Here is a 72,089-nt window from a genome sequence, read left to right on the forward strand (position 1 = left end):
ACATCTTTGACAATCTGCTTCAGACGATCGATTTTGTTTTCTGCCGCCTTGGCTTCCGAGAGAGTGGCTTTCTCAGGTTCATCGAATAAGTCTACCAATTGATCAAATAAATTAGCAATTGTAGCTGTGACTTGACCTGTTTGAGAGAAAATCTCTCCAATTGCTTCTTCAGTAGTCTTTAGTTTCTTGACGTAACTGTCATCAAAATTCACATAATAGGTTTCTTCAATCTTTCTTGAACGTTTATTTAAAACCCTGTATGCCTTAGAAGTAAGAGAATATCCCAGAAAAATTCCTTCGTCAGCTTTAACATCAAACTTGTTACGATGTTCTTTGGAGTTGAAGATGAAGCACCTTGAACCGAACACATGGAAGAATTTTACATTCGGCTTCCTGTTATTGATGATCTCATAAGGAGTGAGAGAGAAACACTTGTTGAGATAAGACCTATTATGCGTAAAACATGCTGCAGCAATAGCATCAGCCTAGAAATATAAGGGAAGAGAAGCAAAACTTAGCATAGTTCGGGCCGCCTCACACAAGGATCGGTTTCGCCTTTCGACAATACCATTCTGTTGAGGCGTATAAGGGGCTGAGAAGTTATGACTGGTTCCTTTTTCTGCCAAGAAGTCTTCGAATTCTTTGTTCTTGAATTCCAGTCCATTGTCGCTCCTAATGTTTCGACCGACTTTTCTCAGTTGCACTTCAACCTGCTTGATAAACATCTTTAGCTTAGGAGTGGCCTCAGATTTGTGCTTCAGAAAGAATACCCATGTAAAACGTAAGAAATCATCAACAATAACAAGAATATACTTGCTACCGCCAATGCTCTCTATTGATGATGGACCACACAAGTCGATGTGAAGCAACTCAAGTTTTTCAATAACTTTCGTGTTTATAATTGATGGGTGACTTTGACGAATTTGTTTCCCTATTTCGCATGCAGCGCACAAGTGTTCTCGATCAAATTTGAGCAATGGAAGACCCCGAACATGACCTCCGGTGACAAGTTTGTTGATGTCTTTGAAGTTGAGATGTGAGAGCCTTCGGTGCCACAACCAACTTTCGTCTGAATGAGCTTTGGATAAAAGACATATGGCTGGATTCCTTTTGATTGGTCTGAGATTCAGAGGAAACATTTTGCCTTTTCGATCTGATTTGAGAATGACCTTGTTGGATTTCTTCTCTATAATTTTTGAGCCTTCGTCGTCGAATGAAACTTTGAGACCGGTACCTCCCACCAGTTGAGATACACTGATGAGGTTATGTTGCAATCCTTCTACATATGCCACCTTTCTTATTGTGAAGTCTCCATTGGTAATCATCCCATAACCCTTTATTGTTCCATAGGAGTTGTTACCGAACTTGACATTGCCACCATTTTGAAGTGATCGATAATCCCTTAGCTCTTCCTTCCTTCCTGTCATGTGACGTGAGCAGCCACTGTCAATATACCATTCTTCGTCAAACTGCTCGTCACTAATAACCTGCAAAAATTAAGCAGATTTAGGAACCCAAAGTTTCTTGGGTCCACGTGAGCCTTTCACAGGTTCAGGAATAGTAAGAGAAACATCAACAAGATATGTTCGTTTTATTAAGGTTGTTTCATCTTTTCTTTTAATGGTAAACACTTTGATTTTATTAGGATTAGTTGCATGCTTTTTGGATTCAGATTCTGGGGTATGGACTTTAGTCTGCTTTCGGTCTTCCTTGGCTGAGGAAATCTTCCTTTTTCCTTTCAAGTTCGTTGATGATCTTGAATTTTGTGTAGGAACAGAATTGGGTTTAGAAGAAGATTGAGAATGAGAAGAATTAGAGGAAAAGAAATTAGAATGAGAGTCTTTCCTGACTTGGGGTTCAAAACGACCCTTTCGTTTGTGGTCATTAGAGGGACCGAACCTGGACCTTTGGTAGCCGCTTGATGATGAGCCGAAGTTGGATTTTTGGGTGTTGTTGGTTGGTGGTCTGAAACTTGGTATTTTATTATAAAAGCTTGATGGACTGAAATCAGGTCTTTGCCTGTTATTATTTGGCAGACCGAAACTAGTTTTTCGGTTGCTGTTGCTTTCGGGACCGAACCTATCCTTTCGGTTCAGTTCTTCGTGTGGCCCGAAAGTCTTTCTCTCTGAATTAGAATCTTTATCATGGTAAGAGTAATGAGGATTTTGAGAGCGCCAAAACTGCTTTTGCTCTGAGAGATTTTTCTTGTATCTCAGGTTTCTCTGCTGCTTTTGATTTTTCACCTGTTTCGATTGTCTGTGGATATTAGCTTTTTGTTTCAGCTTCTTGGCAACCGGTTCACTCTTCATAGATGAGGTTTCGCTTGTGGAGGTGACTTCTTCTACAGGAATTTCTTTTGTGCCACTTGTACTTGGTACGTCAAAGTTGGTAGGCTTATTCAACAGTTTGGGCACATATCTACCTTTGGTCTTCCAGGATGTTCGCTCCGACATACCAACCATTACGTCTGCATTGTCTATAGGTGATGACCAGAAAAACTCATCACAGCTATCTGCATTATCTTCGTTCACTATGGCAGTGAGTTCCGCTGTTTGATGTTCGGTTACTCCTGTGACCTTATACACCTGATTGGGAGTAGTTCTAACCTTCTGAAACACAACGGCCTTTTCTTTAAGGGCTGGGGACTTAGTTTTGGACAAACGAACGAATTCCACAGAATTTTTAGAAATCAGGTTTTTGTGGTTTTCGGGTTCGCTCTTGACAAACTCAGAACAGTCGACTTCATCCTCTACAGAAATTTCACTCATATCATCGTCCTCATTAAGTTCAGATGCGTTTTCAACATCAATTTTGTTTTCTGAACTTAAATTGGTACTCAATGAGTCAAATTTTTGTATGGTTTCGGTCCCGAGTTTCAGCTTATCATTTTCATCCAAAAGATTTTTAAGCATGTCCTTATGGTCTTTGGACTTTATAAAAGATTCTATTTTGTCCAGACCATACATATAAGTAGGATTAACATCATCGGAAGATACAACACTTTCACAGTTGTATGCTTCGGCATCGATTTCATCCTCCTTAAACTCAAGGAAGGGTAGAATCATGCGATGTATCTTCTGCCCTATTTTACAATTTAGATGTAGTTGAGTAATGTTAGCATAAAGCCTTTTAGCGATCAAACAAAAAACATTCCTTTGTTTTAACAATTTCAGATTGTCTCTTTGCAAATAAATGTTTTCATCCCTAGACTTAATTAGCTCCAACTCCTTCTGCTCAATCCACATCCTTCGCTCCTCACTCTTGGATGACACCCTGCTTATTTGGTCAGTCAGATTAGAATTTGTGACCCGTGTTTGAGTTAAACAACTATCTAGATTTGAAATTCTTGAATTCAAGTTATTTAATTCCTTTTCATATGATTTTTGTGGAATTTTAAACGAAACAAAAATAGATTGTACCTTCTTGATCAGTTCATCAAGTTCACTGATCTGCACACTGAGAGGTTTTGCTGTAAAGCATAAGTCCTCTCGCTCCTTGCCTCTTCATTTCCACCATCAGTGTTGTATCCCCTCATCTGAGATATATCGGTCACCATCAGACATCTTCCACCGGTTTCACCACCTTTTGCGACATAAGCCTTTCCATGAGAAGGTTTTCTCACCTCATCATCTTCTGAGTCGGTCGACCACACCTGTACGCCACCGAACTCGTCATCCTCTGTCGAACCCTGCACAATAAGAGCATTCATAGAAGAATTAGTAGCAGCCTTCTTCCTTTTTATCTCTTCCAGTCTTTTCATAAGACTTGCTTCTTCATCTTTCTCTTCGTCTTTCTCTTCCATCTTCTTCAGCATGCAATCCTTTGCGTAGTGATTCCTTCCCCCACAGTAGAAGCAACTGACACCAGAGTCAGCTTCACCCTTTGCTTCCTTTTTCGACTCCTCAACCTTCGGTTCATCTTTCACTCTTTCGGAACTATAGCTTCCCTGCCAATTACGATTTTTGTTGGAAGGAAACTTTTTCTTGATAAACCTTCTAGGATTTGACACCATTAAAGCATAGTCTTCGGCTGTCAGATCGTGATCTCCTAGATTAAGATCCTCTTCATCTTCTTCTACACTTTTACCCTTGGACAGAAGCGCCAGAGACCCCAGACTAGAAACCACGCTTTTCTCTTGCAGCACAATCTTTTCTTGGGATTTCAGAATTCCCACCAGTTTTGCCATCGAGTATGATTTGAACTGCTCGTGTGCTTTAACTGTTGACACAACAGCTCTCCATTCAGATCTTAGACCATTCAGAAAAGTGACCTTCTGTTCAATAAGCTTCCTTTCAATATCATGTTTGATCATCTTGCTGAGAAGATGATTGAAGCGATCAAACGTCTGTGTAACATACTCATCAGGATTTTGCTTGAACTCTCCAAATTCAGACAGAAGCAAGGTCTGAATTGAGTGCTCCAGATCTTCATCTGTAGAATACAACTCTCGCAGCCGATCCCAGATTTCTTTAGCTGTACTACAGGAACTTACCAATCTAAACGTGTCAGATTGAAGAGTGAATCGAATCAGTCTCAATGCCTTGATGTTGCACTGAAACTTCTCCTTTTCGTCCTAAGCAACATTTTTCACATCTTTTAACAAATCATTATACTCCTTTTGAGTTTTAATAATTTTGGATGTTCCTGAATGAGCAAATGGTCCAGACACAATAGCTTCCCATATCAGATACCCATTATCTTCAGATCCAATGACGTAGTCTTCAAAGTGATGCGCCCAAACCTCGTAATCTTGAGTGTAGAGAATTGGAATCTTAGTTGTAGATCCTATACTGTTTGAGATGTTGATAGGATTGGATTGAGAATCGTCCATGCTTGATCGTTTAACCTGTTGTAAGATCAGACTTGTAATACGTAATATTAGGGCAAGATGAATAAATAATGAGATACGTCAATTATGGAGTGACGGCTCAATAAATATCAGTAAATGCAGAATAAACCCTAATCACTTCTTTCACAGAAGAGATGTGTATGAATTACACAGTCTCCTGCTTTGATACCAATTAATGAGTTAAGAAACTCTTTGATCGTTTAGATCTTCTAACAGGTTAATCACAAAAACGAAAAACAGCAATACAAAACACAAGAATGAATCAAAATATGTCGAATGATTCAATAGATTCAAGCCTCAGCAGAGCTCGATAAAGAACTTCCGCTGTAGAGGCTGTTAGGGTTACAAACAAATAAAAATCAAATCTTTCAGAATAATTGACTTCCAAATCCTACGTACTAAGATGCATGCAAGCACCTATAAATACAAAACCCTAAAAAAATAACTCACGGATGGACAGGCCCAATCCGGAGACTAAATGGACTAAATAGCGAGCCTAAGACGCAACACCTTTCAGACCCTACAACAAGAAGAATGGTATCAACCCATGGAATAATAATATGTCAAGGGCCTTAAACTTGTAAAAACCTTAGATTCACGACATGAGATTAAGAAAATTCACGACATGAAGGCGCAATTACGCGTATTCCTGGGAACCCTTAAGAAGTGACTCACGACGTGAGCAAAAAGGGTTCACGTCATGAAAACTGGGCAGATAGAAAAACATTGTCAAATCTTCTTCTAATGTGCACAATTCAACCAATGTCTTAATGTATTAAGACTCTTCTCAATTCACCAGTTTTTGACTCTTTCGCTGACTATCCACTCTCTTGACTCACCCCACACTTATTTTAAAATATGGGTCTCGACTCTCGACTTGAAAAACTCCCGGCTAAAAACGTACGCACTTATATCTTGATATCCTTTCTAGGCGCTCCTAGCAATTTCTGAGAAATAACCACCAAAGAAGAATAAAAGTAACTTAATATCTTAAAAGTTCTTACAATCCCAACCAAACAAAAACAAAATAAAAACAAACCAAAAACAAACCAAATAAAATAAAAATAAACAACAATCAATCCTCCTCCTCATCATCATGTGTTCCACTGGTTCCAGCTCCATCACCTCCACGTTCGCCATACTCCATCCATCTTGGGCAAATCGGGTAATGATACCCTAAATGAGGCGGCTGCTCCACCCCACGATTTCGGACAATATTCTCCATAGTACCTCCGATCCAATTGACACTCAATGATAACTGGTCAAAATAACCAGCCATGTCACTCCCAAAAGGTGCTCCCATCATGGATGCGGGTGGATGTATTGGCTGCCAGCGTTCTCCTAGTCCTCTCACATTCCCGCGCCTCGGCCGTGGTTATGGTTCAGGTTGGTCGGCCGGCTCCTCCTCATCATCATCATCATCATCATCATCATCTCGAACAATTCCCCAATGTGTCCCATAGTTTTTGACCACCCTCATTGTTTCCAGATACCCCATACTAAACTCATTCCCCTCAATACATGTTAGAGAACGAGTGATTTCAGGAACAAGGAGGCCATAAGATCAGGGCAATCGTGTAACGAAATGCCCTCCACAAATGGGGCTTCCAGGACGAGCACTTGTCGCATAGTCTGCCAAATACCGTGCCAAGAAATACGGAATATTGCAACAAACACTCGGTTGTAAGATGCACCATAAAAAGAACAAGTTACTTTTAGTAACTTTATCACCGTGGCATTTGTGATGAATGGAGAAAGTGATTAAGCGATGGATGAGGTGGTGTATCGGGCTTTTGATGCTACTCTCGGGAGATACACCGGATTTAAACACTCCAGTGGCAATGTTGCTCCATAACTCAGGCCCCGAGACCCCATCCGCATACACCCGCGTGGCGTCCCTCAAAAATAAAATAAACTCATGAGTGATAGTCTCATGAGCTTCATACAACCCCATACGGTGAGAAAACTCCACTAAACTCCACTCCCGATACTCCCCGCCTAAACAAAAGACCAAAGCTCGGGGAAAAGTGGGATCTCTAACATTGTCATGAAATGTCACCGTGGAGAAAAACTTCACACAAATCTCCTTATAAACATGCTCCTGGATGTTAAACAAGTTAAACCACCCTTTGCATGTAAATTGAAATCTGTCCCCTAAAAATATTTTTGTTAGGTATTGGGACATCCTATCAACCAAGACAACCTCCCTCATCCTTGCCCACTGAATAGTGGGAGCAACAACAAACTCTCGATTGTAAAGCCATCCCAACCAAGTATTCCATCGCGTGTAAACATCTCGGGGTGTAGTGGTTGGAAACTCGTAAAATGGGTGTAAACTCACAATCCCAAGAGGTAAGTCTCTTCTAGGTGCCATTTCTGCAAAAACAAGGAACAAACACAGCCAAAACAACAACCTAACAATTTATAAATAAAAAGAAAAAAGAAACTTCACAATCCAGAATTCACGTTGTGAATTCCTAAGAATTCACAACGTGAGTTCGTAGTCAGGTCCGAAAATCGTTCTGGTTTCTGTATAAATCGGCCATGATGGTGCTTGGGGTTTACTCCTATAACATTTTCAACCAATAATCAACTACATTCCAAGGGTAATTCACGAATCTTAGAGCACATTTCATACCATTTAAGAAATGAACAAACCCTAGCCCTAAATTCAACTATTTAAGAAAAATGAAGCTTAATAATTAAGACTCATTACCTTTGATGGAAGTAGTACGTAAGCACAAAGAAAACTTGTAGAGTTGTCGGCTAAAATCGGAGCAATGGGGACCAAGGGGGGACCAGATTTCGCTTCCACTTCGTGCGGTATAAATAAATGGAGGGTCAACTGGTTTTTTAGGGCTTTATTCTGTGGTCTCGTGTCTTTGAAAACTCACGTCGTGAATTCGTAAAGATTCACGTCGTGAATTTTATCTGGGCTAAAATTGGGCCATGCACTCACGGATTGATCTTGGACCTCTTAGTCTAATGGGCTAAACTCTATTATTGAGTATTTATCCGGTTTTTATCACGATTCACGGCGTGAATTCCTAAAAATTCACGTCGTGAATATGGTCTGGAAGGAAAAATTTATTCTAAATCAATTTTGGTTTTCAACTAAAATTTCCAATTATTATTACTTCCATTTTAGGGTCCCCACATTCAGTGTTTAACTATGTTATAATCAAGTTGGATGACATGATCTATGTTTTTAAGACTAAAATGCAAAAAGAAAAGAAAAAATGCAAACCAAACTCGGGTTGCCTCCCGAGAAGCGCTTCTTTTTCTTGGAGTCTTGAGTTGGACTCCGTGCCTCCTACGTTGAGTCCTCAAAAGAATCCACCACTAGGATCTTTGGTTCCTTGAATCGCCTCTTGTAAGCTTGAACTCGTCTTTTGTACGCCTTCTTCAAATTCTCCTTTTTAGCTTTGACCTCTTCTTCATCAAGCTTGCGTTTGGTCCCTTTAGTTTCCTCCCTGCATTCCATAGCATCCTTATCCTCTTTCACAACTGGCTTTGTCACCCTTGAAGTGACCTCCTCTTCATCACTTGTCATCTCCTCATCCTCGCTTACCCAAGAAGGTGGACTCTTATAAGCAATGACTTCAACCAAATATGGAACAGATGCTCTTGGTTTTGTTCTTTTGACTTGATGAACTGTCTTGATCTCTTCCTCCATAAGCTTTTCTAGTTCTTCTAGTTCATTGTCTTCATTAATTGTGAACAGCTCTTCTTGAACATGATTCCTTTGGAAGCCATCTTCTATCCAAAAAATTTCTTTTTCATTACTAACCCTCAAGGTGAGCTTAGACTCGCGAATATCAACAAGAGCTCCAGCAGTGTTAAGCAATGGACGACCAAGGATAATTGGAACATCGGGGTCTTCCTTCATATCCAACACTACAAAATCTATTGGAAAAACAAATTTTCCAATTTTTACTAAAATATCATCCACAATGCCCCGGGGTTGTGTCACTGAACGGTTCGCCATGTGAATAGTCATTTTTTTAGCCCTCATCTTCTGAATTTCCAACTTTTGATAAAATGAATAAGGCATCAAATTAATGCTAGCCCCAGAATCGGCTAAAGCATTAACCTTCATTTTGTTGCCAAACTCACACGGAAGAGTGAGACGTCCAGGATCTCCCATCTTCTTAAGTGTCTCTCCCAACACAGCTTTTGAGCTTTGCTCACTTAGAATCACCTTAGAATGCTTCTTTAATTGCTGGCGAGTGTCTATCAAATCTTGCAGTAATTTCTGATGCTCGGGAATTTTTGATAAGGACTCGACAAAAGGAGTATTAATCAGGATACCCTTCACGTGCTTAACAAACACCATATGCTCTCTTTCCAGTGGACTAAGGGTAGCTCGGGAAGGAAAAGGCAAAGGTGGCTGATCACCCGAACCAGCTACATAATTTTTCTGTTCATGACGGGCCCACGTCGTGAACTTACATTGCTCACGTCGTGAATTCTGCAATTTAGCAGCATCTTGATTTTCGAGCTTGGGCTTCTTCAACTTTGGATCGGGCTGCTGTTGTTCAACTTCTAAGGCTTCTAAGAACTCAGAGATGGCCTCTTCTTCAGTGTCTATGGCCATTACATGAGATTGGGCCTTCGTTTCGGGATTTTTTGGGGACAACTTCTCATAAACCAGAGTGGCTAGTTGACCAAATTGTACTTCAAGGTTATTGATGGAGGCTTGCTGATTTTTTATTAAAGTTTGCTGTTCATTAATAGCAGAATCAGTAGCATCGTGTCTCTTTTCCGAAGCTTCCATAAACTTCATCAACATGGTCTCTAGATCGGGTTTCTTCTCAGCTGGTGGCTGCTCCTTTTGATAGAAGCCTCGACCTGTCTGCCTATACTTCTCCTCTTTTTTCTTCTTATACTCTTCATATGGAAGCCACTCCTTCTTTGGTTTCCTCCAGTCTTCATCACACTTATCCCCACTCAAGTAGCACACTTGAGCTTTTATGTTCCCAAGCTCATCTAAATTGCAGTCCTTGGTCAAGTGCAGACCACTACACCTCTCGCAACCCACTCTCATGGCATGAATTGACTGGTCCATATGTGTTATCCTTCGATCCAAATTATTCAGCATAGCCATCACAGCTGCTATTTCTTCAGTTTGGGCCCCTCCACCGCCTTTGATTCCATCTTGCCTAGGGTTGTGGTATTCGCGAGAGTGCTTCGCGAATTCTTCAATCAGCTCCTTGACCTCCCTTGGATTTTTCTTTGTCAAAGGTCCTTGAGAGTCAAGGAGTTGTCTTGTCATAACGTTGACCCCATCATAGAAGATTGACATCTCTTGTTGCACATTTAGATCATGCTGAGGGCAATTTCTGAGCAAGCCCTTGTACCGCTCCCATGCTTCGTATAATGACTCCCCCGGCTGTTGCTCAAAGTTGGCTATTGCCTTATTGAGTTTAGCTATCTTGGATGGCAGGAAAAATTGGTCCAGGAATTGCTCACACATCTGAGCCCAAGTGGTGATTGTACCCGGTGGAAGTGATTTTAACCACTCCTTAGCAGCTCCCTTGAAAGTAATGGGAAGCATCCTAAGCAAGACGGTGTTTCTGTTGACATTTAGGACATTGAAGTAATCCGCAATGTCATTGACTTCATCTAGATGCTTAAAAGCATCCTCATGATCTTTTCCAAAAAATGGGATATCCTTCAGTGTAGTCAAGATGTGCCCCTTCAGCTCGAATGTGGCAGTGGCAGGTATTGCGGGTTGGACTAAACTGGGTCCCACATCTTCTCGGATCCGATTCTTGTAAGCTCCCATGGACATCTCTTCAATTGCTTCCATCTCGTTCCTTGGCTCGTTCTCGGGTTCACTCGTATGTTCTTCAAATCCCGGCTCGGTATCGTATTCGGATTCGGTTTGGACGGGTATTTGATCCAAGTGCTCAAAATTGCTCTTGTGCCTTGAGGATGAACTTGACTCTCCTGTCTTCTTTCCCGACTTTCTTGAAAATGCTGACTTTAGCTCTTGCTATGGCGTCTTCTTATCAGTCTTCTTGTGAAGTGCAGCTTCAGGATCTTCAATTAGTGGCACCAAAGGTGTGGTAGATCCTCTGGTCATGAACTCCTGCAAACTAAACACAATAAAAACGTAAAACTTAAATAGAAAAAGGAAATACTTAAAAACTAAAAACTACAGTTCTCAGGTTGTGAGTTTATACAGCTCACGTCGTGAATTCTGTGACAGAAACAAATATCAAAAAATTTTGCTAAAATAATATGTTACTAAGCTAATAAAAAAAAATAAATAACTAATTCACTTTTATGCAGATTTTATCCCACAAAAAGGGTCGATTAATCTAATGCAACTAAATAAACTAATAAACACATTGCTCCCTGACAACGACGCCAAAAACTTGATGTGTACGAAAGTACCCACTAATTTTAATATTTATAACCTAACAAACTTAAACTAACTATGCACTTATAGGCAGTGTACCTAGTCAGATTACAGTATAGCTTAGGTAAGTCAGGTGTCGATCACAGGGAACGGTGTTACTAATTAATATACTTGCTATCAAATTAACCTAATTATTAACAAGTTTAGAAAGGGTTTTATCTGATTTTACAAGATTAGACGAGCTTAACTCAAATTCAATCAATAAGTAAAAACACACTCTTGTTTAGTTCGAATCCACTTCGTCCTTATGGCTAGCTAATAATTATGGATTATCAAGTTGGTTTTAATTGTATTAGTAATTTAATTCTAACTTTACCAATAATTAATTAATTCATGTCAAACTATGTATGGTCACACACATTTAAACACAGAACCAATTATGAATATGAATATGCTATGTAAGATTTATTATGTAAACACAATTATAGTCACAATCCACGTTCTCTAGCACAGGTAAGTTTATTTATTCTAATTACTAACTAAGATTGGTCAATCCAAGCTCTAACAATTTAATGTTCACTAAATCATTGGGTAAACAAGTTCATGCAGTTAATGGTCACTAAGCTACACAGAATATGACATTAAGCAACTAGAGAAACAAACACAAGCATGCTAGGTAACTAAAAATCAAACACAAGCAGTTTACCAACTAAATAAATCCATAAAAATTTAGCTATTCATAAGTTAGAAGCTTCATCTAGCTAAACAAGAGTAGCTAGATTCAGCTGCTCATAATAGCAACTAACACACTAACACAAATCAAAGTATAATGAAACATGTTCCTAAGTAACAAATAAGTAAACTAAATTATGGACCTTCACTCTTTTGGTGTTGAAAGCTTCTTTCCAGGACTTCTCTTCTACTTAAAATCGCCTTCTGGAACCCCTTTCTCTAGCCAAAAGTCCCCTCTATTCGTAATGGTCAAGGGTTTATATAGTTTCTGATTTTTATAAATTCACGTCGTGAATAATAAGATATTCACGTCGTGAGTTCCAGATAACCGTGCCCGTCAAGGATTCCTTCACCCGCGTACATATCTTCTAGAACTAACTCTCACGTCGTGAATCTTCCAGTTCTCACGACGTGAGAACGCTTTTTCTAGAATTTCTTTTCCTTTAATCTTTTAATCCCAAAGTTTCTTCCTTTAACGCTTTTAGTCATTTTTCTTCAAAATGTCTTCTTTTTGGCTGCAAATAACATTTAAGCCCATAAGTACCATTATTCTAAACAAATTACCAACTTATTAATAAAAATGTACTTAAATATTGCCTAAAAATAGATATAAATATGGCAATATCATTTGGGTTGGCATATTTTGACCCGCCAACCTGCGACACGCCAACCCGAACATGACACGATTGCCAGGCCTAGCTTTTTGAGCCATGCAGGGGCTCCAATCCATAGATCCACTCTTCTACAGTCTATCCCCCACATAAAGTTGCAAACTTTACATGAAACCAAGGAGCTAAAGGCCCAAAACACTCTAGGGCTAGGGTTTAAGACAAAGGGGCTTCACCAATAACTTATTGACTTCAGCTTTAAGACATTCTGGACCATCACAACCCTAGATCTGAAGTAGCAACCTCATATGTAAGTCCCAAACCCGAAATAGATCTCAATCTTACCAAAATATCCCCAAAATCTCATTTAATAATAGATCTAATTGCAATAAAGCCAAAGCAACAGCTTATTACCTCAAGGATGACCTCCCACTGAAGAATAATCTAACTCCCTACAAAGCCCCTTGCTCCAAGCTTCTTGATCCTCAATATCTCTTCACAAAACTCCCTTATCTAAGCTCCAAATTGCTCCCAAGGACTCTCACTCACGATTTAGGGTTTATGGATCTCAAAAGGGAAGTTTAGAGGCTAGGGAAGGGATGTGATGTTCTTTAAATAAGGCACAACCCCCGGGATTAGGGTTTTCCTCATCCAGACCAGACTCGCCGAGTCCACTAGCCGACTCGCCGAATCGGTCACTTACTTTATGCCCCGGATCCCGCTCCGACTCGTCGAGTTCCTCCCTGAACTCGACAAGTTGACTATTGACTTAAAGCCTTTCCTTTCTTTTCTTGGTCTTTCTGATTCTAGGTGTTACAATCGGTCTTGCTTTATATGAGCCTTACAACTTATTTCTGGTATTTATATTGGACTTTTATTATTTGGATAACAGATAATGAAATCTTATTAAGTTAGCTAAGAATCAAACGACTTTTAACAGTGATTAAAGAGTTGGTGAGAAACAATTATCACCACACTGAGAACGGGTCGTGCAAAGCACGGGTCTAGAACTTTCCTAGTGTGTGTATATATATATATATATATATATATATATATATATATATATGAAATTAGAAAGAAAAATAATTTAAAAAATAAAAAAAATAAAAATAAAATTATTTTTGTTTTTTGTTTTTTTTTTCAATATATATATATATATATATATATATATATATATATATATATATATATATATAGGGGAGGGTTTATGCGAAAATGCAAATAATTTGCGAAAACAAGAGAAAACTATGAGATTGTGCCACCTCAACCTTATATTTTGGACAATAATCCATCCAAACATTGAACTACATGATGATAATCGATGATATGTGAGATATTGTTTCATATTAGCAAAACATGATTTTTGACATTTTGATTATGAAAACATGAAATTAAAAGTGGTTAAGGACGTGAAAAAAAAATAGTTGTTAAAACCGTCGTTAAATCTATATTATCAATATTATCCCAATGTAAACTTATTATCTTTAATTTATTGCTAATAAATCTAATTGTTATAGTACTTGTGTTTGATTTTTATAAGAGAAAATATGTTTTCGCGTTTTCGCAAGATATTTATGTTTTCGAATGAACCAACTTTTATATATATATATATATATATATATATATATATATATATATATATATATATATATATATAAGTTCAACAAAGAATAATTTTAAACCCAAGAAAAAAGGAACAATTATTTTTTCAAGTTTTTGAGTTTATTATTTATCAAAAAAATCTAAAAATATCTTAATTTATAATTTCACATTGTAAATGCTAAAAAAATAAATTATATATTATTTGGATTCACGTTGTGAATTCATATACAAATGTAGATTCACACTGTGAATCTGCACAGATTCACAGTGTGAATCTGAACAGATAAAAAAAATAAAACAGAAATATCGAATTTGATATCAATGGAATAGGGAAAAAAAGCGATGAATTTTTATATTTTTAGTTTCTTTTTTTAAATAAAAAATAAGTTGTAAAAGTTGAGAAAAGATTGGTTCATTGGTTCAATGGTTTAAAATGATACATTGTTCAACCCAACCATATATATACATATATATATATATATATATATATATATATATATATATATATATATATATATATATATATATATATATATATATATATATATATATATATTCAACTGAGAAGCCTCCTAGAAAATGTTATAAATTTCTTGTATCTTTATTTTATATTTTATTTTTTTATAAAATATAAGTTCTAAAAGTTGAAAAAAATTGGTTCTTTGGTTCAATGGTTGATAATGGTTCTCTATTAAATGTCACTATATATATATATATATATATATATATATATATATACACACACACACACACACACACACACACACACACACACTAGCCGTTACCCGTGCAAAGCGACGGCGGCGAATAGTTTTTTCGAAGATATGTTTCTTTTACAAAAATGTTATGTTCCAAAAAACAGTACATGTCCAAGACAATAGAATCCAACTTTGGCGTTATTTATGTGTTGCACGATCTCAACCTCCAATTTGTTGTTTAAAATGACGCAACATTGTTCCCCAAAAATCAAACGATTTTTTTATCGATTTCCCCGATCATTATCTTCCAAAGCGTCAATGTTTGAGATTGGCTAGGAAATGAAATTAGATTGGAATTGGAGAAAGTGATAATGGAATTTGAGAGAATTCGAATAAAATGAAAGATAAAGGTATGGTTTTTGAAGTGGTATAGAGGGTAAAATAGATTTAAAAAATAGAAGATTTGATAAGAGAGACAAAGTAGAAAAAGTAAGCGGCAACCGGTTACATATCCCGCTTGTTCTTTCAAATTGCGGTACCATCCTAGAGGGGGCGGTGTAGCCGACGGTACCTCCATCAACCCACCAAAAAAATTGGACGAATCTGTCCAACCTTATATCCTAGAGTCAATAGGTACACATATATCAATAATTTACTTCCTACTAACATCTAATTTCAGATTTCTTAGTTTTCCAAGTAGTCATGCGATTCATATTCGATCGTTGCTAGATTGCTTGAATCAATCGAGATGATGTGGATCGTAATATATCATTTGTCTTCTTTGGTGGCAGCCCATGTGATAAGGGTGTTCAATAATTTTCGAATCCCGAGATTCCATTTTAGAATCGATAAATTCAATCCGAAATTTGAGATACGGACTCGGATGGTGATTTTCCAAAACTTAGGATATTCATATTATCTGAATTATTTATTGTTTGTTTTTACTTAAGTTTTTTTTCTTCGTAATTATACTTTTTCTTTGTAATTATACTTCACGTGGTTCTTTTTTTTATATTTACTTTATATTCATTCCTATATTTATAAACAACTCTATTATTCATTCCTACATTTATAAACAACCCTATGTAAGTATAACCAAGTAAATTAATATTTAAATGTCTTTTGAAATTTATAAATCAATTCAATATACATAAAATCCATAATTTACATTAGAAAAAATATATTTGATGTCAATCCATTGCTCATTTGTATTACGAACTCAGGTGAAATTGTGACAATAAAGAAAGACTTTCAATAGAATAGTAAAATTACTGTTTGAATTTCAAAATAAAATAAGAATATGGTGTTGAATTTCAAAGTCAAAATGAGAATATGGACGACTAATACTAAACCAATTCCAACAAAACAAACTGGCATCACAAAAGCAATACATACTTTGACACTAAAAATCCACCATACAAACTCAACAACCTTCGATCCATTCTATACTTCTATCATTATATCATTAACATCTATTTACAAATAAACAAAAGTGCATTGTTATTTTTCCATTTAGTCATTCTACGAATAATAGAAGTAAGCCAGTAAACGATGCAATGTTTACTATGATAATGTGTCATATGTAGAGTGCCACAGTTAATTGATCATGAGAACTAATTTGCCATCTGTAGAGCTTCCATGTGATATTGATCATCAAATAATTGACCCAGCCTTGCCTACAAGAAATCACGTTCATATTTAAATAGTTAAACTTTCCAAAGTTGGTTGACCAATTAGATCGGAAAAAAGAAGGTTAAAGCTTTCTTGTTCGATATAAACATCCATACACTACTAGAAAACCGGTGCAATAGCTACAGCACAATCCGTAGCTATTCTGTAGCTATAAGTAAATAGCTACGGAATTGCTATGAAAAAATGCCTGTAGCATAATAGCCCGTGGGAAAATTATAGCTACGGATTAGCTACAGAATTGCTACGGAATAGCTACGGAATTTTCCGTAGCTAACATAGCTACGAAACAGCTACGGAAATAAATAACTATGGATTTCCTACAGAATAGCTACGGAAATGGATACCTACGGAACAAAATAGCTATGGAATAGCTACGCAATTGTTACAGAAATATATAGCTACGGAATTGTTACGGCTAACATTACCTACGGATTTTTTGTAGGTAATCCGTAGGTAATCACTTTTAATTTAAAATAAAAAAAACAGCAAAAATTTATAAAAAATCCAGTTTTTTTTTTTGTTCAAAATATTGGAAAAACTCATTACATTAAGCTAATAATAATATTGAAATTCAACCAAAAAACAAATAACATTACAATAAAACTAATAAACCTAAAAGTCTCAAATACAAATACATATTACAAATGAACATTGTCTAATAATACATTAAATGTGTCTAATAATACACATTAAAAGTGTCAACTACAAATGTTTATTTAAATGCTTACATACATAAATTTGAGAATTATATGGTGGATTGCTTGGCAAATTACCGAGTAAGCTGAATCGATAAAGGCCGACAAGTGTTCTTATCAATGATCACAAAAAATACAAATATTTCTTGCATTCTGATCGGACTAAATGAAAGAAAAAGAAATGTAATTTCATTATGTTGTCTAATATAACATCTTACTTTCATTTCATATTCTTAATTTTGTTTATATCAAATGATATTTTAATTTTCTTTTCTTACTAAAGCAATACCCTTATTTTCTTTTCCTTCTATTTCCGAAGTGGGACATCATTTTTTTTCCGTATACAAATAGTATGGTTTGTAGTAAGGATAATTAATGATTGTACCTTGAATTGAAAGTAAAGACAATTATATGTGTCTACATTGTTCGTGCAAACCCAAAATACAAAGTTATTTCATATGGAAAAGGGGAATGATTATGGCTAAAATAAATTGTAATTTTAGTCATTACAAATTGTTATGGCTTAAAAAAGTTGTTATTTAACATAAATATTGTTGAGTTTCCAAACATTTACCTTAAGATCACCCCAGAACATACCAAGATGTTTTATGGCTTCATGTCACAATGAAATCATGCAGTTGGAATGCAAGTAATGCAAAGCTCTGACCTGAAACTTTTCAGAAAGTATAAAAAACATTAGATGTTAAGCAAGACATCAAAGATAAGAACAAATTCATACTCACTTATGAAAAGATGTATTATTCACATTTAAACCTTAGACGGTTACATGACCATTTTTTCCAACAAACATGCCTCACACATTATAGCAGGGGGCGTGAGTCTTCTTGTTGTGAAATTTGCCTCCTTATCCTGAAATTAAAACAAAAAACAGGAATACTTACCAAAAATTGATGCATAAATTGGTTTAAAATGCCATAAATAGTTAAAGTCGAAGAAGGAACTCCGGCGGCAGATACGGCGACGACAGTAATGGCGATAGCAGGAAAGAAGGAACTCCGGCGGCGGCACAGACTGTGAAAGAGAAGAGGGGAATCGAAAGAGAGTGTGTGAATGGAAGGAGCAAGTTCAACTGTGAAAGAGAAGAGGGAAAACGAATGAAGTAAATGCGATAGAGGGAAACGGCCGCTAAAATGGAGGCGGAGAACGGGTGAATGAGTCGGAGAAGGGACGAGCAACGAGGGGAGGGGTGGTTTTGGGTAGCGTTCACAGAAGACGATGGGGGGAAGATAGAAGCGAGGAGTGTAGGAGTCGATCGCTAAAATGGAGGCGGAGGCGTACAAAAAAAATATGAAACCCTAAACTGAACAAGGCAAAAAAAAACAAAAACAAAAACAAAAAAAAACGAGGGTGGTGGGACTTGAACTTGGGTATTTTCCATACATAACCAACAAATCTACCAATCGGCTAGGAATGCCACATCCATACTAACATTGTCCACTATTACTTTTAACCACTTCCACAACCGTTTATTGTTATTATTATTATTATTATTATTATTATTATTATTATTATTTTGTGATTTTTAAATACACGTAGATACACATACACGAGTACATACATATACACATACACATAACCATATAAATATACATACGCATTTAAATACACACATAAACACACATATACATTCGCACATACATACACATATAGACATACATAAACATACATACATAGACATACATAAATATACATACAATGTTGACCAAAAAGAGTTAAGTTATGGCACTTTGATATCTCAAAAGTGTAATGGCTTGAGTTGTAGCATCTGGTTCCTGGTACGTAAATCTTATTTAAGTATTTTCCATTTTTTTAGCCTTGTACTCGACGAGTCATAGGTCCGACTCGTCGAGTAGAGACGGGACCCCGGGACACGTTTAAGTTGGCGACTCAGCGAGTCCATATCCTGGACTCGGCGAGTCACCGCTGTTGGATGAAACCCGAAGTTCAGGGGTTTGCACCCTATTTAAACAACATATCCGCCCCAAGCCAGCCCCCATCCCCCCCCCCCCCCCCCCGCAGAGCTCCCAACCCTCGTTCTAAGCTTGTTCATTGAGAGTTTGAAGCAATTGTTGTGTGTTCTTGAAGGTTTTGAGGCAAAAGGGGAGTAGATCAAGAGGAAGGGAAGGAATCCAAGCATCTTTGTGCTCTCTCAGCAATTCCTTTGAGGTATAACCCGTTTTCCCCCTGTTTCTATGATTATTACTTCATTTAAGTCATTCTTGAGCCAATCCCCAAGCTTGTATGTGCATTATAAGTCGTAATAAGTTGATTGGCCTTTAGATCTAGGCAAGATTGAGCTCCAGGAGCTCAGATCTGTTACCTTTATGGACCCATGTTGCTTGTTCACCCTAGATCTACCCTTTTGAGGCATTTTGAGCCCTAAATCCCTCATTGGTGAGTATCTACACATAAAGTTGGAAACTTTACGTGTCATTCATGCTCTAGGAACCCAGATCTGTAAACGATATGGTCTGGAATCGAGCAAAATCGCGTACATAGTGATTGCATGGCGACGACTCGGCGAGTCTGCTCGTGAGTCTCCGAGTTGTCCCCTTTTTCGTTGTGTCGAGTGTGTGTAGTGGGTCACGGGGTGTGACTTAGTGAGTTGGAAGCCAAACTCATCCATGGAGGAACTCGGCGAGTCCATGCCCTGACTCGGCGAGTTCAAGGCAATCTCCTTAGATCAAGAACAGACTCGACGAGTTGTTCATACAACTCGGTGAGTCACAGCATAAGGTGTTCTTCGGATGAAGATGAACTCGGCGAGTTGTTCATACAACTCAGCGAGTAGGTTGAAGGACTTAAGCCTCAGTTTAGAAGAAGAACTCGTCGAGTCAGCGCCTAACTCGACGAGTTGAAATGGGACCCAGGTCCGTCGATTGGACAGGGACTCGGCAAGTTGGTGAACCAACTCGGCGAGTCGGGTCAACTGAAAGTTGACTCTAACTTTGACTTATGTCATGATCAGGGGTAAAATGGTCATTTTACACAATAGACTGTTAGCAGTGATTGATTGAGTATGTTGTGGGAATTGCAGCCGGAGGATTTCCGGAGCAGCAGTAGGCAGTCAGTTCTCTACCAGATTAGCAGCTATTTCAAGGTTAGTTTCCTTTCCAGTAGGAACGGGTCTAAGGCACCAAGGCCGACCCGTGTAGACGAGATGTTAGTACTAGAGTGTGAGCCGAGCCCGTATCTCTGGGTTTAGTCAAGTATGATATATGTGTCAATATGATAGAGTTGCTTATACTTGTCGTCTGTGTGATACTTGTATATTATTTGATTAGCGGTGGAGTGTGGGCAGGGCCCATATCTCTTCGAGGTTGGAGTTAGGCTAGGCCCGTATCTCCCAGATAGTAGAGTGTGGGCGAGGCCCGTATCTCCTGGCTAGAAAAGTGTGGGCAGGGCCCGTATCTTCACAAGTGTGGGCGAGGCCCATATCTCCCGGCTAGCAAAGTGTGGGAAGGGCCCGTATCTTCCCGAGTGTGGGCGAGGCCCGTAACTCCTGGCTGAACGTTGTTTGTTATATGCTTGCATGGTATGAGGTATTATGGGGGAACTCACTAAGCTTCGTGCTTACGGTTTTCAGTTTTGGTTTCAGGTACCTCCTCAGCTAGGGGAAAGGAGCCGGCGCGGTAGCAGCACGTCACACACATGCACACTCTCTTGTTTCTGCAGTTACGAGTTTATTCTGGGATTGATACTCTGATATTTTGTTTGATCGAATATTGTGGTTTTAATTTGGTTTTTGATAAGAAGTGGTTCAACTAAACAATGTTTTAATTGTTAACGTTTTCTATGTAATGTTTTATAAACGAAATTTTTGGACGTGAAATTTTGGGTCGTTACAAGTTGGTATCAGAGCCCTGGTTTGAGGGATTCGGACTCACCTTCGGGGTGTCTGAACTCAAATCGAGGGATTAAAAGATTTTCTAAAAGAAGATGTTTTCTAAAATTGAGAAAAGAGTTTTGAGAAAGAACGAAGTGTGTGATGTGCGCGACCGGCCGAGCTCAAGTAAGTATTCCCCAAAGTACCCATACAAGTTTATGTTATGTTCACCAGCTTTTGTAGAACAACATGCTAGAATAGGACTAAGGATCTAGGAGTGATGCCTTATGTGCCTGCTTTATGTGTTCAGTTGTATGAGAATTGCATGCTAGTTATTGAGTAGACAGCAAGTATGATAGCCTGATTAGGTTATGCCTGATAGTATGAGCTTAGCACTTTATGCTAGTACTGTTCCTGTAAGCAGATAGAGTTGATTGAGATTGTTACCCTTGTCTGAATGCTGCTTGCTTCGTGCTATGTGGGACTTTGAATAATGGGAATTAACCATTAGGCGAATACGTCACGTCACATGTGATCAGGGTTGAATAATCTTAGGGTACCAGATTTGATCCTACTGCGTAGCTCTTGTTTGAGTCCAACCGTTGTAGGGACGAGTCGGGTACTCGAAGGATTATTTGAGCCTCATCACGTGTGATGGTATTCGGGTAATGGCTAATTGGCATTACAAGGAGGTCTGCAGCAGCTGAGGACTGGATCGAGTAGAGTCGGAGATTTCCCTAGGGCGATCCTAGGATGAGTATAGTAGTGAACAACCATAGTGAAAGGGATCTGGTGGAGTCGAGCCAGTCCTTGAAGAAGGTACGGATAGATGTGGAAGGTAGTATGGGCCCGTACTACTGAAAGCAGAGGATCCGTACCCGAACCAGGGAAGGCCAAGATAAGACCAGGGAACTTGTAAGTAGTTGTGATCCCTCAGGAAGTATCAGTATCTCTAACGATTGTTGTGATGTATTGCAGAATGGTGGTACTTCGATCGAGGCCGGTAGATGGCGGTTCAGGAGAGGGGTCAGGTTCGGGATCAGGTTCCAAGAAGGTAGATGAGGGTCTACGCGAGTTCATCGCGTCAGAGATCACCAGGGGTATCCTTGAGTCGACTCCCATTATCTTCGGGTCAATCAAGGAAGGGATCATCGAGTTGATGGAGGATCGCCTCAGGGCGTTCAGGAGCGACATGGCATCTGGCCAGTCAGGTCCTCGCACACTGTCCTTTAAGGACTTCAGGGGCAGTGGTGCGCCAGATTTCCACGGGGTGAAAGACCCCATTGCTTCCAGGCGATGGATTGCAGACATTGAGTCTGCATAGTTGACTAGCTTCTGCCCCGAGGGGTCGAAGGTGAGGTATGCAGTAGGGTGCTTGCGAGATCGAGCTCGTGACTGGTGGGAGTCAGTGGGTAACTCGTTGGGAGCCTCAGCTATCGAGGCTATGACTTGGTCAGATTTTGTGACCAGATTCAGGGCAGAGTTTGTGTCGGCTGTCGAGCTTCAGCAGCTGGCTAGGGAGTTTCTGGACATGAGACAGACGATGGAGATTGTGGCGGAGATCACCGCCAAGTTCCGGGAGAGGGCTTTGTTGGTGCCCCAGTATGCTGGCGACGAGGATATGAGGAGGACCCATTATCATGATATGCTACGGGCTAACATCCGGGAGCATGTCAGCTTTTCAGCTTACCCTACCATGGAGTCCATGATCGCCAGGGCGAGGGAAAGGGAGATTGATTTAGAGCACATTCGGAAGAGGAAGGCAGAGGCGGGGCAGGTGGTTGGGGCTTCAGGAAAGAAGCCCAGGGGATCAGATGGGAGGCCGAAAGGCCAAGGAGGACCCGGCCGCTGCGGGAAATGCGGCAGGACGCATGAGGGAGCATGTAGAATGGGATCAGCAGGCTGCTACAAGTGCGGCAAGGCGGGGCACTTTAGCAGGGATTGTACTACTCCAATTTCGGCTATTCAAACGTCTGAGTTGTTGTGTTTCCACTGCAACCAGAGGGGCCACAAGAAGGCCAATTGCCCCCAGTTGACAGTTTCAGCGCCGGTAAAGGCGCCAGCTCCAGCGACCCTGCGGATCACGGATGGCCGACAGGGCAAGACAGAGGCTCCAGTGGTGAGGAGCCGAGCATTTCAGTTGACTACCGAGGAGGCACGCGCCGCACCCGATGTGGTGACGGGTATGATTCTTTTCCCTGTTTATTTTATTTTATTTTATGATGTTATGATATTGATATGTGCTCGGTATATATATATATATATATATATATATATATATATATATATATATATATATATATATATGTTTTAGGATCGTTCCATGTGAACGATATCCTAGTTCAGGTGTTATTCGACTCGGGTGCATCTTGATCATTTGTGTCCCTTGCGCTTAACAAGAAGTTTCATGAGTCTTCGGGCATGTTGGATTGCCCATTGGAGGTAGAGATTGCGGATGATCGATCGGTGCGAGCATCGATGGTGTTTCGGGATTGCGTATTGCGTCTGTTTGAGGAGCGCTACTTAGTAGACCTGGTTCCCATTCCGCTGCATGGGAACAAGGTGATTATAGGCATGGGTTGGTTGAGCCCTAATGGGGTGGTGATAGATTGCGCGCAGTAGCTAGTGCGGGTCAGGACCCCAGGCGGGGGGGGGGGGAGTTAGTGATTCATGGCGAGAGGCCGCAGTGTGGACCTGCAGCATGTTCAGCAGCGAGGGCGAGGCGCTACCTTCAGCAGGGATGCACAGGATATGTCGCGTATGTGATGGATACCCGGGAGGCGGGTAAGGCGACAGTGAGTGAGGTTCCGGTGGTGCGAGATTTCGCAGATGTTTTCCCAGAGGAGCTTCCTGGGATACCTCCGGAGCGACAGGTGGAGTTCAGGATTGACCTCGTTCTTGGTGCGGCTCCGATAGCCAAGGCACCGTATCGGTTGGCTCCTCCCGAGATGCAGGAGTTGTCTACGCAGCTGCAGGAGCTGCTAGACAAGGGATTTATTCATCCGAGTAGTTCACCCTGGGGAGCCCCGATCCTGTTTGTGAAGAAGAAGGATGGGTCGCATCGGATGTGCATAGACTATCGGGAGCTGAATAAGGTAACGGTGAAGAACCGTTACCCACTCCCGAGGATTGATGATCTCTTTGACCAGCTTCAGGGAGCGTCTTGTTTTTCCAAGATCGATTTGCGTTCGGGATACCATCAGATGAGGGTCAGGGAGGAGGATACGTAGAAGACCGCGTTTTGGATGCGCTATGGCCATTATGAGTTCGTGGTGATGCCGTTTGGGCTCACCAATGCTCCTACCGCGTTCATGGACCTCATGAACCGTGTATGCAGATCGATGCTGGATCGGTCTGTGATAGTCTTTATCGATGACATCTTGGTTTATTCCAAGACTCAGGAGGAGCATGAGTGTGACATCCCCATTTTCACGGCCAGAAAAGACCGATTTTACTTATGCTTTGTTTTATAAAATCAGAGTAATCTTTTAAAGATACGGTTGCGAAATTTGTTCCCAAAACAAGATATGATAATAACTTATCAAATCATTTCTCAAAAAGAATGTATTTTTATTCAATAATAAAACCTCGGGATGTCATGTTCCGATACAGACATATAAGCATAAGCAGAACTTACATTTAATTACACAATTGATTTATATCTCCTTTAAATCTCTCTGTGAAATATGTCTTCGTATTTAATACCTGTGATACAAAGAAAACTGAGTGGGTCAGGCTTGGGAGCCTGGTGAGCATATAGGGTTTTCATCCCACAATGTTATATATATATAAGTATATATATATAGAACATCCAAAATTATATAATTTCACCATATAAAAGCAACTCTTATCCCACCCTATCGATCCTCACAACGACACGATCTGAACTCTCGTATCTAAACTTTTCCTCTTTATCTGATCCCTACTCACGAATCTAAACTAATCTCTCCACCTGATCCATACTCTCAGACCTAAAACTAACCTCTTGGTCTAATCCATACTCCCGGATCTAAACTAATCTCTTGGTCGGATCCATACTCCCGGATCTAAAACTGTGCCCAATCCATACTCCCGGATTAGGGACAATTAACTATGTCTTAATCCATACTCCCGGATTAATAACAAGTTTACCTATTGGTCTGGTCCATACTCACGGATCTAAAACTGTGCCCAATCCATACTCCCGGATTAGGGACAATTTACTATACCTAAATCCTGCTCTGATCCATACTCCCGGATCTAAACTGTGCCTAATCCATACTCCCGGACTAGGGACAATTAACTATGTCTTAATCCATACTCCCGGATTAATAACAAGTTTACCTATTGGTCTGATCCATACTCCCGGATCTAAAACTGTGCCCAATCCATACTCCCGGACTAGGGACAATTAACTATGTCTTAATCCATACTCCCGGATTAATAACAAGTTTACCTATTGGTCTGATCCATACTCCCGGATCTAAAACTGTGCCCAATCCATACTCCGGGACTAGGGACAATTAACTATGTCTTAATCCATACTCCCGGATTAATAACAAGTTTACCTATTGGTCTGATCCATACTCCCGGATCTAAAACTGTGCCCAATCCATACTCCCGGACTAAGGACAATTAACTATGTCTTAATCCATACTCCCGGATTAATAACAAGTTTACCTATTGGTCTGATCCATACTCCCAGATCTAAAACTGTGCCCAATCCATACTCCCGGACTAGGGACAATTAACTATGTCTTAATCCATACTCCTGGATTAATAACAAGTTTACCTATTGGTCTGATCCATACTCCCGGATCTAAAACTGTGCCCAATCCATACTCCCGGACTAGGGACAATTAACTATGTCTTAATCCATACTCACAGATCTAAAACTAACCTTTTCCCCTGATCCATACTCACGGATCTAAAACTAACCTTTTCCCCTGATCCATACTCATGGATCTAAAACTACCTGATCCATACTCACGGATCTAAAACTAACCTTGTCCTACCCAACATATTTGTAGTTACAAAATAAATATACAGTTTAACTCATTAAAACCTATATAGTTCATGTATTCCACCAACATCTCAAATAAACAACAATATATAAACACATAGCACTTATTTCATAACAAATACTTAATATTTATGTGTTAGAAGAAAGTGACCACACACTCACACATATAAACAACTATATATATACACATAGCACGTATTTTATAAAATACTTCATATCTATGTGTAAGACGAAAGTGACTATACACTCACACCAAACATATACTTAATACATTCGAACAATACTTGTATTATAATCGTGTTTATGAAAGGTAGTATACACTCACTTGATCAGAAGATGATCGGACAGCACTACGGCTTGTAGAAGTAGTATTCTTCGGTGAAACCGGGATCACTTCACACACCGGGTTTCTCGCAGGCAGAGCTTCGGCTCGGAAACTCTTTTCTTCTCGGGATCTTCGGGCTTCGGGACTTGCTTCGGGTCTTGGGGTTGATACCGGGGCTTCGGGGGGTTAAAATAGGGCTTAGAGGGTGTATCGGGAGTGGGAGAGAAGGGATGGAGCAACCATAGTCGGCTGGCCCTTCAAATCTATTTATAGGGCAAATTTGGCCCTTGCCACGTCGTGGCAACCTTGTTCCACGTCGTGGGCTTGGTCGTCACTGCATGCGTCATCCCAAGTTGCATATGGGGGCCTTCCGGAGGTGTCAGGACACTTTCCACGTCGTGGCAACCTTGTTCCACGTCGTGGGCTCTGACAGTTTTGGGGTTTCGCGCCCCGAACTTCAGAAATTCATAACTTTCGCATACGAACTCCGTTTTCGACGTTCTTTATATCGCCGCGAAGGTGAGATTATGCTCTACAACTCTCGTTTAGACTCCATTGGCTAATTTTGAGTTGATTTTTAATATATTATAAGTATATTACTTATATATTATCTTTAGTAGGCCGGGACAGGAAAACTCCGTTCGAAATTCATAACTCCTTCATCTGAACTCCGATTCCGTCCGTCTTTCCGTCGTTGCACTACTATCGATGAGATCTTCAATTCTCATTTATATCACTAAGGATAGATATCTATCTACCTTAAATTCACTATCTACGTCGCGCTGGGTCGCGCTAGGTCGTGCTGGTTCTGTCGTGAAACTTCGACAGGTCATAACTTCTTCGTTATAACTCGGATTTTGGCGTTCTTTATATGCACGGAAACCTTGTGACATATACTACAACTTGGTTAAGATTAATCATTCTAGATAATCTTCCATCAAAAAGTCATTTTTGATGCTTAACGTCTCTAAATTAACTAGCTCTGATCTACGGGCGTTACAATGAGGAGCATCTGAGAGAGGTGCTGGAGACCCTGAGGAGAGAGAGCTTGTATGCCAAGTTCTCCAAGTGTGAGTTTGGTTGCGCGAGGTGCAATTTCTCGAACACCTTGTCAACCAGAACGGGATTCTGGTCGATCCGGCCAAGGTCGAGGCCGTGATGAGATGGGAGGTTCCGAAGTCTCCATCTGAGATTCGGAGTTTCCTGGGATTAGCAGGCTACTATCGGAGATTTATTCAGGATTTCTCCAAGATAGCCGTACCCCTGACGCGGCTGACGAAGAAAGCCGTGGTCTTTCGATGGGGACCCGAGCAGCAGGCTACATTTGAGACACTGAAACAAAGACTGTGCGAGGCGCCGATCTTAGCCCTGCCAGAGGGCGTGGAGGATTTTGTGGTATATTGCGACGCGTCCATTTCAGGGATGGGCGCGGTACTGATGCAGAGGGGGCATGTCATTGCCTACGCTTCGAGGCAGCTCAAGCCTCACGAGGCGAAATACCCGACGCATGATTTGGAGTTGGGGGCGGTGGTTTTTGCCCTCAAGATTTGGCGGCATTACCTCTACGAGGTTCGATGTTCCATTTACAGGGACCACAAGAGTCTGAGGTACCTCATGGATCAGCCAAATCTGAACATGAGGTAGCGTCGGTGGTTGGACGTGGTAAAGGATTATGATTGCGAGATCCTCTACCACCCGGGGAAGGCCAATGTGGTGGCCGATGCGCTTAGCCGTAAGGCAGCGCCAATCAGGGACGTTTGCATGAGGATGACCGTGGCGACTCCCCTGTTGGAGCGAATTCAGGAGGCTCAACAGGAGCCTATCAAGGAGGAGCATCGGAAGAGCGAGCGTGTGGTGGGTCAGGTTTCCTCCTTTGATTATGACAGCCGAGGACTATTGACACTACACCGTAGGGTGTGGGTGCCGTATCACGGAGGCGTGCGCCAGATTTTGATGGAGGAGGCGCACAAGTCCCGGTTCTCTATTCATCTCGGGGCAACGAAGATGTATAGGGATCTTCGTCTAGATTATTGGTGGCCCTGCATGAAGCGGGATGTGGCATGGTACGTTGAGGGGTGCTTGACCTGCAGGAAGGTCAAGGCCGAACATCAGAGACCGCATGACAAGATGCAGCCGTTGTGTAACATCCAAAATTTCAAAACAATTAAAACTTTTCAAAATCACCCATTTTATTAACATTGTTACAAAAAGGTTTTCAATACATTATTTAATAGAGTATTTTCCCAGGTTCATATCATAAAACACCAACGCGAGGAACGGTACGATCACGCCTTTGCCTTGCCACAGACTCTTGAGAACCAGAAACATAAAACCACAACTGTAAGCCCGAAAGCTTAGTGAGATACCCCCAGAATACCAACCACATATACGCCTTTCCAGGCCCAGACCTTCCGGTCCATGTGTCTCAGGGGACATCCGTCCCTGCTGGGTAAACCTTCCGGTCCTACCCACACCGACCTTCCGGTCCACCACACAACGCCTTCCGGCCCATAACATGATCGCCTTCCGGCCCATAACATATTGCCTTCCGGCCCATAAGCATAAAATGCATATATAACATAACAAATAATCATATAGCAGTTCATAGACAACAATCGATCAACAGATCACATATCATAGCATTACTCTAAACAAGATACCGGTCTAGCCGGTCATTAGTATAACATTACCCTACGAATGAGTCAACATACTAAATGCATACACACGCCTTTCCAGGCCATGACCTTCCGGTCCACATAGCAATGCCTTCCGGCCCATAACATGTAATGCCTTCCGGCCTATATCATAACAATGACAACTACCCGGATTTCCATCCGATAAAAAGGGTCGGCCTTGCTGCCATAAACCCTAGCGATATAGTGAGGATAACTCACCTCGAAACTGCCGACTAAACAGATAGCTCAAGCTGCTCCGATCACTGATACGATCTCCACCTCTGGACAGCCACCAATGCACTGAACTCAAACAATAAACAACAATTACCAAAATACCCCTGGAACCACTGGTCAATCCTTGGCCAAAGACAAGGTCAAAGTCAACCCCTGACTGACCCTACTCGCCGAGTCAACCCTATGACTCGCCGAGTCCCCATACTCAGGACTTCACTCAACCCGCGATCTAACTCGTCGAGTCACCCCAAGACTCGCCGAGTTCAACAGCTCTGAGTCCACTCGACCTTGACTCACCGATTCTCTAAGATTCCCTTTCTACACGTCGAGTATCCCCCTTGACTCGACGGGTTCCTCCTGGACGAATCGCGGGGCCACCCCGACTCAACTCGCCGAGTCTGAAGAACAACTCGACGAGTCCCAGTAAATCTTCAAGCTACTCGCCGAGTCTGTTCATCGGACTCGGCGAGTCCATGCCATGCAACCGCTCAAACTGCTTCCTAAGGTCAGAACTGCTCCGACCATTCATAGGTCTGGCCTTCCTACACTAATTCATCACATAAGGTCCTCATTTCGGTGCTCGTAATACACCCCATGACTCATAATTACATTTTGACCTAAGGTATAAGGATTCCAATCCAAAACCTCCATTGATTCCCGAAATACTCAGGCATGGGACATTCTGGACTTCCAAAGGTCCCAATGAAAGGTTCCAATTGCTTGGGGGACTAAGGAGACACTCACTCTAGCCACACAAGGGTTCAATAAACCCAAAATCCATATACACATCAACATAAAAGGGATTAACTCGAAATTATTACCTGACTAATGTTGCTCTATGTCTTCAATCCTCAGAATGTGGCTTCTCCTGTTGTTCCCTTAACCAAGCCTCCTTCTTCTTGCAAAATAACACTTCCAAGATCAATAATGGTCTTCTTCCTTGCTCCAGGTACTCACAATCGGATTAGGGTTTCACTCACAGAACTAGGGTGAACAATGACGGCCATAAAGTCCCTCATATACGTCCCAACCCTGAACGGTTAGGGTTTTCGCTAAACAGCGCAGACTCGCCGAGTCCATATCCGGACTCGTCGAGTCCAGTCACGAACCCGCGACCAGATCCGCGATTCTACTCGGCGAGTCTAGGCTCCAACTCGCCGAGTCCCCTCTTAAAACACCCAAAATCATCAATATAACAATACCTGGAATTCCGGGCTGTTACAACTCTCCCCCACTAGGACTAGACTTCGCCCTCGAAGTCTCACTCTGAAAATAGCTCCGGATGCTGCTCCCGTATCTCACGCTCCGGCTCCCAAGTCATTTCCGATCCCTTCCGGTGTTGCCACTGAACCAACACCAGAGGTACCTCCTTGTTCCTCAGAACCTTGATCTTCCGATCCCTGATGGACACTGGTCTCTCGGCATAATTCAGGCTCGCATCCACCTGAATATCCTCTAATGGAACCACTGCCGACTCATCGGCTATACACTTCCTCAATTGCGACACATGAGAAGTGTCGTGGATCTGCCCCAACTCTGCTGGCAACTCTAAACGATAGGCTACCCCGCCTATTCTTGCAATCACACGAGATGGCCCAATATACCGGGGCCCCAACTTGCCCTTCTTCCCGAATCGAATCACTCCTTTCCAAGGAGAGACCTTCAGGAGTACGAAGTCGCCGACTTGAAACTCAAGCTCGGACCGGCGTCAGTCTGCATAACTTTCCTGTCGGCTCTGGGCGGTCAATAACCTCTGTCTAACCTGCTGAATCTGCTCTGTCGACTGAAGCACGATCTCTGTACTACCTATCAATCTCTGTAACCGAAAATTACCCAAGATGCAACTCTGCTCTAAATCTCAACGATCACTCGACCCATAAGGGCTAGGAAACCATGAACCACCGGATCCCCGATCCAAAGCCCACTTTGTCCATTCCGGACCGACTGAGAGACCCATTCTCACTCTCAAGCAACTCTCACGAGTTCTCCTCTTGCAATCACATACACATGCTAAACTAGCCCCAACACCACAGGTTGGAAGACCCGATACACTGATGATATCCTCGAACATCTCCCAGGATGAACCACTCATATCCGCCCTATACCCTGATCAGAATCACACTGAGAATTCGAGATTCTCTCTCCCCCTACATCCCTTCTGAGCCTCAACAGACATCCCAAACCGGATGGGTTCCTACTTCACTGCCGCGAACACGATGCTCAAAACCATACTCGAAATACTCTAACCATAACTCTGCTCTGCAGCTTTCACTTTCGTGAATTTGCACTCCCCTTTGGAGTTACACACCTTTCTCTTTTCCTTTTCCAAGGAGCCCTCTTGGCCATAATGCCACCCCAACCGGTGCCACGGTGCTTGCCCCACGCGGCACCACCCTTTTTGCGTAACCGCTATTCACATACACTGGCTCTCATTGCAGGGCTCTCAATCCCATGCACTCTCTCCACTCATCAAAATCACTGCCTCAGCTAAACAAGATCACTAACCCGAGGCCAGACCTTCCAATGCAATCACACTGCAACATACACAATCCGCAATCTCAAACTGATCCAGCAATACCAACAGAGTCTCCAGCATGACTGGACCGACTCTCATAACACATACTAGCCACTCGAGGCTATATCTCTGTGGGTCCGTACACCCAAACTCTGCGAACCCTCAGGTTCTAACTCTGGGAACCTTCCGGTTCCAACTCTAGAAACATGCACAACATAAATCCCGTGGGATTAATGCAGTACAACCCATCACGTACATCAAGCATACAAATACTCCGATCGCGTAACCCCGGTTACTTACTCAAACTTGATCCCGGCCTGCTCTCAGACCTCCACAATCAAATTCCCTAGGTCTGTATCCCGCCCCGCATACCCGACACTCGCTCTCGTCGGCCTATACTCTGAGCTGATAAACACTGCTGAATCCCAACAGCTAAGCACCCTCACATACTCATCGATCTCCCGGAGAATTCTCCAATTCTTCCCCACTTAAAGCACTGACTAACAGCCACCAATCGCCATTAAGACCTTCCAGAACAACCCCGTACAAAGAGAACACTTACACACTGACTGCTTCCCACAAGCATAAGCAACCCTCAGCAAAACACATCTCCTCCCTGATCAATCCGCTCAAAAGAATCCGGTCTTTCAATTATCCATTCCACGACTGCAGATGCTACCCGACATTCAACCCAGTGCCGCATCTCCACTATCAACCCTCACAAATGATAACCAACGGAATTCCCAAACAATAACCCATAACCAAACCCACAACCTGCAAAAGGATGAATACCGCATCGAAAACCGCACAAGGATACCGACACCAAAACACCAACTATAACCATACCAACCATCAGGGAACAACGAATGCCAAAGCAAAAACCTGAAACACCAACCCATAACCATGCCAAACCCGCGAAACAACGAATACCGCATCGAAATCCACACAAGATACCAGCACAACAATACGCCACAATCAACGCAAGATAATCAAGACATCAAGAAAGCATCATACCCGCAGCTGCCTCCGGCACTGCTCCGTCTCCCTCTGCCGCAAGCCGATAAGCACGACCCTGAGCCCTTGGGGCTCCGCTCCATCCTGTCCTCCTCCTGAACTCCTCAAGGTGGCCGATGCTAGAGCCTGCACCGGTCCTGCAGAAAGCTGTGGACAGTTGACCCTCAAATGTCCAACCTGCCGACAATGATAACAAGTCCTCAAATCCCGAATCGGCACTGACTGCCGACAGTCCCGCGCATAGTGCCCCTCCTTTCCGCACTTGCGGCATGCACCACCGGACCAGCAACTCCGGTGTGACCCCTCCCACACTTCCCACAAGTGTGGCCGCTCCGATCCCCCATTCTAACATCAACGGTACTGGACCGTTTCGACGCTGGCTGCTACTGCATCGGAGCCTGCCTCAGCTCACGCAACTGCAACTCAACCTCTAACTCACGCCGCATGGCGGCCTCCTGCAACACCAACAAGGTCTCACACCTCTGCCCAGAAACGAACTGTCTGATATCCCCCTTGAGCATACTCAGATATCGGGACATCTGAGCCTGCTCCGAAGCGAACTCAGGGCAAAACATCGCCCTCTCAATAAACATCCTGGTGATCTCAGTCACCGACTTCAAATCCTGCTTCAGCTCAAGGAACTCCCGAGCCAATCTCTCCTTTTCATCCCGCGGAACATAGCAAGTACTGAACATCTCTCTGAATTGATCCCATGAAACCGCAGCCCTCTGCGCATCCGAAAATGACCTCGTAGTCAATCTCCACCAATCCTTCGCTCCGAGCCTCAATAGGTTCAGAGCACACCTCACCCTCTGATCAGCAGGGCATAAACTCGTGGAGAAACACCCCTCCACGTCTGATAACCATCTCATAGCAACAATCGGGTCCTGAACTCCATCGAATGTGGGAGACTTCGTATAATAGAAGTCCCGATGCTGAAAACCCCGACTAGCTCCTCCCCTTGCCACTGCTACAGCCGATGTAGCCGCCGCGGCAACCGTCTCTGCGAGAGCCGCATATCGCTCATCAAAATACTCAATCATGGCGGTCTTGATCGACCCAAACAGTTCCGGCAACTCAGCCCGGAACAATGCAGCAACCCCATCGCGCAGGATCTTGCGAATCCTCGCATCCAACTCGCTTGTGCTCGTCTGATTAACTCGAAATTATTACCTGACTAATGTTGCTCTGTGTCCTCAATCCTCAGAATGTGGCTTCTCCTGTTGTTCCCTTAACCAAGCCTCCTTCTTCTTGCAAAATAACACTTCCAAGATCAATAATGGTCTTCTTCCTTGCTCCAGGTACTCACAATCGGATTAGGGTTTCACTCACAAAACTAGGGTAAACAATGACGGCCATAAAGTCCCTCATATACGTCCCAACCCTGAACGGTTAGGGTTTTCGCTAAACAGCGCAGACTCGCCGAGTCCATATCCGGACTCGTCGAGTCCAGTCGCGAACCCGCGACCAGATCCGCGATTCTACTCGGCGAGTCTAGGCTCCAACTCGCCGAGTCCCCTCTTAAAACACCCAAAATCATCAATATAACAATACCTGGAATTCCGGGCTGTTACACGTTGGATATTCCACTGTGGAAATGGGAAGATATCACGATGGATTTTATCACGAAGCTTCCCAGGACCGCGCGTGGAGTGGATTCGATTTGGGTCATTGTGGATCGATTGACAAAGAGTGCTCACTTTATTCCGATTCAGGAGAGCATATCGACCGAGAAATTGGCCGACATCTATATTAGGGAGATTGTGGCGCGGCACGGGGTGCCAGTATCGGTTACATCGGACAGGGATGTGCGCTTTACTTCCAGATTTTGGAAGAGGTTTCATGACGAGTTGGGCACTCGTTTGCATTTTAGCACCGCGTTCCACCCACAAACGGATGGTCAGAGCGAGCGGACCATCCAGACCTTGGAGGATATGTTGCGGGCGCGCGTGTTAGATTTCGGTGGTAGCTGGGATACCTATCTTCCCTTGGCCGAGTTCTCCTACAACAACAGCTACCACGCGAGTATTGACCGTCCCCCATTCGAGATGTTGTACGGTCGGAGGTGCAGGACCCCGATATGCTGGGGTGAAGTAGGCCAGAGAGTCATGGGGAGCACCGAAGTGGTGCTCAAGACGACCGAGAGGATCCAGCAGGTTCGGAGCAGGCTTCAGACTGCTCAGAGTCGGCAGAAAAGTTACGCCGACAAGCGCCGATCCGACCTGGAGTTCCAGGTTGGGGATATGGTTCTCCTGAAGGTGTCGCCTTGGAAGGGCGTCATTCGATTCAAGAAGCGGGGCAAGTTGGGCCCGAGGTTTATTGGGCCGTTCAGGGTTGTAGCCCGGGTGGGCAAGGTGGCGTATAGGCTGGATCTGCCAGTCGAGCTCAGCCAGATCCATAGCACTTTCCATGTTTCTCAGCTGCGGAAGTGCCTAGTGGACGACTCAGCAGTAGTGTCGTTAGAGGATATTCAGGTTGATGACAGCCTGGATTACATTGAGCGCCCAGTCGCAATCCTCGACAGGAAGTCGAAGGATTTGAGGAACAAGAGGGTGGAGCTAGTGAAGGTGCAATGGCAGCACCGCAAGGGTTCGGAATGGACTTGGGAGCCGGTGGACGAGATGATGGAGCATTACCCCGAGCTATTTCAGGATCGAGCAGCAGACTTCGAGGACGAAGTCTAAGATAAGTGGGGGAGATTTGTAGCACTTGGTTCCTGGTACGTAAATCTTATTTGAGTATTTTCCATTTTTTTTAGGCTTGGACTCGACGAGTCATAGGTCCGACTCGTCGAGTAGAGATGGGACCCCAGGACACGTTTAAGTTGGCGACTCGGTGAGTCCATATCCTGGACTCAGCGAGTCACCGTTGTTGGATGAAACCCTAAGTTCAGGGGTTTGCACCCTATTTAAACAACATATCCGCCCCAAGCCAGCCCCCATTCCCCCCCCCCCCCAAAGCTCCCAACCCTCGTTCTAAGCTTTTTCATTGAGAGTTTGAAGCAATTGTTGTGTGTTCTTGAAGGTTTTGAGGCAAAAGGGGAGTAGATCAAGAGGAAGGGAAGGAATCCAAGCATCTTTGTGCTCTCTCAACAATTCCTTTGAGGTATAACCCGTTTTCCCCCTGTTTCTATGCTTATTACTTCATTTAAGTCATTCTTGAGCCAATCCCCAAGCTTGTATGTGCATTATAAGTCATAATAAGTTGATTGACCTTTAGATCTAGGCAAGATTGAGCTCCAGGAGCTCAGATCTGTTACCTTTATGGACCCATGTTGCTTGTTCACCCTAGATCTACCCTTTTGAGGCATTTTGAGCCCTAAATCCCTCATTGGTGAGTATCTACACGTAAAGTTGGAAACTTTACGTGTCATTCATGCTCTAGGAACCCAGATCTGTAAATGGCATGGTCTGGAATCGAGCAAAATCGCGTACATAGTGATTGCATGGCGACGACTCGGCGAGTCTGCTCGCGAGTCTCCGAGTTGTCCCCTTTTTCGTTGTGTCGAGTGTGTGTAGTGGGTCACGGGGTGTGACTCAGTGAGTTGGAAGCCAGACTCATCCATGGAGGAACTCGGCGAGTCCATGCCCTGACTCGGCGAGTTCAAGGCAATATCCTTAGATCAAGAACAGACTCGACGAGTTGTTCATACAACTCGGCGAGTCACAGCATAAAGTGTTCTTCGGATGAAGATGAACTCAACGAGTTGTTCATACAACTCGGCGAGTAGGTTGAAGGAATTGAACCTCAGTATATAAGAAGAACTCGTCGAGTCAGCGCCTAACTCAACGAGTAGAAATGGGACCCAGGTCCGTCGATTGGACAGGGACTCGGTGAGTTGGCGAGCCAACTCGGCGAGTCGGGTCAACTGAAAGTTGACTCTGACTTTGACTTATGTCATGATCAGGGGTAAAATGGTCATTTTACCCAATAGACAGTTAGCAGTGATTGATTGAGTATGTTGTGGGAATTGCAGCCGGAGGATTTCCGGAGCAGCAGTAGGCAGTCAGTTCTCTACCAGATTAGCAGCTATTTCAAGGTGATTTTCCTTTCCAGTAGGAACGGGTCTAAGGCTCCAAGGCCGACCTATGTAGACGAGATGTTAGTACTAGAGTGTGGGCCGAGCCCGTATCTCTGGGTTTAGTCAAGTATGATATATGTGTCAATATAATAGAGTTGCTTATACTTGTCGTCTGTGTGATACTTGTATATTATTTGATTAGCGGTGGAGTGTGGGCAGGGCCCGTATATCTTCGAGGTTGGAGTGTGGGCTAGGCCCGTATCTCCCAGATAGTAGAGTGTGGGCGAGGCCCGTATCTCCTGGATAGCAAAGTGTGGGCAGGGCCCGTATCTTCACAAGTGTGGGCGAGGCCCGTATCTCCCGGCTAGCAAAGTGTGGGCAGGTCCCGTATCTTCCCGAGTGTGGGCGAGGCCCATAACTCCTGGCTGAACGTTGTTTGTTATATGCTTGCATGGTATGAGGTATTATGGGGGAACTCACTAAGCTTCGTGCTTACGGTTTTCAGTTTTGGTTTCAGGTACCTCCTCAGCTAGGGGAAAGGAGCCGGCGCGGTAGCAGCACGTCACACACACGCACACTCTCTTGTTTCCACAGTTACGAGTTTATTCTGCTTGATACTCTGATATTTTGTTTGATCGAATATTGTGGTTTTAATTTGGTTTTCGATAAGAAGTGGTTCAACTAAACAATGTTTTAATTGTTAACGTTTTCTATGTAATGTTTTATAAACGAAATTTTTGGACGTGAAATTTTGGGTTGTTACATGAGTGTTATTTGTTTTTTTTTTCATATTTATACATAGAAATTATAGTCTTGTTCGGGACCTGTTTTACCCCCCTTAAACACCTTATTTTTCAAAACTGTTTTATATGCATTAAATACAGGTCATTAGCTTTAAAAATAGTATTTGCACAACTCCGTATGATTTTTCTACAATTTTTGACGATTTTTACAAAACTGCCTCGCAAAACAGCTCATTACGGACCAACTTGGGTAAATGGTCGATTTCACCCTATTTAGGGGCATTTCTGGCATTTGGTCAAAACTAATGAACTGTATAGGACTCAAAAAAGAAACTCTGGCTTTTGATTTCGACTAAAAAGGTTTTAGCATGATCGAGATATCATCTCTCAAAGATATGGACAGATTAGGGTAAAATCCTGAAATCACAGCTTTGTCTTTTTAGGGTTAATTTGACCTCTTAACCCATTAAGACCTATCCAATGAGGCTTATAATCAGTAAAATGAGTTCATAACAGTAGATTACTTCATTGATATAGAATTCATTGAAAATATAAACCCCTTTTCTTGAGATTTCTTGCATAAAACATCAAAATAAGTACAATGCCCTCATGGGAAGAATACCAACTAGGGTTTAAGGTTTGAGACCAAAACAACCCATGTCACCACTTAGCCCTCAAAACACCTTGGAGCATCAAAACCCACTGCCATAGTGGCAGTGGTGGCTGGCGGTGACTGCCACCACCTTGGCGGTGGTGGTGGTGGAGAAGATTTCGTTTAAAGGTAGAAAAGAAAGAAGGAGAATAAGATTGCATGACTTACTTGAGAATGATGGTGATGGTGGTGATGATGATGGTGATGGTGGTGATGGTGATGGTGATTGTGATGGTGGTGATGGTGATGATGATGATAGTGATGGTGATGGTGATGTTGATGGTGGTGATGGTGATGGTGATGGTGATGGTGATGGTGGTGGTGGTGGTGGTGATGATGGTGATGGTGATGGTGATGGTGATGGTGATGGTGATGGTGATGGTGATTGTGATGGTGGTGTGATGATGGTGGTGGTGATGGTGATGGTGGTGATGATGATGGTAGTGTGATGGTGATGATGGTAATGATGATGGTGGTGGTGATGATGATGATGATGGTGATGATGGTGATGATGATGGTGATGATGGTGTTGATGATGGTGATGATGGCGATGATGGTGGTGATGGTGATGATGGTGATGATGATGGTGGTGGTGATGATGATTATGATGATGATGATGATGATGGTGGTGGTGGTGGTGTTGATGGTGATGGTGATGGCGATGTCGATGGTGATGGTGATGATGGTGATGGTGATGGTGATAACGGTGATAGTGATGGTGATGACGGTGATGATCGTGATGGTGGTTGTGGTGATGATGATGATGATGATGATGATGATGGTGGTGATGGTGATGATGATGCTGATGATGGTGGTGATGGTGGTGATGATGGTGATGGTGATGATGGTGAGGATGATGATGTTGTTGTTGATGATAATGATGTATATGAGTTTGTGAGATGTATGTGAACGTATTCATAAGCATTATAGTGTTAAACCACTAAACGAGAAATGGATCTCGTATGTATACATGCCTTTATAAATGATATTAATAGCTATAAATTGGTGAAAATATAGATAATCATGTATAATAGAGGTGTGAAAAAAACGGAACGAAAAAAACGATGTTTGGTGCCCGAAAAATCAAAAATAAGAAAAATCCGTAGCAAATTAGCTACAGAATAGCTACGGAATTCTAACGGAAAGCATATTCCGTAGCTAATCCGTAGGTAATTACCTACGGATTAGCTACGGAATATGCTTTCCGTTAGAATTCTGTAGCTATTCCGTAGCTAATTAGCTACGGATTTGCTACGGATTTTTCTTATTTTTGATTTTTCGGGCACCAAACGTCGTTTTTTTCGCTCCGTTTTTTTCACACCTCTATTATACATGATTATTTATATTTTCACCAATTTATAGTTATTAATATCAGTTATAACGCCGTGTGCACATACGGGATCCATTGCTCGTTTAGTGGTTTAACACTATAATGCTTATGAATACGTTCAAATACATCTCACAAACACGTATATATACACATATACACGTACACATATACCACAACTCATTCATGTATATAAATATATATTTACAAACATAATACATCAGAAGTTGGTGAAAAGTATAGGCATTACAATGTTAAACTGTGAAACGAGTACTTGATCCCGAAAGGGCACACGACTTTATGAACGATATTAATAGCTATAGATTTGTGAAAATATAGATAATCATGTATAGTAGAGGTGTGAAAAAAACGAAGCGAAAAAAACGACGTTTGGTGCCCGAAAAATCAAAAATAAGAAAAATCCGTAGCTAATATGTAGCTACTTAGCTACGAATTAGCTACGGAATTCTAACGGAAAGCATACTCCGTAGCTAATCCGTAGGTAAATAGTATCTGTAGGTATCCCGTAGCCATTCCGTAGCTAATTAGCTACGGAATAGCTACGGATTAGCATATGTAGCTATTCCGTAGCGATTCCGTAGCTATTCCGTTACTAAATTAGGGCATCCCATTCTGTAGCTGATCCGTAGCAATTCCGTAGCTAATTAGCTACGAAAATTTTCCGTACCTATTTTCCGTAGGAAAACCTCATGTTTTCTAGTAATGATATAATATTTCTAAATTCTTTGTCAAACTAATCAGATGTATAATGAATTCAACTTTTGCAACTTCATTTTATATCGTTTCTTTGATGCACCCAAAGTCAAACACTACAAAGTGAAAGTCCCAAATTGTATTAAACAAAAAGATACAATGAAAAGTGATTTGAATTTTACTTTCTAGCCAACGATACATTAAAAAATGGTGTAAATTTTATTTTCTGGCCAACACCTTATTATTCTCGTATGCGAAAATGGCATTCTTGTTATCTTGGGCTAAAATATACAGAAAGGTTACAGTCATTTGGTACTAACTCTTTTCTAGTAACATTTATCATAAAATGCTTTAAAATAAAAGCTCTTACACCATTTTATCGTAACCCTCAATTAAATGAGCACAAAACATGCAAGAAGTTACAAACAATGACCCACAAGCCATGAATAGGTTCAATACAAAGTAAGCTTTGAACACAAATCAAAAAGCATAAGCATCTCATATGCTTTTACTTATATCAAACACAATTATACACTTACAAATCATACCAAATCAGATGGTTTTTAGAATAAATATATGAGTAATACGACACCAAAATACAAAGACGATAAATGCTTTCCATTAAAGAACTTATGAAACGCATCCGCCGACCTTAGCTCAGCTTACCTCACAGGTATACTATACCTAGAAATTAAACTCAATTAGTACAAGAATATGATCTTTCATAGCTCATGTAAATAAAATCAAAATAAAAATGAAATAATTAATGTTGCAAGGTCGACGTGATTAGCAAATCTAGTAACCAAATAAAAGATAGAAGCTTGGGCACAAGAGCCTTGAAATCTTCCAAAAAGTTAAGCTTAGACCTTTAAAAAATAATGAGTAACACGGTCAATGCACATAACATACATAAAATTAGTAAAAGATAACACAAATAAACCAAAAACGTCTTAAAAGTTCACTATCAACGTTAGTCATGTTTATTTCTTTCGCTTCAGTATTCAGCTATCATGAAATAATTTTTAGAACATGAGATAAGATTTGTGAATCTAGAGCCCATATCCATGTTAAAGAGGTTTTAAGTACACCATTCCTGCTACAAAAATTAGTGCAATACAAACAATAAAAACAAATTTATGCAAAAGCTATATATAAAAGATAATGGTTAGAACAACTCGAAATAAAATTTTCCTACAGCCAAAAAATTTAAAGATTTCGAACTAAGCCTCAAATATATATCTCACTAAAAATCGATTTGAACAAACCATATGCATACGATTTTCAACCCACCAATAGATGTTTTTGGTCATCCTAACTCAACCTATTGCTATATGTACTGTATAGTCAACCGTAATCAAATTTATAGGCATATAAGGTTTTACAAGTCGCAAAATGACGCTTTAGATATTTATTATTTCAATTTAGTACTTGGGATAGCTATTGAATCTGAATTCATGAAATTTAGAATCATGTAAGCATTTCAATGAACAGGTGGTGTGGGTCAATAAAAATACAACTTTTAGATTCTAAAAACAGCTCCTTTATTCAGAAATTTATGATAATGCAAGCGCTAAATAGACATACATGAATAGATAACAACTTTCATGGCATGTTTGGGTTAGCTTTTTGAGAAAATTCAAAAAATGACCAAAAACAATAGGTGGTTTGAAAAAAATAACCAAGGAAAAACACATTTTAGAAAATGACCAAAGGATCCGCAGAGCTCCCTCTGCAGATCTATTAAGCCCTCTGCGAATTTGCTATACCTCTGTGGAATGTAGTTTTTTTTTTTTAATTTTTTTTTAATTTTTTTTTTAATTTTTGACCAAAGGATCCGCAGAGCATCCTCTGCGGATCTATTAAGCCCTCTGCGGATTTGCTACACCTCTGCATGTAGTTTTTTTTTTAATTTTTTTTCGTTAATTTTTGTTTATAATATTATTATTTTTTTTTAAATACACTAATACATTATGTTATTATTATGTAAAAAATTTGGCAAAAAAAGGTTTTTTTCCGTTTTTTTGCGTTAATTTTAGTTTATTTATATTAATTTTTCTTTTAAATACACTAATACAAACAAAATACATATAAATAACGTAATACAAACCGGTGCATATAAATAACCTAATTAAAATTATACAAATATTCCATGTTTTTTTAGGTTAGAAAACATATCTTAAAAAACATAAACATACAACCCTCATAATAAACATACTTTGAAATAAACTTTATTCATTCAAATCGAACCACGGAAACTTTGATTTGTTTTCGTATTCTGTCTATGGGTTATCTGTTGCTTGTGTCCCTAGGTTTACTGTCTCTTGCGTCCATTGGTTATCTGGTTCTTGCTGTCATTGGTACTCGGTGCAACCCTGCCATTGGTTCTGTGGCTCTTCCTGCGGTTGATATTCGGTCTCTTACGCCCATTGGTTATGTAGCTCCTGCTGCCATTGATGTTCGGTCTATTGTGTCCATTGGTTGTCTGGATGCTGTTGTCATTGATGTTCGGTCTGTTGTGTCCATTGGTTGTCTTGATGCTGCTGCCATTGTTGTTCGGTATGTTGTGTCCATTGGTTCTCTGGCTTATGCTGCCATTGGTTTTTGGTCGCTTGCGTTTGTTCGTTATTAAACGTCTTAATTTCAAACATTTCTGTTCCTTTAATGACACATGCATATAAACGCCAATGACATTTTTCTTGCATACAAACAACCTGGTACCGAGATTTTGAAGATTTTTCAACCTTTATCTGAAACTTTTCTCTAACGGCTTTGAATTTAACAGCAAATGCTAGCTCTTTTTTGGTGTTATGTCTTCTTTGATTCAGACATTACATGTCTCAATTGAAATACATCAGTTTCATCTCCAAGCTCCATGACATATCCTAACTTCGGGTGTTTAAAAGACAAACATATATGACTATTTAACACACCCGCCTTACTTCTAACCATTTGTAATAACATTTCATGGTCAATGTTAGGAGGAAGATTTAAACCATAGTTTTTCACATTATTTCTAACGTAAACCTCAACTCCATTAACTAACTACGACGACCCTCCCGTACACAAAATAACAAAACTCATTTTACAAATCACTCTCCACAAACACAACGAAAAAACAACTTCTACTAGTAATTGAAACTCACAAACTCACAAATAACCACTTAAATACGTCTATAACTTCTATAACTGATCCGCAGAGGTGTACATTGATCCTTAAAGGTGTGCACTGATCCGCAGAGGTGTACACCGATCCTTAGAGGTGTGCACTGATACGCAGAGGTGTACACCGATCCTTAGAGGTGTGCACTGATCCGCAAAGGTGTACACTGATTATTGTATTACGTTATTTATATGTATTTCGTTTGTATTAAGTTATTTACAAAACCAGTTGAGTTAACTTTTACTTTATTCCATAGAACATAAAATACAAAATAGTACAAATACATGAAAAACATACATTAGCAGCAAACGTATTACATAAAACATTTCATTATTTTTAACATTTTTTTGGTCAAATTTTTTAGATAATAATCACATAAAGTATAAGTGTATTTAAAAAAAAATATTAATAAACGAAAATGAACGCAAAGAAAGCAAAAAAAAAAATATTAAAAGAATTAAAAAACCAACATTCCGCAGAGCTGTAGCTAGATTCGCACAGGCTTTAACGGATTCTCTGAGGGTGGATTCCCAAAGAGTTTTGTGGACTGATATCAAACATTTGTTTATTATTTTTAACCTTTTTTTGTCAAATTATTTACATAATCACATAAGGTATTAGTGTATTAAAAAAATTAATATTAATAAACGAAAATGAACGCAAAAAAACAAGAAAAAACAAAAAAAAAATCGAAAATAAAAATAAAAAAACAGCAATTCCGCAGAGCTGTAGAGGATCCGCAGAGCATTTAATGGTTCCGCAGAGGGTGTACACTGATCTGTAGAGGTGTACACTGATCCGCAAAGGTGTACACTGATCCGCTGATAACGGTTCTGTGGATTCCCAAACAGTTATGTGGACTGATATCGAACATAAGTTCATTATTTTTAATATTTTTTTGTCAAATTATTTATATAATCACATAAGGTATTAGTGTATTTAAAAATATATATATATTAATAAACAAAAATGAACGAAAAAACAAAAAAACGAAAAAAAATAAAAAAAATAATAAAAAAACAGCAATTCGGCAGAGGTGTAGTGGATCCGCAGAGCAACTAATAGATCTGCAGAGGGTGCTCTACGGATCCTTTGGTTATTTTCCAAAATCCATTTTTCCTTGGTCATTTTCTTCAAACAGCTTTTTCTTTTTGGTTGTATCACAAATTTAAAAAGTGATTTTTAAGAAAAGTATTTATTAACTTATGGCTTTTAGGAAAATCTTATTTTAAAAAGTGTTTGGATAAAAAAAACTGTTTTTTGGAAGTAAAATGGCTTAAAAAGCTAAAAAACTGAGATTTTCTAGCTTTTTGAATGCTTTATTTTTTCTTATCTAAAAAGTTGTTACAAAAAACGCTTTTTAAATACAATAATACACAAACACTTTTTTAGCTTATTAGCTTTTTGAAAAGCTAAAAAGCTAATAGGATCTCCAATGCAAGCTTATTTATAGCTTTTTACTATTTGCTTGACCACTTATTATTATTAAACACCATCGGAGATGATAGTTTTTTTGCGTTTTTTTATTGACCACTCAATATATATTAAGTGGTCAATATAGTATAAAGGTTTGTCTAATCTAACCATTTATCTTTAATAATATTTCATTTTACCTACATCATTTTATTTTAGTTGAAATAATATTTATTTCTTTAATAAATAATTATTTCTATTAGATGTTACAAATGTAAATATATTATAACTACAATAAAATTTAATACAAACCACATTATACACACTTATAAAGCTAACATTTTTTCTTGAATCTCATGCATTTGAAACTCTCATTCATTTTTTCTTTCACCACATTCATTTGAAACTCCCATGAATTTTCAATTTCTTTCTAATAATGATTATAAGTTGGTTAATAAGGTTAAATAAATATAAAACCAAAAGTGTAATCATATATAAACTAAATTTCTATATTAAAAAATATATTTTCTTCTACTTATAAAGTTATGTTTTTAACTTTTAATATATTATACTTAATTTATTAGGTCTAATATGTTGTTGTATGTAAACCATTATCATTTCAAAGCTACAACTTTTGAACAATTTGTATAAAATACTTAAATTGTTAATTTAAATATAACCTCACAAGATCAACTTAAATATAAATTTTAGTTCAACTTAAACAACCATAAAAATATTTTGTAAATAGTTATGTTAGGTTCATATTTATCGTATCTTTGAGATAATCAATAACAAAACACACGGTTTGATTTGGTATCAGAGCCAAGTTAATCTTTACCTTATTGGCGGCATCCTCACAACAGCCTCTTACGCAAGATAAACCCTAATCACCGATCTGTCAAGAAACTTCATGGCGACCATTGCTGCTTTCACTACACAGGAGAAAACTTCTCATAATTCTCATAAATTCGCTTTTACCCTCACACCCACAAACTATGGGTATTGGAAGGCCATGCTAAAACCCTTTCTCGTCTCCAACAATCTGTTCGGTTATGTCGATGGTACAATACCATGCCCTGAGCCCAAAGTCGGCACAGGAGAGACAATTACAGACAATCCTAGTTACTCTCGTTGGATTTCTAATGATGCTCATGTCCGTATGATAATCATCTCTACCATCTCAGAGGCTTCCTTCCAGCATGTTCAGGGTACCACCTCACGAGATCTATGGCTACAATTAGAATGTGTTTATGCCCCAACCAATTCTTCAAGAGAGTATACATTAAAAACCCAGTTGCTAAAACTCACCATGAAAGGCAATGAAACTCCTCTTGCCTATCTTGCATGTGCACAAGAATATGCTACTACACTTGCTAATATTGGTGAACCTGTTAAAGACAAGGATCTGGTTCTTCTTGTTATTTCTGGGCTACGTGAAGAGTATAACGGACTCAAGTCTACCCTCTTAGCTCGTCACCTACCTGTTACCTTCATTGAGCTACATGCCCTTTTGAGTGATCATGATTATATGATAAATAAAAATCTTACTGCTGCCCCTGCATCACAACCACACGTGTTTGCTGCTTCAACAGAAACATCACTCAACATTAACAATTTTCAAAGCCAACTTCAGTCTCTACAAAGCATGGCGTCCCAGCTTGGCTTCCAACTTAATCCGATTGCTCCACAAAGTGAAACTCCTCAAGCTTTCTATGCCTCACGGCCCCCAAACAACAACCACAGAGGAAATCGTCGAGGAAACTCGCATGGGAATAATTCGCGTTGGAATGTTCAGAATCGATCTCATGGTGCCAACTCAGGTCCCTCCAGGAAATTCTCTTGGGCCTCCACACAAAACACTGTATTTGGTCATTGCAACCGTTGTGGTATTGGCCATCTTCCATCCCAGTGTCCAAATAACCAAGATGCAAGTAACTCGTCAAAACCGAATTTGTAGGCAAATTTCGCAACCTTTGCTGACAATGTCTCTACTTCTGGCACTACTTGGTTCCCTGACACAGGTGAAAACTCCCACACTACACCAGATCTGTCCAACCTTGACACCTCCGAGTTCTATCGTGGTCCTGATTCTCTTCATGTTGGTGATGGTAACTCTCTTCCTATTCTTCATATTGGATCCTCAAAATGTTATTCATCTAATAAAACCTTTAATCTTTCCAATATTCTTCATGTTCCTGATGTCAAGAAAAATCTCTTATCTGTTCAACAATTTTGTCAAGACAACAATGTTTTCTTTGAATTTCACTCCTCTTTCTTTGTTGTGAAGGACGAACGTACTCGCACCAATCTTCTCACGGGACCAAGTAATAACGGTCTCTACTCGCTTCGTCTTCCAAGTTTCAAGTCTTTACCAAAGTTGGCTCTCACAGCAACTAAAGCTTCCTCAAGAATCTGGCACCACTGCCTTGGTCATCCACATCAACGTGTTTTTGACACTATTGTTTCTAGTTGTTCACTTCCTGTTTCTACAAAACATTGTTTAGATTTATGTTCTGCTTGTCAGTTAGGGAAATCTTCCAAACTTTCTTTACCTAGTTCATCTTTTCGAAGGAATAATATTTTAGACTTAATTTATTGTGATGTTTGGGGTCCCTCACCTACTTTATCATTTGATGGCTGTCGGTTCTTTTTACTTTGTGTTGATCATCACTCTCGCTATATGTGGTTTTTCCCATTGACACATAAATCTGATGTTTTTCAAACTTTCACCAACTTTGTCAAGATGGTAGAATGACAATTCAACACCAAACTCAAAAGTGTTCAAACCGATTGGGGAGGGGAATTTCGCAATCTATCTTCCTTTTTCTCATCACTTGGAATCATTCATCGCCGCTCATGCCCTCATACTAGCGAGCAAAATGGTTTTGTTGAGCGACGTCATCGTCACGTGGTTGAAACTGGCCTTACTCTCCTTGCTCATGCCAATCTTCCCCAACGATTTTGGCAGTTTGCTTTTGAGACAGTCGTGTATCTTATCAATCGCTTACCATCTCGAACCTCATCCAATAGATCACCTTACCAACATGTCTTTAGTCGAAAACCTGACTACACCTTTCTTCGGGTTTTTGGATGTGAATGTTTTACAATAGATACAAAATGGATTTCCGCTCTGCTCCTTGTACATTTCTTGGTTATAGCCCACTACACCATGGTTACCGATGCCTTGACACCTCTACGGATCGAATCTACATTGCTCGCCATGTTCGATTTAATGAGAATGTTTTTCCGTTCAAACGCCCACCTCCTCCTAGTACCACTCCTGCTGCTACGTATGTTTCCTCTCTCCCAAGTTTTATACCCGATTCTACTTCTACTACTACTATTGACGACTCACCTCCAACCACACCTCCTGCATCTCCTATAACTACTCCTTTGGCAGCATCGCCACCTATCACCACAGAAACTACCTCGACTGAGTCGTTTGATACCTCTCCTGATGCCACGCCACCTCCTCCTCCACGCACCCGTCCCCCACATTTACGCCCCAACCCGAAACGGACTACACCTTATAGCCCCTCGGCATATCATGCTACTGCTTCTATTACCGAACCTACCTCATTTTCGGTTGCGAGCAAATCTCAGGAATGGCGGAATGCCATGTCAAAGGAATACACTGCTCTTATCAAAAATGGTACTTGAACTCTTGTCCCTCCAGTTCCTCATGCCAACATCATAGATTCCAAATGGATTTATAAACATAAGCGAGACCCCGAGGGCAATATTTCTTGCTACAAAGCACGACTTGTAGAAAAGGGTTTCAAACAACAAGCGGGTGTTGACTATCATGAAACTTTTAGTCCTGTGATCAAAGCCACCACAATTCGGGTTGTCCTCTCTCTTGCTGTAACTCATAAATGGTCAATCAGGCAATTGGATGTTCATAATGCATTTTTGCATGGTGACTTAAAAGAAACCGTTTACATTCGGCAACCACAAGGATTTGTTGATCCTTCTAAACCTGGTCATGTGTGCCTTCTTCACAAGTCTTTGTATGGTCTCAAGCAAGCTCCACGAGCTTGGTTTCAACGCTTGTCCACTGTGTTGCATCACTTTGGTTTTTCGGGGTCTCGCACTGACCCATCTTTATTTATTCTGAAAACAGGTCGGACTCGAATTTACATTCTAGTCTACGTGGATGATATCATTATTACTGGTAATGATGATGCGATGATTGCTCACTTCATTCAACAGTTGGGTTCCACTTTTTCCGTTAAAGACCTTGGTCAACTGCATTACTTCTTGGGCATTGAGGTTGTTTCTCGTAATTCTAACATCATATTGTCCCAACGGAAGTATATTTTGGATATTCTTCATTGTTCGGGTCTCAAGGATTGCAAACCGGTCCAATCTCCAATGACCACCACTCAGGTCTTATCTATTGGTGACAGTCCTCTCTTGCCAGATCCGACTATCTATAGACAACTCGTTGGAGCTCTTCAGTATGCTAGTATCTCTCGTCCTGACATTGCTTATGCCGTCAACAAAGTGTGTCAATTCATGCATGCTCCTACCGAAAACCATTGGTCCGCTGTCAAACGTATCTTGCGGTACTTACAGGGCACGACTGATTTTGGACTTCTCATTAGGCATGATTCGAGTTCCTCTCTCCAAGCCTTTACGGATGTTCATTGGCAACACTCTACATTTGATTCTTTACATGCCTTCTCGGATTCAGACTGGGCAGGATGCCCTGATGATCGGCGTTCCACGGGAGGATTTGCTATATATTTGGGATCGAACTTGATCTCATGGACTGCCCGAAAACAGCGTACTGTCTGAAGATCTTCAACCGAGTCGAAGTACAAAGCCCTTGCAGATACGGTGGCTGAATTAGTCTGGTTGAAAGCTCTTCTCAATGAATTGGGAGTTTCAGTTCAACGTCCTACACTTTGGTGTGACAATCTTGGTGCTACCTATCTAGCTGCTAATCCGGTTTTTCATGCTCGCACCAAACATGTTGAAGTGGATTTTCACTTTGTTCGTGAACGTGTGGCTTCTGGTCAATTATGTGTTCAGTTCATTTCTACTGCTGATCAGATCGCTGATGTTTTTACCAAACCGCTGTCTTCTCAAAGATTTCTCTTTTTACGATCCAAGCTACAGGTCGTTCCCCGTCCTTATATATTTTTATAATCGTTAAAAGTTTTCAAATAAGTAGCTTAAAATAACTTACAATAACAATAGTTAAAAATAACTCTATATAAATAATTATTTTGTTACCTTTAAAATAAAAAAAAATTGTTTGATGTTTTAAATAATTACAATGATAGAAATTAAGACGTTAAGCAAATAAATTTTAAAAAATTAATTAACAATAACAAAAAATATAAATAATATTAAACCATATATTATATTTTTTTTCCGTAAGTAACTCGCGGTTAGAAGACATTCAAACGGTTGAGATTATACAGTTATAATAGATGTATATATTATCATATAATTCAAAATAATCAATATATTATATCAATTTAGTATATGAATTATTATATCAAATTTAAAAACAACGTTATTGTTATATTTAAAAATAAACATATATTTGTAAAGATTTCAACTATATAGGTGTTTCTGCGCAACGCGCGGGCATTCGCCTAGTTTTAATAGAAATATGATGTGTTTAAAAACAACTAATTAAATGAAGGGGTTTTAAGAAACAATTTATATACATGTGGATCAATTAGTTAAACTTTAAAATAAAAAAAATAAAAACTATGTTTTGGTTAACCATTGGAGATATCATTTAATTAGAGCTTAAAACTAATAGAATGGTGAGTTGACAATAACTTTAAACTATAAGATAACTTAACCATTGGAGATGCTCTAATAAGCTATTTTAAAAAGTTATCCCAAACACCACTCATTTCTTTTAATATGTCAAGTAAGAACTAAGGGAAAATTATAAAACCTCCAACATAGGACATATCAAATCAAGTCCAGAAGTACAGAAAATGAAAAAAATACCTTTTTGAACCAACATTGAAATATGTAAGTGTAAAGGTTCAAAGAAGTAATTGAGATCTGGTGTTAAAATGCCATACCCAAAATAAAATAAAAAACTTGATTGCAAAAGCAATGGAAGAGTCTTAAGTTTGAAAAGTTGATAAAAAAAACTTTCTGCAAAATCATTCAAATACGAAATGAGCAAATAAGAAATAACTCCCAAAATTGTAAAGTTTCAACCAAAAGTAACGAACGTTGAAGTTGTTCTCTGGTGAAAGTTCGAAGGTGTGAATATAAGATGTTAGTAGATGAAGGAAAAGATTTTGATAGAGATGCATGAAGAGGAAAGAAGCGGCAATGAATGTGGATGAAGGCAACAACTATGATATGGTTGTAGGTATGTTGTGTATTGATGGTGTTCGATGGTTTTGGTGGTGGCTGATAGAGATGATGAAGGTGGTGGCAGGTAGTGGCGTTGGTGGTGTCGACTGGAAAAAATAGTTTAGGTTTTGAGAATAGAATCAAAAGTCAAGGAATTCTATAGGGATGGTTCGGTGATGTTGAGTAGTCATATACAACAACGCGGTATGGTGGATTTTTCAGGCGTAGATGGCCGAGGATGGGGTGGAAAGAAGACGATGAAGTGGTTCGACAATGGTGTTAGAGTTGGAGATAAGGAGATGGGGGAGACATATTAGGTATCTCCTTTTTAGTTGTGAGGGATGAAAGAGGCATTAGGGGTTATGCTTTTGTTCCCGAGTTCTACTTAAAGGAGGGAAATGGGAGGATACAGAGGGAAAGTGAGAGGTGTCGAAGGAAAATCGTGTTCCCGAGTTTCATTAATGGAAGGAAAATGAAGTGAGGGAAAGAATTTTGGAGCCATATTTTCCTTCTAAATTTTACTTGCAAATTGGTCGGATTTGGGAAGAAAGTGAGGGGAAGAAAAATTTTAAGTTTTTTTTTTCCTACTAACTCGGGAACACAAAAACTTAAACTTTTCCTTTTATTTCCGTTCATTTCCTTCGAACTCACGAACACGAAATACCGAATATTTTCCTTTTATTTCCGTTCACGATGCCAATTTCAACAATGCTAATTCCAAGGTCAATTTCTAAAGGAATTATGATTGGTTCTTCTGCTGAAAGTGGTAGTAATTCGAAGCCAAAGGATATCGTTGATAGTTCTTCTCACAAAGATAATGTGAAAACCCAAAATTTATTCCATCATTATAACCCGTTTCCGTTAATAGAATATTCTATTTTATTAAGATTCCGTTAATATTGGGGTAGACAAATCAATAAATGTTTTATTTTATTAATGTCGTAATGAAATAAATAAAAACACGTGAATTACCCTCCCGTTTAATTGGAAAAAGTTTTTAATTACGACCATTTAATCGGGTAAAAATTTAAGCCTCGTTAAACGTCAGTATCAGGTAGAATTCCACCGTGTGTCAAACTTAAACCATATTTAAAGTTGAAGTAACTTCATTTTGAAGCTTCTCACCCTCTCTCTACTCTCTCTCTCTCTCTACAATTCCAAGCTTTTGATCCAAAAATCACCCCATTTCAAGCTCCAACTTGGTAAGATATCCATCCTAACTCTTAGATTATCATGCTTAGCTTGCAATTTCGTGTCAAAATCATCCAAAAGGACCATAATCATGTGTTTACGGCCTTGGAACACCCTTGGGCCGCAAACACACATAGATGGGGTTTTTGAGCCTCAAAACCCTTCCAAACCACATTTGGAGCTTAGATATGACTTAGGGGTTACAACACCGGACTTGGAACACCTAAACCTTATCATTTGAGGGGTAAACAAGAGTTTACGGCCCAAGCATATGCTTAGACCATAAACACCATTTCATAGGCCGTAAACCCCTTTAAAGGTTTTAAAATGCCCCTTAAGCACCTCCTAAGCCTTGGAATAAAGTCTAGAACCATCCAACAATGTGTTAGGGACCTTATACATGCAAGAAACCACCCCCTAAGGAGTTCACGTCCGTAAACCCCCCAAGGAATGGTTCATGGGCCGTAAACTCTTATAAGGTGGTCAATTGGTGCCCTAACTTCCTTCCATGGTTTGTACCTTGCACTAGAAACTCTTGCAATTGTCCTAGGACCACCAAATCACATTGAGAATTGGTACATAAGAGTCTACGTTCGTAAAACTCCTAGTTTACTGCCGTACACTCCTAGTTTACTGCCGTAAACTCCTCAAATGGTCCTTATGTTGTTCAAATTCCATTCCAATGCCTTAAAACTAAGTCTAGCATCACCCCCTCAAGAGTTTTAAGACCATTAAGCATCCTAGAACACCCCCATCATGATTTTACGGCCGTAAAATCATGGGGAGTTGTTCATTTGGGCCGAAAACTCCATAAGGAGTTTACTCTTGAAGAGCAAACTCCATATACAAGTCATACACACCCTTAGATGCTATCCGGGTCACTCCTAGCACTTGAAATGAAGTGTTTTCGCGTATCGGAGTGTATTGTCTTATCTAATTAGTGGTTCAAAGTCTAATTAGATACAATTATATATCTCTTCATATTACATAGGAACCTTGCGCGTTCTCAAGCCCTGAACTGACACTTAGCATCTATCCGACACACTCCTTGTCTGGTGAGTTCATACCCCCTTAATGAATCTTTTCAAATGTTTTTACATGTTTTAGGGGGGGATATAAGTTAAATGCAACCAAGTATTAATATCAGATCATATGTGATTTATAACCTACAACTAAAAAGGATTTTCTATACTTTTAGCTACTTATCAATAAAACTGTTTTAAATACTTATCAAACACATTTTTAAGGTAGATTATTGTTAAACTAATTTTAGACTGTGTTTAAATTACTTTCCTTTTAAATTATATCTACACTAATATATTTATATAAGTAAGACTTGAAGGACTTAGGACCGATAGCTCGCCTTATTTCCTGTTCTTGTTTGATTGTGGTCTTAGGGTATATTGTTATCCGTCCGACTGTCGTTGATTTCTTAGTTATATATCATATATATTTGTGTTAGATATGAAAGCCTTCATCTTGTTCTATACCTTTGTAAATCAAAGGCATGCAATCCCACACTCTATTTAACTATAATAGGTATAGTTAAGATTACTGCTCGTTACCTCTATTACTACTATACTCACTATAATTGCTACTATTACAAGTTAATGCACGTTAAAGAGAACACTCTGTGTACTATACTAAAAGATTACTATACTATAACACAAGAGAATACACTAATCCAGATTATAACACACTATCTCTATACGACACTCTACTGCGCAAATACAATGTAACCAGAGCTTCCCGGAAGGAAAGCAACACTACATGTATAGCTCTATACAGGACAGACACTATTACATCATGACTGTTAGCTACAGTCCGAGCCGTCTAGGCCCAGGGGTGGCACTACATCTCTACGCTACGTATGACCGGGAAGGTCATCAGACCCTCCACTATTATCCAGTTTGGTTACATGAGAGATCATATTCATATCCAAATTAACACACTAAGACTTAAAGCCTAAGCTAACTTCCAGAAGTAAAGAAACATATATTACTAAATGAAGTCTGCAACACTACTACAGCCAACCGGCAATACTTTTCTTCATTTACGTTACTTGAATGAAATTTATTACCTTATTGTTATAATTGAAAGTTTCAATGGAAATGCTTTTACACATTCGAAGGATTTAACTTACATATGCTCAATTCTGGAAAATATAGGATTTTCTAGGGATTTCTACTATTTTTAAACGTTAATTTCAGCTTCTATATTACATGAATGTAACCACTTTATTACAAGCTACGACACTAAATTCTTATGAACTCACCAGCTTTATGCTGATACTCATTTTCAAAATAACTTGAATCCTCAGGTCAAAGATAGACAGGTACTGGTGCAGCTCTTGAGAAGATGGAGCATATACAAAACTCATCTTTTATTTTGTTATACTTTTGGTGTCTATCAAAACTATACAGAACACATTTGTAATTAAATTCACTATATTAATGCAATGGTTGTTGTCGCTTGTTTTTACTATTATGCAATTGTTATGATACTGTATATGACGTCCTCCACCCCAGAACGTATTCCGCCGTTCTCAGGTTTTGGGGTGTGACAGATTGGTATCAGAGCATTGTTTATAGTGAATCACGTATATCAACCTATAAAAGATATACGAACTATAAACACTTCGGTACTAAAACACTCTGACCAAGAACATATACTTCTAAATACTAAAATATTTAATTAAGTATATATATATATATATATATACATTCACCAATACAAAAGGGTCAGTATCATACTAGAATGGAACAAAAGTATTAAGATTGTTGAACAACACAATTAAGCTTAGAGACATATAGTCACATCTGGGTAGATGTAGCCTGATCAACTACATTTTTCCAGGAGTGACTAGCATGTGCCTAAGAGTGATTGTGGTGTTGCAACAAGTCTAAAAACTTACCAACACTACCACAACAACGTTAGAACAAGAATAATATAGGAGTATTCTGCATTCTACTAACTACATATGTGATAACTAAAAGGGTCGTTACTGGTAGGGCAATAGTTTCTAAGTGGATACACCACAGTTACATGTGACTAGGGCACTATAGACTTAGAATCTGTGACCTTTGCTTCATTTCCTATTCTTGTTTGATTGGGGATCTGAAGTTAGGGTCGCTTATTTGAAGGACTATCTTGCTTCGGTTACATGTAATTGGTATGCACTATGCAAGTATTGGGTCGACTAATAACGACCATCTTATAAGTATCCTAGATTAGTATGTCTATTAACCTTTCTTTCCCCATTCTTGCGTAGATAGCATGGCTGGCTTCCACCATCTCGGCGATCCGTACTACCCAAACCAAGGCAATGGGGGATGGTTCGATAAGGAGTCATAGGATGACCACCCGATCCCTTTGGATGGTTACCATGCAGAAGGCTTTTCGGATAGCTCCAGCTCTGAGCCAAAAGTTAACAACCTACCCCATGTAGCTCCAAACCCTAACCCCCGTCCGACATTTCAAAGCCCCACCCCATGTGGGCAATAACCTTGAACCGATGGAGCGATGAGCAGGGTCGGCCTTTACCTTTCAATGGAGACCGAAGCTACTACAACATAAGCGAAGGAGGATCAATGGACCGAGTATTGCCCATCATGGTCCGAAGGATTGCCAGGAATGTCGAGCAAGGTCAAGCAGCTATTGGTCGATTTGTGGAAGTGGATGCCAACTCTAATCTCAACACTATTCCCATCCGCCAACTGGAAGAAGCTATGGATAGGACGAGGAGGACCAATGAGGCTCTACAGCAACAACTAGCTGCATCCCGAGCCGAAGTTAGGGAACTCCGATCATGTCAAAGGGCTCATGAACGACATCTTCAGGAAGTTGTGCGCCAACTAGCTGATCTGAGGGTTCGTCCAATGGGTACCCGTCGTCAGTAGAAGATGTAAAAAAATCTCACTCTTTTGTTTAAGAACTAGCCTTTTCTTTTCTATGCTCAGTAGAGCACTTGTCTGTAAACATTCCTAACTTTGAAAGTACTCTAATCAGGCCTCTAGACTGCCAACATTTTTCCGTATGGTTTGATGTAAGACCTACTGTTAGGTCACTTTTCCCGAACTCATATTACATCATTAATATCAGTAAAATTGGCAGTTAACTACTCTGTTGCTATGACTCTCTCCGAGTATCGGGCTATGTTGATTTAGTCCATGAAACACTCTTGTCATACTTGCAATAGACTCTTACTATTGTTATCATCTCTATGATCTTTCAGTAAAAGATGCCTCCTCGCAAGCGCCCAAATAGAGGCAGACCTGCGACTCAAACCCCACCTCCTCCTCTGCAATTCGATCCAGTGCTGTTTCAAATAGCTGTGACGGCAGCCATGGCCCAAATGAATTCTGGCGATGCTAGTGGAGTCGAAATGGGCACCAACTCCAGGCATGGTGAAATCCCCTCACATACACAGGGGTGTACTTATAAGGATTTCATGAACTGTAAACCAACATTTTTCAATGGAACCGGAGGAATCCTTGCTCTGTCCCAATGGATTAAAAGAGCCGAAGCCGTTTTCGAAATGTGCTCATGCCCCGAAGATAGCAAAATAAAGTTCGCTGCTGCCACCTTCACTGAAAGGCCCCTGACATGGTGGAATGGCCATGTCAATTCACTCTCATTAGTAACAGCCAATGCCATGGGCTGGGATACACTAAAGGACCTACTGAGAAGGGAGTACTGCCCTAGAGGTGAGGTTCAGAAGCTTGAGGAGGAACTCTGGAACCTCAAGATGAAGGGGACAGACATAGTGGCGTATACGGCCAGGTTCTGCAACCTGGTAGCAATGTGCCCTAACATGATCCCTTCTGAGAGCAAGAAAATCGAACGATACATCTAGGGTTTAGTGCCCCCGTATCAAGGGAACGTTCTATCTTCACATCCTGCAACCTTTGACAGCGTCAAGGAGTTGGCCCACAGGTTGATTGATCATGAAACTCCTTCCACTCCAGCAACAGCAACAACAACTGCCACTGCACCGCCCAAGACATCCGACAACAAGAGGAAGCGGTGGGACAAAAAGAGGGACAAGAAAGCTCAATCCTCTTCCAAAAACCAACAAATAGTGGCTGTCCATGCCGCCACCACTACTGCTACCCCTATACCAGCAAAAACCTATGTTGGCAACCTGCCCAAGTGTCCCTTCCATCACAACAGCCCCTGCCGTGAATTGCACTGCACCAACTGCGGCTGGAAGGGCCATACCGTCTGGTTTTGCAGAACCCAACCCAAACCCATTTCTCAGGTCTCCGGTTCGGGAGTGAGCCAGGCCTGCTATGGCTGCGGTGAAGTTGGCCATTTCAAGAAAAACTGTCCGAAGGCTGGGAATGTAGGGGGAACAGGAAGACTACTCGCTATTGGCCACAATGAAGAAGTAGCGGACCCCACAGTAGTCACGGGTATGTTCCTTCTCAACAACTCTTATGCTTGTGTCTTATTCGATAGTAGTGCAGAAAGAAGCTTCATAAACCAAAACTTTAAACACTTACTTAAGCAATCCCCTCAACCACTAAAAGAAACATTCGTCGTAGAAATGGCTAATGGAAAGACAGAAAGATCTAAAGAAATCTACATAGGTTACACCCTCACATTAGATGATCATTCATTCCCAATCAACCTCATACCAGTTTCAATCAAGAGTTTCGATGTTATTGTGGGCATGGACTGGTTGAGCCTCCATCACGCAGATATCCTGTGCTTCGACAAAGCAATCCGTTTAAATCTATCGAATAACGAAACTCTGTTAATCTACGAAGACAAACCCGGTACGAGCCTTCGTATCATCTCAAGTATTCAAGCCCAGAAGTACTTGCATAAGGAATATCGGGCATTCCTTGCACACGTTGTCGACACGAGCCAGAAAATGAAAGATCTAAAAGACATCCCCGTTGTATGCGGTTTCCCCAACGACTTTCAAGAGGAACTCCCAGGTTTACCTCCCAAACGTCAGGTTGAGTTCATAATCGACCTAGTCCCAGGAGCTACCCCTGTAGCTAAATCGCCCTATCGTTTAGCGCCTGCAGAGATACAAGAACTGTCCGGTCAACTTAACGAGCTGCTCAGCAAGGACTTTATAAGACCGAGCTTCTCACCCTGGGGAGCTCCGGTCTTGTTCGTGAAGAAGAAGGACAGATCGTTCCGTATGTGCATCGATTATACGGAGCTCAACAAACCCACGGTCAAAAATCGCTACCCTCTTCCCCGTATAGACGACCTATTCGACCAACTGCAAGGGGCGAGCTACTTTTCCAAGATTGATATTAGGTCCGGGTATCATCAGTTACAAGTGCTTGAGGAGGTGTTCCGAAAACAGCCTTCCGAGCTCGTTACGGACACTACGAGTTCGTAGTGATGCCCTTTGGACTGACTAATGCACCCGCAGTATTCATGGACTTGATGAATAAGGTGTGTCATCCTTACTTAGATCAGTTCGTCATCGTCTTTATTGATGACATACTTGTCTACTCTCGGAGTAAGGAAGAACATAGCGAACATCTACGACGAGTCCTAGAAACCCTACGATCGGAGAAGTTATACGCGAAGTTCTCTAAGTGCGAATTTTGGATCCGAAGAGTCGAATTCTTAGGACATGTGGTTAGTGAGGAAGGAATCCACGTGGACCCATCCAAGATTAAAGCTATCGAGAACTGGTCAGCACCGAAGACGCCTACAGAAATCCGTCAATTTTTAGGCCTCACTGGCTACTACCGCAGATTCATTAATAACTTCTCTCGGATTGCGAAACCTATCACCACATTGACTCAGAAAGGCGTGATGTTTGACTGGGAAGAGAAACAGGAGAAGGAATTCCAAACCCTGAAGCGAGCCCTATGCACCGCACCGGTATTATCCCTTCCCGAAGGGACAGAAGAATTTGTGGTATACTGCGATGCATCGAACCAGAGGCTCGGTTGTGTCCTGATGCAACGAGGTAAGGTCATCGCCTATGCCTTGAGGCAGCTAAAGACACATGAGGTTAACTACACCACTCACGACCTCGAGTTAGGAGCGATTGTATTCGCTCTAAAGATCTAGAGACATTACCTATATGGAACGAAGAGCACGATATACACTGACCACAAAAGCCTCCAACACATACTGAACCAGAAGGAGCTCAATATGAGACAACGACGGTGGGTCGAGCTACTCAACGATTATGACTGCGAGATTCATTATCACCTGGGAAAAGCCAATGTAGTAGCAAATGCCCTAAGTAGGAAAGAGTATTATGGTCGAAGAGTCAAGTCGTTAACAATGACTATCCATTTGCATCTATCCGCACAAATTAAGGAAGCTCAGCTCGAGGCTTTGAAGCCTGAGAATGTGGCGGGAGAATCCTTACGTGGAATGGATAAGAACTTGGAGGTCAAGGGTGATGGAGCCTTATATCTCATGGACCGAATCTGGATGCCATGTCACGGTGGTTTCAGAGACTTGGTCATGAAGGAAACACACAACACTTGATATTCCGTTCACCCAGGTTCAGATAAGATGTATCTGGATCTCAAAAAGTTATACTGGTGGCCTAACATGAAAGCAGAGATTGCTACCTTTGTGAGTAAATGCCTTACTTGCGCCAAGGTCAAGGTCGAATACCAGAAGCGATTAGGTCTTCTACAGCAACCGGAGATACCGGAGTGGAAGTGGGAGCGGATCACTATGGATTTCATAAGCAAGCTACCCAAGAAAACGGGGGGGTTGGAGACCATATGGGTCATCGTCAACAGATTGACCAAGTCCGTGTACTTCCTACCCATCAAAGAGACAGATAAGATGGAGAAACTCAGAAGAAGATACATTAAGGAAATCGTACGACTGCATGGTGCCCCTATATCTATATTCTCCGATAGAGATAGTAGGTTCACTTCGAGGTTTTGGCAATCGTTAAAGAGCGCCTTAGGGACGAGGTTGGACATGAGTACAGCCTACCATCCGCAGACCGAGGGGCAAAGTGAAAGGACTATCCAAACCCTGGAGGACATGCTATGGGCCTGTGTGATCGACTTTGGTAAGGCATGGGATACCCACTTACCCCTTGTAGAGTTTTCTTACAATAACAGTTATCACACGAGCATCAAGGCAGCCCCGTTCGAAGCCCTTCTACAGCCGGAAGTGCAGATCCCCTCTGTGCTGGGCTGAGGTGGGTGACACTCAGTTAGCTAAAGGACGAGTTCCTGACAGCACTCTCACGGGTCCGTAGATCATTCGAGAAACGACCGAGAAGATTGTACAGATTCGCGAATGATTAAAAGCCACTAGGGATCAACAGAAAAGCTACGCAGACAAACGAAGAAAACCTTTGGAATTTCAGGTGGGAGACCGAGTCCTTTTGAAAGTCTCACCCTGGAAGGGCACAATACGCTTTGGAAAGCGTGGAAAGCTGAACCCAAGGTACATAGGACCTTTCGAGATTCTCGCCAGAATCGGCCCCGTAGCTTACAAACTCAATCTACCCCGCGAGCTCAGTAACATACATCCTACCTTCAAAGTCTTGAGAAAGTTGGTGGTTCAACTACTTTCTAAGTCACATAGTGATTTCTTTTGGAACACCTATGAAACAAACTATGACAAGACCCTTAATGATCTTATCTATTTGATAAGATCAACTTCCTAAAACTTTATGGACATTGACAATGAAGACATTGGATATCTAGTAAAGCTCTCTCTTCCCAGTGGAAAGGGATCGGCCATAGTCAACTCGGTTGACCAAATGGTAAAGAGAAAAGCTAAGTCTATGATAGTCCTGTGTACCATTATCAAAGGGTCCATATGTTTATATTGCCAAAGGAAGGGGCATTGGTTGCGAAGCTGCCAAATTTACCTAAGGATGTTAAAGTCAATAAGTTTGACTCTACTTCAGGTAAAGTCCACTATCTAACTCTGCTATATTATGAGATTCTTGATACATGATGTGACTGGGTCACATGGTGATGTTTTAAGAATCAAAGAAAAAGTGAAGAAAATTAAAGAAAGAATATGCTGAATCTGATCGCATAGATGGATTTCTATCGCGTAGTTTGAAGATCGGATTCTTGAGCTACTTCTTAGGAGTTATGAGATATTGCTTAGGAATAGATAACAACAAGTTTTCATATGGATTGTAAGGATAAGTTTTCCGCAAAGTTTAAAATAAAAGGAAATTTTTGATTTTATTTATTTTAAAATATCCTTACAATGGCATTTGAGGAAGAATTGTTGCTTATATGATTCCATTAATAGCAAGAGTGGAAATATGAAATTGATTCTTTCATTTGTGGTAATGTCTAAATTTACCAAATAAGGAAAGATTCTCATCACCTAAGTTTCAATTGGACCGGAACTTGGAATCATGCAAGTTTTATATCATGATGAATGAGAACTTTCAAGTATTAGAAAAAAAATAAGACTAATTACTCGGTCACATGGATGTGTGAGTCAAGTAAAGGACTAAGGGATCGAGTACACATTCTTGTGCACTGATTAAGTCCACCACAAAAGATTGATAAGACTATTCGTCATAGTTTACTAAAGCTCAGTAAATATGATTATACTTACAAGCTTAAGTGTAACTCTGAGACATTGGAAAAGGTTCCAATGTATGGCAGAGCGAATAAGAAGAATCAAATTAGGCAGAAGGATAAAAGTTTCTCAAATCTGAAAAGATGGGGGAGTACTTTAGTATCAGTTTTGTGATCATCTTAATGATTTAGAGACCTTATCACAATTCATCCTCTAAGAGCCTTCTTATAGATAAGAAGAGGAACTTGAATTGTTGAAGTGGTTAAATCAAGAAGATGATTCATACTTCATTCCAAAAACAATTCTTAGAGTTATACTCTAAGATTGTAACTTGAGTGACATGTCTTAAAGAAGGTTTAAAACACTTGTCAAATGTAAGAGTAAAAGTTTTCTACTCTTGTACATTTGAAATTGGTAAGTTGTGATGTTTTGGATAAAACAAAGACCAACTTAGGCCAATTGTGTGAAGTGTTTGTCTTGATTAGAATCCACACTATCTCTTGGATATTTGACAAGTGAGTCTTATAGGTCAAGAGGACAGTGGGAGTCTTAAAGGTCTTGAAAGTCTCAAGAACTAATCAAGAATAAAAACTTGAAGTTCTTCACTAGCACACGACTTGAGGTTCATAACCTATCGTGTTGACATATTATGTGCCCATTCTAGTTAAAGTTGGCTTTGCATATGAGTTCTTAGAGTTCCCAATGTGTTGCATAACAACTTGGAAGCAATGGCAGGCCCTTGAGGTGCCAGATGGCAAGAAATTAAGATTGAGTTCAGTCCATATGAGTTTGGATTTGTCACTAACCTAGTCTTGTGATTATGGTTTTGACAATTCACATGGATAAGAACACATACACCATTAAATCTAAGTGTCATAAGGTTTCTCTCCGATTCATGAAATGATGGTGAGGAAACACTTTCACTAAGTAGATTTTAGCTAGATAGCAATTGTGATATTTGCATTATCAAAGTCGTTAGTGGAGCATGTGTGGTTTACCGGCACACTAACCTGGACTTGTGAGAAGTGGCAAAAAGGTCTAACCATTATGATTACGGAATCCCTCTTCATAATTGTTTAGACACACAAGTGTGCTATCTAAGGGAAGGTGTATGATTTTGATAAAGTCTTATCAAAACAATCTAGTATCAGAAATCTGAACTTTGGTAATAAAGTCAGCTGATTTCTGAGTACATGTCAAAGCTAGTGGGAGCATAAGTGTTATGCTAATAATCATCATGTTAGTGGGAGCATAATAATTATCATAAGTATTGCAAGTTAGCAATGTTAATTATAGAAAAAAAAAGTTTCAATTGGGAAAGAGTTGTTTTGCTATAATTAAGAGAGATGAAATTATACTTCATCTCAAATCTCTAAGCTTAGATCATGAGGCTTTAATCATTTAGTTAAGGATATATATATATATATATATATATATATATATATATATATATGAATTTCATGTTGGAATGGCTCAACATAAGGAAATTCTGTATATGGGTCCATTATTTGCGTTCTAAAATTCGATTATGATTACGACATCCCTTTTCATAATCTGAATTATGAGAACTTGGAAAATTGAAATGGACATATTATAGCAAAACACTAGTTTAGTCTTTATATGAGGCATCATAAATCGTGTCCCATATGCTTCGGATATAGGATTGATTACATGTGCTATATTCATCCTTTCTAAAATTTTCCAAATGCCTGGAGCATTAAGAAGGGTAAAGGTTTAGAACTGGATATGACAAAAAGGTTTAAACAATTGTCGAGGACAATCTAAGGTTTACCAAAGATTGCTTGCTCAAGGATAGTTGGAAGTATAGTGATAATTCTGGAAGCACCATATTGACATAATTTGTAAGGAGGCAACTCTTGTTCAGAAGTGATAGTCAAAATGGAATCTGGAAATGTTTCAAAGTTAGAATTTTCAATCTGTTTAAGATTAGGAAACTTAATGCAAGAAGGATGTTCCCAAGGAGCTGATCTCCTTTAGAATGGTCTGTAATGGTTGTTGTCAAGTCCTTCTGACTTTGTGCATAATCATTACAAGAGGTTCAATGCATATAAGTTTAGAATCTAACAGATTTCTGTAAATGGCATGAATTTGGAATTCTTGCATTTGCAGTAAAGATTTGGGAGTGTGAAAAGAGAATCATTGAAATTATGTTCAATTGATCTAGTTCACAAAGTAAAGATGATAGACAAACATAGTATGCATACTTGGTGTATGGCATGACTAGTGTTTAGAAAACATAGTGTACATGCTTGGAGCATGGGACAACTATTGTTTTAAATTCAAGAATAAATTTGATAGCTAAAATAGTATATAATGAATAATGTGTAATCATATGGTGATAAATAAAAGGTGTTTTATTTATGTTCATAGGTTTTGATACCATATTGGATTCAATTATTATTGTGTTTCACTTTGCATGTTTTGACTTCCTGAATAAACTAGCCTATTCTTCCGGAATGACTAAGTTATTAAAACTATCCACAGTCGGTCATATGTTGGAAATAGATATGAATTAAGACTATCATGGGTTGGCTTGTAGAGGTCTAAGGTGTTGGACAAAGGGCTACAACACTCATGAGTGCTCATAAGTTCTGAGTATTGGATTCAACCTGCGCTCATTGGAATCACTTCATGGATTTTATCACGAGTAATCATGAGACGATAATATCTTATATTCTTCAAACCTAGAGATATGAGTTGTTACTATGAGGTTGTTGTACATTGATTGCACGAAAACACATTCGGTAACTCGGTGCTATAAAATGTGCCTTTGTGTATGATTCAACAAGTAGTAGAACAAGCCATATGAGTCGAAGTTTATCCATTCCTTTTACCTTCGGGATAAAAGCGATATTTGTGTGCCCCTCGATTATTTGATGATGACAAATGGAAGTGCTCGGCCGGGCCAGGACTAATTTGATTTGTTCAATTAGTCAGTCGTCATAAATCGGAAATCGGGAAACAACAAATGGACAGAGAGAATGATTATAATCCATGTCTCAGTCCATATGATATCTAGAATGGAGGAATATATGATCCCTTATCTAATGGACAAGTCATTGACAAAGGTCAGAGTTTATCGACAAGGTCAGAGTTCGACAGAAGCTTTTGAGAGCTGCGATTGCCAGTCGGTTCCTGAAGTCACACGCAATATTAGTTTTAGACTTATCCAAGTGGGAGACTGTTGGATTAATGTCTAAGTCCATAACTATAATTGGTAAGACTTGACCCGACCCGGCATGGTCCATTTGGGTTGCATGGCATCATGCACTTGGATAGACTATAATGAGAGAAATAAGACACTTATGGTTATTAATATATTATAAGTTCTAGTATACTAATAATAAGAATAATAAGATTATTTAATTAGTATTGATCAAGAATCAATCTAGGATTAATTAAGTGATCAAAAGAAGACTAATTAAATATATGGGTTGATTGTGTAAATCATCCATACTTGTATAGTGGGCTAATGCTCCATGGATAATCAAGTTGGGCTAAAACCCATAGGATGGTCCATGGATGCTCCATGGTGTATTTGAACCCATGGATCCAAGGAAATGGAAAGTCATGACAATTAGGGTTTACCCTAATTGTAACACTATATAAAGATCTTATTCTTGACAAAATCGGCCACTAGAGAGAGTAAGAAAGGGCTAGCTGATTTTCATGAAGTGTAGAATTCTCTCAAGTTATTCCAAGTGTATTTGGTGTTGTGTGAACCATTTGAGGTGTCACACTTGGGGCACTAGGCACTCAAGCTTCATGAAGACTTTCTACATCAAAGAGGTATGTATTCTATCTTGTTATATTTATTGTTTTGTATGCTAGATTAGGATAATACCTTGGAAAGTTCTTATTTGCATGTATAATAGAGAAAACATAGATCCAAGGTATTTAGGGTGTAACAACCCGAAATTCATATCCCTAAATGTAACCCTTCTCGAGACTCGTTCTGGTCATCCAATCGCCGTTTCCAATTTCGTTTACGATTCCGACATTTTATTAAGTCATTAATGTGGATTTTATTTTATGACTTAATGAGTGTCTTAATACCCTTAGAACTCATTCTAACGCCTCATATTACTGATCGTAACATTTCTAGAATCAACCATATCGAGTTACGGCAAATTGGCCGGGTGCGACCAAAAGCCCCGTCTAACGCCGGTATCGGGTAGAATTTTACCGTGTCCCGAACTTGGACACTATTTAAAGTGATCCAAGTCTTCATTTTGAAGCTTTTGCTTCATTTTACAACAATCACTCCAACCTCTCTCCTCAAACTAGATTTAAGGGTCAAAATCTCAAGTTTAAGGCTTTGAATCATCAAGGTATCTTCTCTAACTCATTGTGTATCATATTGGACCTTCAAATTCGAGATTTAATCATGATTTAGAGCCTTGTATATGAGTTTACGGCCCAGGAAGGTGATTAGGCCGTAAACCCATATTTAAAGGGGTTTTAAGCCCTTAAACCCTTCCATGACTCAAACTAGACCTAGATATGACTTTTAGAAATTTGGTAATGGACTTAGAACACTTTAAACATGAATTTTGGGGGATTTGTATGAGTTTACGGCCAAGGCATGTGCTTGGGCGGTAAACTCCTCAAACATGGGTGTAAACTCATTTCCAAGGTGTTAGAAAGCCATCAAACACCACCAAAAGCCTTGGAATAAATCATAGAACCAACCAAAAATAGTTTAGGGACCTTAAACATAACAAAACCTCACATATGACAGTTTACGGCCATAGAACATGCTCCAGGGCCGTAAACTCCTAAAAGTATGTCAAATTGTGCCCCAAATTCATTTCAAGGCTTGTAGGAATTTTTAGAATCACATGTGATTAACTTTGAGACATTAAAAACACATATTCAAGGGAGTATGAGAGTTTACGGCCATAAGCTCCATGCTAAGGCCGTAAACTCCCTTAAGTGATGTTATTTGATGAATTAACTTAATTCCAAGCCTTAGGTAAAATTGTTCCAACTCTTCCCAAGTGATTTTGGCCATTTAAGCTCCATAACCCTTGCCAACATGAGTTCACAGCCGTAAACTCATGTGTGGGTAGTGTATAGGCCGTAAACTCATTAGGAAGTTTACTCTTGGGGAGTAAAATCAAATCCCAAGTCCCTTGCTTCAATTCCCGCCCGTAGATGTCACCCGGGTCACTCCAAACACCCGTTTTGAGGTGTTTTCGTTCGTTGGAGTGTGACTTCATATCTAATTAGAGTTTATGAATCTAATTAGATATATTTGTATGCCATTTCATGTTACATAGGAACCTCGCGTGTTATCAGGCCTCGATTCGACATTTAGCATCCGAAATCGACACATTTCCGCGTCCGGTGAGTTCATACCCCTACCCTTTTTCAATGGTTTTTCAATGTTTTCAGGAGGGAATACAAGCAAAAGTACAAGAATATCTTGTACTTAAACACATGATTTCAGTTAAATGGTTTCATAATTGTACATTTTTTTAAGAATTCAAAACCTTTTAACTAACTGTTTTAACTTGCAGAGTTATTTGTTTAACCCGATTTTCAATTCTTATTATACACTGTTATATTGTATACTTTATGTTTGATTGTTCACACTTAAACTGATAGGATACATAAACCATTGTAATGTCTGTAATAAAACACTAAGGTTCGAGTGTAGAAGACAGACACCATCAGAAAACATAAAACATCTGTATGTCCTTAACAATACACCTAGGCTCGAGTGTGATAGATAAATACAATCATAATACACAAATCAATTGTAATGTCCTTAATAATACACCTAGGATCGAGTGTAAAGGACAATCACCATAAGGTAACACATATATCATTTGTAACGTCCTTAATAATACACCTAGGATCGAGTGTAAAGGACAGTCATCATTAGATAACACCTAGGCTCGAGTGTAATGTCCTTAATAAAACACCTGGGCTCGAGTGTAAAGGACAAGTACGTTAGAACTTAGTTAGTCGTAGATACTACTTTCCTAGTCGAAAAGTAAAGAGTAATCTTAAAGATTGGAGACACGTCCTTGTAACACTTCCTTGGCACGAGATAGTGGAGGACTAACCCTGTAACCAGAATCTCCGAACGTAGGAGAGCGTGGCTTGAGTGTATAGATCTATACGGGACTGACAATCCCACACCTGGCTGCTAGCTACAGCCGAATCGAAAGGTTCAAGGGGGCTGACCTAGCCAACGAAAGGAAACGTCATAGCCGCGAGGCCGGATACATACGACAGCGCCAAACGCTTAGCACAGATCCTAATCGATCATAGCGAAGACCTTAAGGAGGCAGCTACCACTCCTGAGCCGACAGTGAGGAGTGGTGAGAAAAGAAAACTTGGGAAGAAAGAGAAAAGTCAGGCATCGCATGAGTCTTCGAAGAAATAGCAAACGGTGGCAATTCACGCTGTCACTTCCCCTGCAACTGTTTCTGTTGATGGATCCTCAACCCGAAAACCTGCTAATAGGTATACTGGAACCCTTCCTAGTTGTGGCAAGTGCAACTATCATCATCTTCCTTCCGGTCCATGTATAGAGATAATTTGCAACAAATGTGGCATAAAGGGTCACATGGCGAAAAACTGTAAGACACCAACCCAATCAACGAGTCAAACTTCCGGAGCGAGCATTGGTCGGACCTGCTATGGTTGTGGAGAAGTTGGGCATCTTAAGAGAAACTGTCCCAAGGCTGTAACACCTGGCAACACCGGAAGAGTTCTAGCGATAGGACAAGAGGAGACAGCCACCGATCCCACCGTTTCCACAAGTATATTTCCCTTGTTAAATTTGTATGCCTGTGATTCTTTTCGATTCTAGCACCGAAAGAAATTCGTTAACCATCCATTTGAACACTTTCTAACCCCGTCGTTTGCGAGTAACCGAAAATGTATATCTTCGAGATGGTTATCATGTGAGAACGAGAACGCTTGTGTCGTATCCGTAGATTGTATTCTCAATCCGAGCGATTATTCTTTTTCCATTCGACCTATTGGCAAATTTTTTATGAAATGCTTTGATGTCACCCTTAGCATGTAATGAACGAGCCTCATTCATGCTGTCATTCCTAGATTTGAGAAAGCCGTTCGTTCTAACTTCCCTTTGACCCGACTCTCATGATCTTCGTACATCAAAGCTTAAAAAGTCTTCCCATGTATCTCTCGTCCGAGTGATCATCGAGAAACGAGAAGTCTACGATTCTTTCCCCGATACTATTTCCAAAGAATTCTTGAGAATTCTTTCCGAACGCATAGTCCAGTCTCGCATCGACCTAATCCCAGGAATTTCCTCGTAGCCAAACCTCAGTGAGCACGATGTGTGCAAGTCAGCAATCAGGGCTTGATACGATCACTACGAGGTACTAGTGGCGCCCTTCGGTCGAACCATTTTCTTGATCATGTAGATAAGCAAAGCAGTCATACTCGTAAACCCTTCCAAAGGCAAAGGCAATAAAGAATTAGTCGACACCGGGAACACCCATGGAAACCTGTTGATTCTTGGGTTCCGCCGACTATAATCGTAGACTCATGTAGAACTTTCCCTTAGAACCATCGGACCCTTAGTTACTCTGCCATGTGAAAATGTACCCACTTGTTGGAGGTTTTACCCTGGAAAGACATAGTACGCCTTGGGAAGTGTGGAAAACTTAACTTGTGGAACCTTAGACTCTACGAGATTCTCGTTAGGAATCGATTCCATAGCCCTCTCCGAGCTATCTTCAGGAACTCCGCAGCGAGCATCCGGTATTCCACATCGTTGTTTGTGAGAAGTGCTAACCTAACAAAAACCTTAGTCGCCCTTTGATGAGGTCAAAACCAATGAAAATCCGAACCTTCGTGTATGAATCAATTGAGATCGTGGATTGAGAGGTTAACCATGTGTAACAAAGCCACATCATGATAGTGAGGGTTCGCTGAAATGTCAAGCGGAGACCCGATTCCACTTAGGAGCTTGAAGACCCGAAGCAGTAGATTCATCCTTATATCTCTTTTCACTTCGTGATCTGTGATCGAATCTTTGAATTTCGGGACGAAATTCCCTCTAACGGGGGGATAATGTAACAACCCGAAATTCATATCCCTAAATGTAACCCTTCTCGCGACTCGTTCTGATCATCCAATTGTCGTTTACGATTCCGACATTTTATTAACTCATTAATGTGGATTTTATTTTATGACTTAATGAGTGTCTTAATACCCTTAGAACTCATTCTAACGCCTCATATTACTGATCGTAACATTTCTAGAATCAACCATATCGGGTTACGGCAAATTGGCCGGGTGCGACCAAAAGCCCCGTCTAACGCCGGTATCGGGTAGAATTTTACCGTGTCTCGAACTTGGACACTATTTAAAGTGATCCAAGTCTTCATTTTGAAGCTTTTGCTTCATTTTACAACAATCACTCCAACCTCTCTCCTCAAACTAGATTTAAGGGTCAAAATCTCAAGTTTAAGGCTTTGAATCATCAAGGTATCTTCTCTAACTCATTGTATATCATATTGGACCTTCAAATTCGAGATTTAATCATGATTTAGAGCCTTGTATATGAGTTTACGGCCCAGGAAGGTGCTTAGGCCGTAAACCCATATTTAAAGGGTTTTTAAGCCCTTAAACCCTTCCATGACTCAAAGTAGACCTAGATATGACTTTTAGAAATTTGGTAATGGACTTAGAACACTTTAAACATGAATTTTGGGGGATTTGTGGGTAGTGTATAGGCCGTAAACTCATTAGGAAGTTTACTCTTGGGGAGTAAACTCAAATCCCAAGTCCCTCGCTTCAATTCTCGTCCGTAGATGTCACCCGGGTCACTCCAAACACCTGTTTTGAGGTGTTTTCGTTCGTTGGAGTGTGACTTCATATCTAATTAGAGTTTATGAATCTAATTAGATATATTTGTATGCCATTTCATGTTACATAGGAACCTCGCGTGTTATCAGGCCTCGATTCGACGTTTAGCATCCGAAATCGACACATTTCCGCGTCTGGTGAGTTCATACCCCTACCCTTTTTCAATGGTTTTTCAATGTTTTCAGGGGGGGGGGGGAATACAAGCAAAAGTACAAGAATATCTTGTACTTAAACACATGATTTCAGTTAAATGGTTTCATAATTGTACATTTTTTTAAGAATTAAAAACCTTTTAACAAACTGTTTTAACTTGCAGAGTTATTTGTTTAACCCGATTTTCAATTCTTATTATACACTGTTATATTGTATACTTTATGTTTGATTGTTCACACTTAAACTGATAGGACACATAAACCATTGTAATGTCTGTAATAAAACACTAAGGTTCGAGTGTAGAAGACAGACACCATCAGAAAACATAAAACATCTGTATGTCCTTAACAATACACCTAGGCTCGAGTGTGATAGATAAATACAATCATAATACACAAATGAATTGTAATGTCCTTAATAATACACCTAGGATCGAGTGTAAAGGACAATCACCATAAGGTAACACATATATCATTTGTAACGTCCTTAATAATACACCTAGGATCGAGTGTAAAGGACAGTCATCATTAGATAACACCTAGGCTCGAGTGTAATGTCCTTAATAAAACACCTAGGCTCGAGTGTAAAGGACAGTTACGTTAGAACTTAGTTAGTCGTAGATACTACTTTCCTAGTCGAAAAGTAAAGAGTTATCTTAAAGATTGGAGACACGTCCGTGTAACACTTCCTTGGCACGAGATAGTGGAGGACTAACCCTGTAACTAGAATCTCCGAACGTAGGAGAGCGTGGCTTGAGTGTATAGATCTATATGGGACTGGCAATCCCACACCTGGTTGCTAGCTACAGCCGAACCGAAAGGTTCAAGGGCGACGAAAGTCATAAAAAGGATACTGGCCCTGGTCCGAGTCATATCTAGTCTGAGTATGGTTAAGGACTCGCAATCAGGATTATTAACACTTTACGAGTATTTACTAGTTTTATGTACGTAATAAAACTAATGTACGTTCAAGGATGACAGGCACACACATACACACATTCAAAAAAACATGGGGTTTTCCTGGGGAGGACACTGAACATAATCAGAATTGGTAATAGTTCACACACACACAGTCAGGAGAACATGGGGTTCTTCCTGTGCAACAGTAGTACGTAACTAGAAAAGTATA

General features: G+C 40.3%; 1 long non-coding RNA gene and 1 other non-coding gene across 3 annotated transcripts; one reads left to right on the forward strand and one right to left on the reverse strand.

Moving 5' to 3' along the window:
* Positions 1 to 10,170: 10,170 nt before the first annotated feature.
* Positions 10,171 to 10,277, forward strand: LOC145077437 (small nucleolar RNA R71). The gene has a single exon (XR_013693182.1). It is a non-coding gene; the product is annotated as a small nucleolar RNA R71 (small nucleolar RNA).
* Positions 10,278 to 16,181: 5,904 nt separating this feature from the next.
* Positions 16,182 to 18,542, reverse strand: LOC145073694 (uncharacterized). 2 transcript variants are annotated; one of them, XR_013691505.1, is made up of 3 exons: positions 17,987 to 18,542; positions 17,818 to 17,916; positions 16,182 to 16,532 (listed from the first exon to the last, which is right to left on the reverse strand). It is a non-coding gene; the product is annotated as an uncharacterized LOC145073694 (long non-coding RNA). The 2 variants fall into 2 exon arrangements; XR_013691504.1 differs by having other exon boundaries at positions 16,183 to 16,532; positions 17,818 to 17,910.
* Between the last annotated feature and the right edge of the window lie 53,547 nt (positions 18,543 to 72,089).

This window comes from Lactuca serriola, chromosome 9 (genome assembly GCF_051521515.1).
Source record: "Lactuca serriola cultivar US96UC23 chromosome 9, Lser_US96UC23_V15, whole genome shotgun sequence".
In the NCBI taxonomy this organism is placed as follows: Eukaryota; Viridiplantae; Streptophyta; class Magnoliopsida; order Asterales; family Asteraceae; genus Lactuca; species Lactuca serriola.